The 72089-nt window shown below is 37.7% G+C and overlaps 1 protein-coding gene across 1 annotated transcript; it reads left to right on the top strand.

Moving 5' to 3' along the window:
* Positions 1 to 14707: 14707 nt before the first annotated feature.
* On the top strand, positions 14708 to 50577 carry TPO (thyroid peroxidase; the record flags this gene model as incomplete). The annotated part of the gene is made up of 13 exons (XM_084202601.1): positions 14708 to 14801; positions 16056 to 16140; positions 17746 to 17915; positions 20178 to 20310; positions 25016 to 25145; positions 28077 to 28283; positions 33855 to 34370; positions 39841 to 40099; positions 40620 to 40790; positions 41562 to 41799; positions 45361 to 45566; positions 46874 to 47044; positions 50417 to 50577. 13 exons carry the CDS (start codon positions 14708 to 14710, stop codon positions 50575 to 50577), a joined length of 2541 nt encoding a protein of 846 aa, XP_084058727.1.
* Between the last annotated feature and the right edge of the window lie 21512 nt (positions 50578 to 72089).

Genomic DNA, 72089 nt, shown 5'->3' with positions numbered 1-72089 from the left:
CATCCTTAATACCCCAAATTTCCCACATATTCTCATGTGTGCTCCACGTAGGCAGAGGCCAGCTGGGAGGAAGGCTGCTTAGTCAGCAGAAAGGCTCGATGCTACAGTGCAATTTTAGAGTGCAGTCAGACTCCCCAGAAGATGACATGGCAGCTGCAATTTCCATTAAAATATGTACTGGCATGTGGGGAAGGCAGAGTAACACCAACACTTAACTGCCCATTGATTGCAGCACTGGGCCCAAGGGGAAAATGTTCTTTTAGAGAGTGAGCTCCTAGAGCAGACAAATTTATAGATGCCTGCCTGTCCCTCTTCTCTGGCTACCTACCCCTGAGAAGAGGCAGCAGAGGAGAGTGTACCTGCATTGTGGGTGGCAGTCTGGCATTTCAGGTCCAGCAGTCCCTGCAGAGGCAAGTTCAGTGTCCAGCCTGGATGGACCACTGGGGCAGGAAGGACAGGGGGACAGGGCAGGCAGCTGGGAGGCTGTGTACTCCTTAAGCATTGACTTCTCTTTGCATGTGCCCAAGCCCTTGAGGGCAATACCATAGCTGCCTTTATTGTCTCAGGAGGCTGCTGTGAATGGCAACACTTTTTGGGCTCCTGCTGTGGTTGTGCCGCTCTGGAGGAGAGGAGGCAGATTTGCTGGAGAGGGAAAGTAAGCACAGATGAAGGTGCAAGCTTTGGTAGCCCAGCAGGCAGGGCAGTCATCTGGGGAGGTGTAGCCCTGAGCTCTGGTTCCAAAAAGAAATATGCAGAGATGTGAGGAGGGTGTCATTTATGTGCAACTTTAAGTGCATTTTACTATGACATATTGGACTTTTTCACTTCCCTGTGGTAGTAAATTGTGCTTCACAGGCAATAGACGTAATTGCATTGCACTAAATTATATTAACTATTTCAGGTGGTTTGTTCTACTTCATGCTTGGAATGACAGAGCTGAATTACTTTCTGCAGTATGCACCTCAAAAGAGAAGAAAATTTGTGGTTATTGGGGAAAAAAGTGGGTTTTTTCAACCGCAAAAAAAAATGTTTAGACAGTGGCAAATTTTAAAGTATTAGAGTTTATTCTTTTCTTATGATTTTTAATACTAGCTGGGGTTAGTTGCAAATGTAGCGATTTTTGCAAATGAAAGAAGCTGTTCTCCACAGTTTATTTTTCATTAGACTAGATTGTACTCAGCCTGCACTCCAGCCTGTGAGCTGGGGCTAGCAGCGTTGCACCTGACAGAGAAATGGGTGGGTTAATTTTTAAGTACCCAAAGAGAAGAGGTTGTTTTCCTTTTCTCTCTTCTGAGAGCTGGACTTTGTTGTTCATATATAGCCTTGTTTAATGATTCAGGTGCAGCTTTTGTGCATCCAAAGGGGGAACTTTACTTAGTGGTGTCAAAAGTAGAGCAAGAGCTTAGGAGTACTTGTTCTGTATCTCTGCCTTCTGTGAAACTCCCATTGCATGAAATACTTATTGCCTACCCAGCACAGAGGATTTTAAAGCATGCAAATCCCTCCTTGCTCTATACAAAGTTGTGATGGAATTCAAGAGAGTAGTTGACAATTAAGAGACCCACAACAGAACAACTAGGGTAGGGATAAATAATATTAAGCAAAACAGAGAGGGAGGAGAAGGAGGGAGTGAAGGAGGTAGAAAGGCTGAGGAAATGGAGGGTGGGAGCATGGGAAAGGGCTGGAAAGTGAAAATAGAATGTGACATCTGAAAGAGGGGCCTACATGATGATACTGAGGGATGTAAAGGTTGGAGAGGTAAGTGTAGGGAGAGTGTCCTTGCCTGGAAAATTGGCCAATACCTGTACCTTTGGATGAAAATTAGAGGGGTGCTCCCTCTCAGATATTAATGCTGAGCATTGGGAAGTGTGTTACTGGGGTGAGGGAGCAGGAAGTAGGATGGAAACTGAATAGGGCTGGGTCAAAAGGTGTCAGGTAAGACATTTCCTGGTGATGCAGGTAAGTTGCTACAAATTTGTTACAAGCATAAAATTATTCAAAAAGTAATAGAAAATGATCAAAGCTGGAAAGAAGGACCTTAAAATGGTAATGTCCCATATTTTAATTTCTTGCCCAGAATATTTCATCAATTTTCAGAGTTGTTTTGTTGTAATTTGTATTCTTATCCAACTCACTTAGACATTAGGTCACTCTAAGGAGAGGATGAGACAGTTATATCTGAAAGTTTTGACCGATGGGGGGAACACAGAAAGATGAAACTTCAGGAGATAAATCAGATCAAATCCAGCTGGAAAGAAAAGAGGAGAAAGTTACTGAAGGTCTCAACAAAAACTAGTGAGGAAAAGCAAAGTGAGAGCATCTGGTACGGATGCACATAGCTAAGCTGCCTGAACTTATTGGCTTACACACATGGGTCAGGTTAACACTGACTCATAAAGCAGGTTTAAATGACAGACCCCAACTTCATTTTTGCAAAAGTATTGTATCTAAGCATATGAAAAGCCTCTTGAATAACTGTTCTTTGCCATTTCATTCTTACCTATTTAATTATCTGAGCATTTTATTCTTGAGAATTACTGTGGTTGATCAATACAAAATATTCTGAAATAGGATGTTATTAATAACAAATAACATGTTTCATTGAAGACCTTTCACATTTCTGTAAGAGACCCCATGCAACTACGGGATCTTGTTTCCATGCCTCCTCAGCCTTGCAGCATTTCCTTAAACAGCACCTAGCCTCCAGATCTGTTTCAAAATCTTCAGTACCCAAAACTGAGCAAACTGGTCAGTTCACTGCACAGGATTAGCCACAAAGTGTTGAGATCTTTTGGGAAGAGATGACTTCTCTGTCTTCTGCAACTTCTCCTTCTTGAATACCCACATTGAATCTATATATCCCTGGCATTCTCAGGGCAAAGAGAGCATACACCTGTGTGAGGTTGTACATACTGGAATATCTATAACTTCATGCACATCTCCTCCCTGTCTCTCAGAGAAACATTCCTGTATCTGCTCTCCTGCAGCCAAGATGAGGCATCTGTTAAACCATTACCCAGACCTGGCACATGTACTATTTTAAAAAGAATGTTATGGCACAAGCAGTGGAGTGCAAAAGTCATCACAAACTATGGTCCCTGTGGGGCTTTAGCCATCTGCTTGCTAATTATGTATACCACAGCCTGGCTGTTGCACAGAAAACAAACATTGCTGCTGGCAGGTTTGTTCTGCCATATAATTACTGCGACTGGCACAGGCAGAATTCCAGGAAAGTTATGTCTTTTTCTGCCCATTGCTGTTGCCATTTTTGTGTGTTCCCCCTTTAAATGATCCACCTGTTCTTTCTGCCACCTTGTACCTTGTTCTAACCTGATTGCACAGCCTGTGCTAATCTCTCTCTCTGAGAGTCAAAGCACATCACGTTACCTAAGACATGCTTGCCATGTGGCAACAACTTTGTTCATATTAAGCTAGTATTGATATAACAGTGGTGTATTTAGCAACTTTGTGCATATTGAGCTAATGTTGGTATGTCAATGGTGTATTTAGCAACTTTTTGTGCAATCTTTCATAAAAGTCATCTATGTAATAGGGCTGATGTGTTCACTGCCTGGGGAAAGGAAGCTGTTCTTTGTGTCAGATTAGATCTCAAGAGGTGACATTAATTCAGAGCAGTCAACATTTCTATGTGGTCAAATCTCCATGAAATACCAGATTTGCACTCATCAGCACTTTTCTCCCCATTGCTTTTCCCTGTCTATGAACAGCTCTCCCCTCTGCCCAAGTAACAGGGGAGTTGTTAACAGGGGGCAGTCCACTGCATTCATCTGTTACAAACTGGCTTGAGTCAGAGCAACCTGTGGGAATGAGCACTGAGGCAATGTCACAGACTGTTAGGTCTGGTGTTGCACTGTTGGCTAGTCATTCTCTTGCACAGGCACTCAAATGTGATGACTTTTTATTAATGAAAGTTCAGGTACTTCGGTGCTATCACATGCAACAACTGAAAAAAAAGGTGAGCATCTAAAACTCTCTGCGCCTCAGGGAGAAGAGAGAATATGGACATCATCCTTAGATTTATGTATATTGAAAAAAGCCACCTGTTGTCATAATATTATTTGGTTTAAAATGATATATGAAGATTATAAACATGTCTGTATGAGTTACACACTCAACTTCAGGCCCTACTTAATAATTTCTGCAGGAAAATGGTTCTTCAGGAGTATTACATTATATTTGTCACTTCCCAAAGCTTCTACTGGTCCTGTTGTCCATGTGTTCTTATTTATGAATGGATACCCAAAACAAATTGATTGATCATGTCCTCCTGTAAGAGCTCTGGGAAGTTCATTTTGCCCTTCAGAGTGGTCATCAGGAGAGCCTGATACTATTCCATCACACAGTGAAGAGTCTGTCTTCCATAGTGGCCACATTCACTCACCTTGAAAAATTGATTAGAGAGCAGCCTTTATAAACCAAGCTGTTTCTCTAGTGAAGACCTTTCCATCACTCCCATACAAGTAAATTAAACTATATTAGGAAATGGTTGGGACTTGGGTTGTGGTTGCCCCTAAGGCAAATTTGTGAAAATTCTCTCTGATGTATTTTTGCCCCTGGCCAGTCAACAGCATGCTGAAATGCCCCTCGGCATAGCTGAAGAATTAGCACAGGCCAGATGCTGTTTGCTACAGGCTGTGTGTAACTAGGCTCATCTGGATTTGGAGATCTCCTGTAGTACGGATGAAAGGTGCGTTTCATGCACCTTTAATTCACTCTGCAGAAGCAGCTTTCCATTTCAGGGACTCCAGTATTCATATACAAGCTCCCCCATATGGCATTGGTACCTTGCACCAGAGAAAGGCATCCATGACTTCCATGCATGCCTTGTGAATAAGGAGCTCTTTAATTTGTGATGACTTTGTTGAAAACTGGAAAAAGATGCAGGATATCAAAATCCTGCAAAATTTCACAGTATAATCATGGTATGGACTTATAGCCCTTGATATTACAGTAACACAGATGTGTGTTTTGAGGGCATGAAGCAGTCCAATGAAATAAGGTTAGAACTCTTTTTGGGACTACATGTTGCCAGGGTGCTATGGCTACAAAAGCCACTTCCCATGAAATGACATTTCACTCAAGTGTTTATTCCTCATTAACACAAATTTTATCATTTCTCAAGAGAACTGTGATCCTTTCAGGAGACAAAAAATTCTGCTGCCAAATGCCATCTATCTGAATTGTGCATAGATTTGGTTTTTTCTGTTTTTGAAGAAAGGGCTATCTTGTGCATCAAGGATCAACTGCATACCTGAAGAAACGAGGGGCGCATTGTTAGAGAAAACTGACATAGATGGTTCTCTAACTGTGGTGCCTACAATTATATGCAAAAACATCCTGCTGGTTTAGAGCAATGAGCTGATCTGCCAGACAAGATCACCCATCCCAGATTACCCATAATTAAATGCCACCTACCATTACATGCCCTGCAATGAGCTGCTGTGATGGGTGATCATGGATGGGGATGCCCAGGCAGAGCTCGCCGCTGCCTGCAGCAGAGCAGGGCTGGGAAGCTGGGCAGGAGCACAGGAAAGGCAGCAGGTAAGTTTTGCATACCAGTCTGCAGGAGGGGTAATGAGAAGATGGAGGGGGGGGTTGGGGGTGGAGGGGAAGGGGGAAAAATGGCTGTTCTTTCTGTAAATTCTTGGGTTTGCTCTCCTTCTCACAAAGAGCGGGTGTGACAGGAGAGTGAGACCCAAGGGTATTGCATGCAGGGGCCCTGAACTAAGGCAGGCCTAGGTGGTCAGGGCTCTGTGGAGAAGGCTTTCTTTCTTCTCTTTCTTCTTCACCCTTGTCTTGTAAGCACTTTCAATTTTTAATTGTATTTTTTTTGCTATTTGGGAAATATGCTCTATTTCATTGCCTTCAGGGCTATTTAATTCCAGTGCAGCTCATCTTCTTATACCTTTTTCTGCAGAAATGAAAACTTGCTCCCTACAGTTTTTTTATTTAAAGTGTAAATGCTCAACCACTTACTATACTAAACTTCAGCATTTTCACACCAAACCAAGAACCTTCACTCCTTTAAGCCTCACATTGTAAAAGCTTACTCACAGTCTGCAGATCCTAAAAGTGGGTATGATGAACTTGTAGCAGTTTCCAATTCCAAATATTGACAACAAGTTTTTTTTGTTTTCTTTTTTCATTTGTTTATTCAGGTTTTTTTTTGTTGTTGTTGTTGTTATTATTTTCCTTTTATATCTCAGGGATGCACATTGTTTTGTCTTGCCAGAGTACTCACCTGAAAAGTCTGTTGAGAATCAGTGATAAATGATTCCTTTATATCTTTTTCTTTCTCCTGAGTCTCAGCTTCTCCAGATTTTCTTATCATATGTTTATTGTCTATAAAATTTATTTCCAAAGACACCACTTTATATTTGGCTTCATTAAAAGAGGATTTTTTGATTTGTCAGTCTAGAATGTTATCTATTACTTCTTTTGCCTCAGTTTAGGTATGAAGACTTCAGGAAAAAAAATATATTCTTTTGTTGTGTCTATCTCTGTGTGTATGTGTGTGTGTGAGTATGTGTATATATATTTCTATATATACACATTCTGTTCCTTTTCTTATTTGGTAACCTTAGCTTATTTTTCACAAAGTATTGATTCTTATTAATGCTCCTTTAAATGTGATAGGTTTCATTCATGCTATTAGCTACTCTTTAATGCTGCATGATTATTAATTCTTATGTGCCTTTTGCATCTGGAGAAATAAGAAAGCTGTAGCATCTCCTGTTTGCTCAGTCTGAGAGTTTTCTAAACCCTACGTTAGCTACAGAATGCTTTGTACCCATCAGGGCATTAAAAACAGCAGCTCAAGATTTTTGAAAGCTTGACATGACGTCAAATAGCCAAGTTGTTTTTATTACTCAGCCATAAGGCTCACTTGAACACTAAATATTCCAGAGAGTAGTGCTTTGTGACCTCTTAATATCAGCACTCATGAAGAATGTTTCATTTAACTTCTTCAGATCATTTACTTTCCTGATTTGTGACAGACTAATGGAAATTTGGAGATTAATTTTGAAGCATACTCATTTGCCTGAGTGAATATGAATTTGGATGAAACAGTTCAAGAGTAACTCATCAGATTTGAAATGTGGTTTTCAATTAACAAAATGTGTTTATAATGTAGGATGTGTCTAGTGAACAGTCCATTTAATGAGCTGGTGGTCATCTTGAGATCATCAAACATCACTAGCTGTTTGTTTCCCTTTACTACCTCTTTTTCCAAATTAATAACTCCAACTCCAAAATTATTTTTTACTGTGTTAATATCTATCATTGCCTTTTTCTTTGAATTGATAAAAACAAATAATTAAAAATTAAATAATAAAGTTGTAAAGTCAGTCCCATACCTGGGAAAATTCAACTACCAGGCAGGTCACTAAAGCAGAACAGCAGAAAGCATTTCAGTATGAGGAGGAATTCAAGCACTGCTCTCCAAGTTATTGCAACATTTCAGTCTACAGGGGGGCTTCCACGTCACAACCATCTGTAATGCCTTATTTCAGGCATGATATACATCCAAAAAAAGCCCTTTTTGTTTTCAGACAGTGGAGAGAGTAACACTCTTCAGAATGGACTGTGCCAATACCATCCTACTGAGATATTTGACCCAGCTCGTTCGAACAGCTGAGAACACGCAACTACCATAAAATGCTTGTCATGGTATAGCATTCACACTCTCTCCATTATGATTCCCTGTTCCTCTTCCTTCATTGATGTCACCACCTTTCCTTGAGCTCTTTGACTACACCACCTCTTTTTTTCTTTCAAATAATGGGTACAAAATGCAAACATTGTCACTGTCAGGATTTTCCCAATAAGTTGGTCCTGTGAAGCAGGAGGTCAAAGACATTGTCCAGATGCTAGTGCTATCAAAAGAACTTCTGAAGTGAGATCTCCATTTGTCATGATTCCTACCATGGAAATATTTCACTACAAAAGCAGGACAGAAACATCTGCCATCCTTTGAGTATGGTAATGAATCACTATTTGCACACTTTGGGGGAGTGCAAATACTAAATTCTCTCCGGAATCGAGTATGGTAATGAATTCATTACCATACTCAATTCTCTCCAGAATTTTAAATTCTTTTGTGGATTTGTCACTAAACATGCTGAGAGCCTCATTCACAGCAGGCTGAATATTAAAATTCATCTGTCATAATTTTATTATGTGGTCATTGTTTTTGTTTTGCTAAATCCATTTCTGCTTTTTCCTTAATTACAAAAGATCATGTCTTGTTAGTATTTGATCAGCTTTATGACTACATGACATATGGTGTATCTACTGACCATCCTTAAATTCAAGACGTGGACTGCATAATACAAAATTACAATGGTCTCTACAAGAAGGCCATGCATTGGTAGAAGGCAGAAAGTTCACCATTAAGCTTGAATTAAAATGATGTGTCTGAAAGAGTCTAAGTTTGGCCTGAAACTGTGCTCTGTGAAGATGAAAGGTTATTTTTCTGTCTCATTTTAGAAGGAAAAGTTTTTTGATTCAGGCCACTGAATTTCAGACCTTCTATAGACCTTAAAAATTGTTCATCTGTTCCACATCCTTTCACATAAATCATAATTTACTCATTAGTTAAGGCAGAGTTTTCAAACAGTGATATACAGGATTCACATGAATTCAGACACAAGAAATTGAGTAGGCTCTTCTCTGCAGTTAAATTACACTTACATAGTTTTGTTCTGCAAGCTGGGTTACTCCAAAACACTAGAGTGTCTGAGGGATTCTTCCTGTAATTAAGAGTTTTTAATGCTTGCTTGCATGAGATAAAATATCACTTTGGGTTTGAATCAACATTTTAACAAGACAATCTCATGTTCTGTAGATATTACAAGCCACCTACTTCTGAGAAAAATTATTTATATGAGAACATTATTCCAGCATCACCAAAATTAGTAAGTAATGACCAAATCTAACTCTGATCCAGCATGTCCAGATCCCTCTGCAGAGCCTTTCTACTCTCCAGCAGATCAAAACTCCTACCCAAATTGATTTGATCAGAAAATTGACTGAGGGTGCCTTCAGTGCCCTTGTCCAAACAACTGATAAAGGACTGGCCTCAATATTGAGCCCTGGGGAATCCCACCAGTGACTGGCCATCAGCTGGATGGGGCAGCATTCACCACCACCCTCTGAGCCTGGCCACCCAGACAGTCCTGAGAGACATTTAGCATTATATTTTTTATTTGACAAGAACAACCAACCAAAAAAACCAACCAACCAAACAAAACAAAATGAAAAAAATAAACAAGCAAAAAACCAAAACCACAAAACACACAAAAAAAAAAAAAAAACCAACAAACACAAACAATAGTTAATGCTGGGAGAAGACTGTTAAAAAAGGATAAGAAAAATTCCAGCCATACTTAATTTGTGATTCAAGACTCTCTGTTGTAAATCTTGTACCTCACAGGCCTTAATATATTTTTATTCCATACAATTTTGAAAACATTCAGATGAACTTATATGAAATTTTTTACCAGACCCAGGCTGTTTCATGGTATAGCTTTGTGTTGCCTAAATAATGATACTTTTTTGTTTGTTTTCAACCTGTGTGAACTTTAGTTCTCTGCTGGAATAGACGGTGAATGATTGTGCCTATTCACCTTCTTCATCCCATTTCTGGCTTCAGACACCTCTACAAGATCTTCTCTATCTAAAGAGAGTAGTAACAAAACCAAACCTTTTCTAATAAAATTAAATTGATTCCAGAAAAAAAACCTAAGTACTTAAAATAAGTAGAACATATTAAAATGAGGCTTATTGCTGTTGCTTCTATGCTGTTTAACTGGAACTTCAGCAAAATTCCTTCTCTTGAAGTATTGTGCAGTTCTGTGCACTTTTTGCCTCTTCTCTTGCAAGAGTGTTCTTGGAACTTTAAAAGCCAGAAGAGATTAGAAACTAATTTTTCTATTATGGATTAGACATCCATATTAACAGTGTCCTTCACGCTTTGCTAGACCCCAGGATTGTCACTAAATGCCACAAAATGGTGTAATCTGCTATCAAAAATAGCTCCTGCAGCAGCACAGATTTGTGTTGGAAGTCTCTCATTCTAATCCAATGCTTGTAAGAACTGATGATGCCTCAGAGAGCCTGGCATGGCTGCAGGCTGCTACAGTGCAAATGTAAGTTGTTTTGAGATTATAGAATTGTGTCTGTTTCCTGTATCAAACATCATCTGCAATTGCATAATATTTTGAGTATAAGTTAATTTTTCTAAATACCATAATAGGTTTGAAGAGATTCATATTTGTGAGTAATCTGAAATTCTATTGCTTTGGGATATTTCATTGAACAGAATTTATCTTTTTATTATCAACTCAGAGATTTATTTTATAGGTCTTTAACTTTAAAGAACATAGATACAGCACTGGTCTCCATGTGCAGATTTAAATCTTGAGAATACTGCAAATTGAACAAGTCAATTTAAAATTTAACAATATTAATATGGTGAAGGTACACTGCTACTTTTCTCAAGAATTTTGTTAAGCATGAAGATTGTTTTATACTGCTCTTGTACTCCATGTTCAGACCATCATTGGTGTGTGCAGTTTCATTGCTGGACATGAAGGCTGAAACCCTTTCTGCAGGAAGAATGGCTTAAGACAGACAGATAACAGAAAATCTGGAATGAAGGGGGTGCATTCAGCAGGATATTCACTAAAATTTTCTGCACTTATAATGGCAATATGTGAATCTCAGAATTAAAAAAATTAAGGCTGATCCTGAGCAACAAAATTTACCCTCTTAATTCTCTTTAATCAGATTTAGATAACAAGATTCTGAATGAGGTCCAGTAAGAATGGGAATTTGGCTGTGCCTGTGTGAGTCCAGTGTAATTAAGACTTTGCACAGGTTTTAGCTAAAACTGTGTTTGTGGCTCAGTGGGCAGTTAAATATTTATACTCAGAAAAACAAAAAATAAATGTTGCCATTCCATTTTTTCATCACAGACCAATTTACTGTATGTAAACATTTAAGGCTCACTGCTGACAAATACTTCAATTGCAACCAATGAGCAAATGTTGAGAACTTCACTCATACAAATCTTGATGTAGGTATTCTCTTTTTGAACTAAATGGGAAAGCTTTGATTTTTAACTGTGAAACAGCAAAGAAAATCAAACCTTTTTTTCACTTTAAGGATGTCTCTCATCTCTCAGAAATTAAACCTTGTGAAGTATATAAAAGGATATAGTCTGAGCATTTTATTCTATTAGGTGTTTTGAATGGATCTGCTTTTCTCAATGCTTAGCTCTGCCTCAGAAGAAGTCAATCTCCTTTATACTTTCTTATGTAAGGAAACTAATCTTAAAAGATTTACAATTTGGAACAGGATAAAGAGGTATTGCAAGTTTGACTCTTTGCCTGCAAACTTAAATCCTCCAGCCAGGGAGCATAAGCCTACTTTTCCAGCAGAGGTCTGTTCCCCTTTGCTCTGTGCTTACTTCTCAACCATGTCCACTCATCTTTGCAGTGAACAGGTTATGGATGATATTCCCAAACTGCTGTAATAACATCCTGGAGTTTACAGTCAGTTCACATGCTCCTAGGTTTCGTCTCACCACGGTGTACCACAGCCTCCAGCTCGGGATGCTCCCTGCTACCCACTCCCTGCTCACCTTGTCCCCTCGGGAGCGATCAAACTCTGATCTTTGGCTCCACCTTGTGATCTTCTGACGTGACCAGCAGAGAGGGAATGAGGGAATCCTCAGTCCTGATTCCATATCTCATCTTGACCTCTCTGCCTGTGTAGAACAATGGAAAAAACCCCAGCCAAACAGATTCTTTAGGTCAAACTACTGACTTTAAAAGAAGCAATAGGGCTGAAAAGTGTAAATAAAGAAAAATAGGTAGGCTTGGAGAAAAAGACTGAATAAAATGCACTGGAAGGAAGTTGGTGAGCAACCTGGGGATTGGCATCTGAATTCCAAATGGTTGTTTCAGTAAAGCAAAACTATGGAACGCATAAAATTGGACACAAAATTGCAAAGTTGTGTGTGTATATATATACACACACACACACACACACACGCACATATATGTATATATACAGAGATATATTTAATATGAACTTATTTTGCTTCTCATTTTCAGGAAAATAATTCTGATGTAAGAACTGATGATATAATTATCTTTTTGTTCCCAGTAGGAAAAAATAAACAACTCAAGTATTAACGTCAGTTTCTGCTTTGTGGGAACATAACTGTGGCCAAAAGGATTTTGAAATAATTTGCACTGCTAAAGCTTGAGTGAGTACCAGTGCATAAAGCTGATAGCATAAACTGGGCCCCTGGAAAGTACTTGGCTTTCATAATTCAGAACAGTTACTGCCATCGATAAAGTACAGAACTGTGGAAGATAATCTCCTCAGCAGACAAAAGGTCAGACAATAAAACTTTTGCTTGACATTTTCCAGAAGAAATTCATCATATTAACTCATGAAATGTGAAAGGAAGGGGTGTTTTCACATTGAATTTCTATGGGCAATATAGTTTCTGAATTTTCAGACTTGATTTGTTTTTTTAATTTTGATAGGATATGGAGCTAAAAGTATTTCAAATCTTTCAATTTCCAGTCAATATAGGGCATGTGAAAAATTATACCTCTCGGAGAGTTTATATATTTGCATTGCTCTAAGAACTGCCAGAGCACCAGTACTGAAATGGAGAATGCAGCTCTCCTCAGCAGAATAAGCATATTCACTGTGCTGCTTTGATACCACAGTAATCTATGGATAGGAGCATAGATTAGGGTCTGACTAATTGCTATTAGTTTGGCCACTGCATTATCTTATGTGCAATCATTAACTTACAATCAAATCAGTCTAGTGCACAGAGAAGTTCAAAAGGAATGGGGGCAAAATGCTGATGAATTTCTAATGTATAAGCTAAGTGCTGCTGATATTGGGAGAATGTATTATGTTATAAAATAAAGTTATGTGTATCATTGGGCTAGAAGCTTCTCAAAATGTAAAAGAATGTAAAATAAAATGTAAAAGAAAAGTAATAAGGAAGGAAGGGAAAAAGACAAAGTGAATTACTTTGAACTTCAAAAAATAGTCAGAACGTGGTTGGAAATCTAATTTTAAAGTAAAATTTGCCATGTACAGAAAATTATTTATAGTCTGGCTTATAAATAGAAGATGAAGTTTTATGTATTTGCAACTGTTATCTCTTCTTTCTTGTAGATGAAAGTTTTCATTATTTTGGGATTTTCAGCAGCTATAGCCTTCACAGCTGTTTTCTTTTCTTTCCTTCCAATAGGGAAAGACACCATCTTTGGTAAGTAACAGCTAAAATATACGTTAGTTTCTTATGTTTACTGTTAAGCTGAAAATACACAGACGCTGCAGACAGTTTAGCAACAGCAGTATAGCTTAACCTCTTTTGTGTGCAAAATACACTATCTGGTTTCTCTGAGAATTATTCCATGGAGGTGTTCTTTTAAATTGCAGTTTCATAAACTCAGTAAGTAAAACTTTGTATGTGTAGGGTATCTCAATCACTGCTTTGACTAGGAGTGATTTTACTTTCTTAGTGGCATTCATGTGTCAGATGGCACATTGCCAAGCACAATTGCTGGATTTCTTTCCCCATCTTCTAATCATCCTGGGTGAGAGGCAGTTGCCATAGGATGTCCCACCTGGCACCCTCCTGCTGGCACACAAAGGTGCTTCCCTCCTGCTGGCACTCTGAGGATTTTAGAGCATTTCAGATTGCCTTATTCCTTATGTTCAAAAAACGTTATCTTGTACTTTTCACCATAATTTGCTTCTGCTCAATTTAAATCAGTTAAATCAAATAAACTAGAAGAGTAGCAGATACTAGACTGAATTTTAAAAGAAATCTGCAGAAACTGATTTTACATGAAATTAGGGCAAAGATAGTAAAGAAACAGGAATTCAAACCACAATCTCATATTATATAGCTGTATCATAAGGCTTGGTGATATGATTCCCTACAAAAGTGTTCACCTGAATTTAGTGTAGAATCACAAACAAAATTATACTATATGCAAAAAAAAAAAATTAAATCAAAAACAAATTCCCAAACGATTACTTCTTATGAGAAATCTTTTTTGTACCATCACTGCAAAACAGGAGATCAGGTTTTCTTTCCATACTGTGTTCTTTACTTTAAGCTACCATACAAATTTTTTTGAAAGAAGTGGTCTAAAATGACCACATTATGTTACACATTAACATATGTTAGTTAATACAAAATGAATCCAAGAATAAAAGATTGGTTTGGGTTGGAAGGGACCATCCAGGTCCACACCCTCTGCCTTGTGTAGGGATGCCATTCACTAGCCCAGGTTGCTCAGGGCCACATCCCATCTGGCCTTCAACACTTCCAGGAATGAGGCATCCACAACTTCTCTGGGCACCCAGTTCCAGTGCCTCACCCCACTCAGTAAAGGATTTCTTCCTAACATCTAATCTAAACTTGCCCTCTGTCAGTTTAAAACCATTGGCTCTCATCCTGCATATAAGAAGTCCCTTTTCCCTCCTCTTTATATTCTTCCCTAAGTCACAGGAAAGCAGCAATATGTAAACTATACATGGACTATAAATAAATAGAATAGATAAAATGTGATTCTCAGTCTGATGAGACAGTACAAGATAATGTTTATTACTCAAGAACCACATATTTGAAGACATGGTATTGGTACCAAATTCATACTTCTTAGAAGAAAAGGAAGAGAGACAATGGAATTTAAGTATAGCAAATGGATATTCTCTTTTACATCAGAGTATGAATCGATATCACAGGATGAGCAATACTTCAAGCATGTTATATTTCTCAGAGCTAAGCCCCTTAAAAGTAATTTAAAAATATGCTATATTAAATTCTAAAAGAGCTACTTATTGTATAGCCTGTAAAAATCGAACTTCTTTTTTAACATATACTCAAAAAGGTTTTCAGAAGTAGTGGAAATCCAAATGATAACACTAAATGAATCATCTGAATATTTTATTATGCATAGGTGAAAAAGAGAAATAACTACTGCTATACTTAGATACTGAAAACTTTAGTAGAGTATAATTTAGCCTAGAAGAGATTACTCCTCATCACACATTTCTCTTCCTTGAGCTGAGTGCCCTATTCAAAAAATAGATGATAGAAATAGCACAGACTGTACTACAAATAAAACATGCTCCCCTAAGTTTAAATTGTACACAAATGATGAATGATTGTACATAATTGATTGTTATTTTTTATTATTTGTTTTCTAAGATAAAAATGGGCCATACCACAAAATTCAGATAGAAATAAAGCAGTTGAACTTTAAACATGACTGGTTCTTTTGTTATAAAGCAACATGTACACAAAAGAGGGATAAACTAAGCCTCATAATAGCATTATACAAAATAGCACAGCTGAAGTATTGTTATGTTCACATATATCATTCCATTAAACATTGGTGAAGAAAGAAGAATAGGGTTTTCATGAACTGGCCCAACCCCAGGTCATAATTTTGATTGAATTGGACTTGAATTCTTTATGTGGCTCATACCAGCTCATGTTACCTCTGAGGGAGGGTCAGGTTTGGCCTGTCAATACAAGGATAGTTTGAGGAAAAATACATCTGAACCTGAGGAACACAGCTGCATACAGAGAACACAACATGTTTCAGCTGGACCTATTATGTTTGGTCCTATATGACAGGTTCATAACTGGATTTATACTTCAAGTAAGGAAATCTAAATCCCCAAGTCTTATAAATTATAGAAGAATTTATTTACCACACCTACCTTATCTTTTAGAAAGCTCAGAAGCCACAACACAAATTTCAGGAATAAAATATGGAGATGGCTTTAAAGGGCAAAAATTGTACCTTAATATTAGAAACTTGTATATTTTCTAATTGTAAATATTTTATAAATATGCTATTCATTAACATATTTTTCTTTCTTTCTTTCTTTCTTTCTTTCTTTCTTTCTTTCTTTCTTTCTTTCTTTCTTTCTTTCTTTTTTTCTTTCTTTTTATTTTTTTCTCTGTTGAGAACAAATTGAAGATAACTGCATAACCAAGGTTATCCAGAAGGGTTCTAACCTGGTGGATTATGCTACACATTATGAAATTAAAAGGTAAAAATAGAAGTGAATAATGTATTCAGGAAAAAAGTTTCATAATAAAAAAAATTTATGTCAATCTTTCTGTTTCTTAGAGAACCAACACAATTAAAAAATCACTGCCCCCATTCCTTTGAGGGATTCTATCTAGAGGAAGGTGACCCTGCCCATGGCAGGGGGGCTTGGAACTAGGGGATACCTGAGATCCCTTCCAACCCAAACCCTTCTATGATTATGTCACTGATAATCTGATCCAATAGGACCTTGTGCATTATCACCATACAAGTTGCTCTTTCAAAATGTGGGACAAAATAAATAACACAAATATAAATATGGATGTTTTTCTGAACTAAATACCTCAAAAACCATACTTTTATGGACCTATTTTTGAACACTGATTATGTTTTTCCAGTGCAGTGAGATAGGAACAACTCCTATGGCATCAAGAGCCAAACCCTGTTGCCTTAAATTGGACGGTTAAAGTGAATTTCATATTTCCCCTTTCATCTACAACAGATGTAAAAAAAGATACAGGAAAAGAAATGAAACATTTGTCTTGGACTGTGGATAGGCAATAAATTAGAGGAAAGCTCCTTTGTGCTTGAGCTCCAGCATGAGAATGAGCTCTTTCAACCATTTTCTGACTAGATTTCTGTGCAACACAAAGTTAATTTCTCTCCAAAATTCAGAACAGATCATCTAAGTTTTACAGGGTACAATCCCCACACTTTTGCATAGGCTTTCCCTAAAGATTTATCCCTTTGATTTGAAAATGAGTCCTGATTTGCAGAGCTCTGTGAGTGTTAACTCTTTATATGGACAGAATTTGCAAGAACTGTTGCCCCTCTGTATGTAGAGACTGAGGTCACTCTCGGTTTTTAGTGATAGTATTTTGGTGGCAATCCTAAGGCATTTCAAATTTAAAAACATAAGTCCCAAGCTTTCAGTGGCTCAGCTGCCTCATGTAATAGATGGAGATACTGATATTAATGTCTCACAAGATATTGTGGCAATTATTTGGTCAATATCTTAAACATGATAAATGCTGAGATGTTAAAGATAAATGCTTAACAATGATCATTTCAATTAGGAATTGAAATTTTATTAGGAATAAAACTGAGGCCACTTACCCCAGACACCAGACTATTGAACTTCCTTTAAAATACTGTGTATGTGGATATATAGATTTTAAAGAGAATTGGTGCTCAGAAGTTGATTGAGGATGGTCTTGGGTATTAAATGTTACATGAGAGCAAATCCTACTCACAGCAGTGAGTTGGGAACCCTCTTTTGTGACTATCCTGAAAAAGGTCTTCCACTTGGTGCTGCAGGCTCTGTTCACCCCAAAAGTTTCTTTCTCATCCTAAAGACTTCCCACAAGATGAACTCTGGTTGTGTGTCCAACAGAAGCACATTTTCTCTTTTAGAATTTTCCTTGCAGAACAAAGTCACAAAACAGCCTTCCTCTTTGCTTTCCCAGTGTTCTCTTCAATCAAAATATACCTTAATACCTTAAATACCTTAAACTTACAACATATCCAGGACAGACAGCTTTATTGTTATGAAAAAGTTCTAAACATGTATATGTTGCAAAACCTTCTGTATTTGTCTCAATTATAGAAAGATCCAAGGAAGTGGAATAGCAAGCCCTACCTTACTGCTGGCTTTCTCAAAATTTCCTGAACAAGAGAGTCAAGAGATTTCCCAAGCAGCTGAACGAATGGAAATGTCAATTCAGGTGCTGAAACAAAAAGTTTGCCAGAAGCACAAACGTTCATTGCATCCAGCTGGTAAATACAGTATATTGACATTGGCAAACCACACTTTTGATTTGTTGAATGCTGTCTTTTAGATTAAAGTTCAGTTAAGTTCACTTTTATTTTATTTTTCCCTTTCTTTTGTTCTTGAAAACACCTCAGATAGGTTTACATTTTTCTTTGCTGGAATGTGGGTGGTGTTTTTAGAGTTGAGGTGAGCAGTATTACACTATTGGCACCCTGTGAACCCATGTCTGTATATTTGTATTGCTATAAATCAGACTGCATATCCTCAGTGTTGCAAGCTTCTTGTTTTGGGTGAAATATCTATCTTCCCCAGCAGTGTGGGTTTAGTGGTTGATCTTCTATCACACTATGGCACTGGCATTTGCAAACACACTTCCTCTCAACATATGTGTTTCCCTCTTTAAAAAAAAAAAGTTCTTATTTCCGAAACTAATTTTATAATGCATTGCTGTTTCACATTTATTTCCACTTTAACTGGGTTTTTTGTATCAGATGGGGAAAGAAAGAGAAAATTCAATGTTGTCTAAGTGAAATACTTGCTGTTAATTAGATATGCATTTCAAGATGTCTGTCTGGAGTCTGGAAGGCTCAAAATATCAGAACCAATGACTTTTTCCCCCCATAATTTAATTTTGTCACTTACACAAACTGTTTTATCTTAGTATTAGAACATTTTTTTCCAAGATATAGAAGCATTAGAGTGCTGTAAACAAAGCACCCACCAGAGTTATTATTTTATTTCCTTGCAGAAATATCTGGCTTATTAAACTAATAGGACATTTGTAGAACTAAAAATATATCTTTATCTATATGGGTAGGTCTGTGCATATATTTGTATACACACATGCACAGATGCTATTATTTTTGTGCTGTGCAATTTCAAAAGAAGCTGAATTTCTAAACTGCAGAAATGGACAAAGCTCTTGTTAATTTTCAGAACTGAAACAAGGTTAACAGAATGTGAATAGACACTGTACAGTCTATGTGTCACAACAGAATAGTTTTACATGAAATAAAGAACTAAATTGACTTTAAAGAAAACATGTGAGTCTGTACCTAGGCAGCCCAGATAACTGGGAAACTGGGCTCTGAGCATAATTTTGAACCTGAACTAACATGGAAGTTCAGCTCTATTTGCAAATTTGGCACAAGTTACTAGCACATAATGACAAGATTATGTAGCCAGTCTAACAACATATTCTCCCTCTGTTCTCACCACTGCCTTGTGCAAGTTCTAACTGCTCAGCAGAACATGTTTTGAGCTAATTTGGTTTTTGAACCTTTGTTCTTTGTTTTTGTGGCTTTATATTTTGGTTTGAACAATGGACTAAAGCAGTTCAGAGTTGAATGGGCAGAACAAATAGATATCAGGACTGGATGGCATGCATTAGTCAGTGGGGAGACAAGGGCAAGAGTTATATGTTACCTCTACCCTCTTCTTTCATTATGTGATGATTGTAGTCACTTTGAATGTCAAGGTTCTCTGAGTTCAGGAAGGACATTCATAGAATTGTAGAATGGTTTGAGTTGGAAAGAACCTTGGAGACCACCTGGTTCCAGCCCCCTGCCATGGGCTGGGTCACTGTCCTCTAGACCAAATTGCTCCTATTTCATGGGTACAGCCACTTCCAGCTGGCCACACATATTTCAATACCTGCAGAGGTGAGAATAGGTACCAGCTCTCTGCAGCTTACACAACAGTGTGGCTTTGTCCCTCATCATCAGACGCTCACTGGGAGACCCATCTTGGGTGGTATCAGAAATCTATTTATAACATGCTGTCTACTGCTATAAAGGGACTTGATTTTACCTAGCTTCCAAATTCCAGCTAATAATTCTGATTCTCTTCCACTCAACACTGAATTCTATAGTCAACTGCCAAGTCTTTAAATTTCTGCATCTTTCCAGTCACACATTTTTCTTCTTTAACATATACTTTTGAACTTGAATGGCATTTTTTTCACCTTTGTTGTAAACACAAGGATCAGGCAAGTAAAGCACTACAACACAGGGAAAGAAGGAAGCAGCAAGGGGGTCAACCTCAGATCTCAGCTATTTCTGAACCTCTTTCTTCTCATTCTCTATGCATCAGCTAATAAAACCAGCTCTTCCTCTAAGTCCCAGACACAGCCTCTTGCACCACTTCTCACTAAGTGCTCTTTCCGAGGAAGAGGGAGAATTCTGTAGTTGCAGCTGACAATAATGCCTTTTCTGCTCTAGCAGCTAAATCCAATACAGCAAATTGCTTCTCTGGGTTCTTCCTTTCAGATCATTTATCAGCTGATCTGCTCACTATGATTGCTAATATTTCTGGATGCCTGCCTTATATGTTGCCACCAAAATGTCCAAATAATTGCTTAGCTAATGAATATCGACTCATCACTGGTGCCTGCAATAACAGGTATGTATGATAAAAATTGTGTCCTGAAAAAATCCTTCCTTCTCATTCTTTAAACCCAAGAAGCTGCGTTTACTTTTTCCAAGGAAATTGGTGAAGGGGGACTGGTGTTAATCAGTGGCTGTTAATGAGGTGACTGTGAAAGTTCCTGGAGGAAGAACTCATTATTTAAACTTTGGTGCACTACTTTTTGTAAAAAGGCTTTCCCTCTGAAAGGTTCTAGGATTATATGAGGAACTTTATATTTAGGGAGAACTGATTTAGTAGATGCCTGCTTCTATATAAAAAGGAAACTTAAGTCTAACCCAGCATTTATTTTTGATTGAATTGGATAAAATTATATAAAGCAGGAAAACAATATTACTTCCCAAGGAGAAATATTTTTGCATTTTCCCACAATTCTAACAGGTAAAAAGCCTGAATTAAATAGTTCTAGGTGATATTTTTAATTTTGCATATCTATTTTTATAACTAGTATCTACTTGTTGCTTAATTTATTTGGCAATTGTTTCTTGCAAAACCCCACATAATAGATGTGCTCATCTTTTCAGAACCTTCCAATGCAATGAGTGTAAAACTGAGAATGAGGGTCTTTTTAAATACAAGGGTAAACAATATTTATACTCAGGAGCCTCTGGTCACAGACTGAAAGTTGGACTGTAAGTTTACAGGTGAAGTGCTGCAGAGATGAAAATGGAATGCCACCATCATTGTACAGGTTAAGGTACTCTGCAATGTGGTGAAAAAAGAGCAGTACAATTCTGCAGTTTTGTTATTCAGTGAGTCTGGTTTTAGGAGATGAATCTGTTTTGCTACATCACAAGTCATTTGCAAGGAACATGCTTGATAGACTCCTTGCTGAAAGGACACAACCTGATATGCATCAGTGTTATAAATCTAACTATGTGGATATCCATAATTTCCCCCAGGCATGTTAAGAGTAGCTTTGAATCTGAGCTAGCAGCTAGTACAATATTTGCACTGACATCTCTATCAGGGCTTGAATACATTGGCCAAGATTTGTGCAGCTGAACACAGACACATGGATGAAGCTCTTAATTTACAGGCATGGCTGTTTAGTCTTTCTGCCTAATGATGGAAAGAAGCACTCTTTGCTATAGGTAAAGGTAAAAGACCTTTTTGTCTTCAGTGACTGATAATACTAGGAGGTGTACAGGCATTTCAGTCTGCTATCTAAAGCTGGGTAGGGTAAATATGATTCATTGAGTCTGGTCTGTAGTCACTCTGTTGTACTTTTCATATTTTTATGCTTGTACCACATCAGAACTTAAACCCACCACTCATATTTGGTAGTATTTTAGAGTCTGCTCTAAATGTCTGTAAAAGGTGTAAGGTGACAAAAAGCCATTCAAAACCAAAGGAGTTGAAACCAGTGAATCAGATCTTAACTGAGTCTAAAAATTTGTGAGCCCCTTAAAATACCTCTAGTTCTACTGAAATACATCAGCCCAAAAAGCGCATAACACTGTAATGTAAATAACACGTTCTGTGATGTAAGCCAGCTTTGAGGACTTCAGACATTAAAAGAAATACCAGTCTGTGCTTTTTCTTGCTTTATAGCTTCCACTTTCAGGCAGAAAATACATCAAGGCCTTTGTTGCATTTGTACTTTTGTTCACTCTGTTTGAATCTATAGCTGTACTATAAGTCACTAAATTCTGCATTTCATGAGTGAAATTTAGAAATGAAATTTTTAGTTTAGAAGGGAGCAAGGAAATGCTTTACAGATGTTCTGCTAAATCAGTTTGCACGTTTGGGACAAAACAGATCAATTGTAAAGGTTGTTTTCCTTAGCACTGAGATTGCTTTGTTTTAGTGTGCACTTCCTAGAACAAAGGTGTAGTAGAATAGCATAAAAGTGACCTTCTATGGACAGTATCAACATAACATGTAGCAGAGATATTATCTTCTTTTATTACTAAGAGATATTAACAGATTTTAGTTTCCTTTCTGTCTAAAAAAGCAAAATAAAATTGGATTATTTTAAAATGAAGAATAAGGAACAGAAGGAAAATCCAAAGAGGGTTTTTTTTTGACCATTTTTTAATCCCAACTAGCTAGCATTGATCTAAGTACTTTTTTAGTGTCTAGTACAATGAGAGGAATTCAAGGATGAAGGAATTACAGGTACTAAAGGAAGGGACTCTCACAGTGCAATTAGCTTCACCTCATCTTAGCTTTCAGAGGTAGTTATATGTCTACTGCAAGGCTGCATCTTCGGCTGTTCCTGGTAGTGAGAAATAGAATGGAATGACATGATGGCAGCCAGGAACTGTCTGTCCCTCTGGCTTGATGGACAAGTTGTTCCATGACCACCTTACTTTTTGTACACCTAATATTTGGGGCATCTGGGAGGAATTTTATCTGCAGCGTTTCTATTTCATTGCTGTGTCATTAACCATTCTCTCAGGTAAGGACCTGATGCTCAGTTTGGAGGTCCAGTACCAGCAGAGTTAGGAGTATGAGTATGGCTCACCTAGTGGAAAGAACGAGCAATCCTGACTGAGTCCATTGACTTCTAGAAGAAGGAATTGAGATGTTTCCTTTAGGTTAGCTATTTCACCTCAACACAAACTAAGTGTTCAACTAGTAGTAGACTTATTTTCCAGAAGCGTCCCATGTTTCGAGAAGTTACACACAAGATAGCTCAGCACAACATAAAACATCACAAACTCCAATTATTAAGTTGCCATATGGCATTCATTCCATCTACTTGAAACTAGGCAGAACATTAAAATAAGATTCAAAAGATAAAAATCTGGATAGTAAACAGCAGCTTAATACCCCAGGTTGCTTCTCAGGTAGCCAAAACAAAATCCAAATGGTACAATTCCAGTATTTCACAAGTAAATGGAAACTCCCACTCTCCATAAACAGAATATATAGTAATCAAATTTGAGTATTTTATAAAGCTGTATGGTAGCAAAATCTCATTATTTCAGCTGCCTTTTTAACTCAAGCAAGATTCCAAGACATTAACATGTTTAATGCAATAACAAAAAGGCATGTGAGAAGGGTTTCACTAAAGTAGCGTTCCAGTGATCTGCTAAAATACAAAAGCAATCAGGAGAAAAATCACTGGTTAAGCAGTTACATTAACATTTCATTATTTTTAATTGAGTGAAATAGCACTACACTATGTGCAGTATTTTATGCAATTTCAATAAAGGCAAATCAACTGTAACTAATTTGAATGCTTTATTAAAGCATACTTCAACCTTCAAGTGTGAATTATTGTGGATAATTAAGTGTATTACAGCACTATATAGCTTGGCAAACTGAGTCTCTTCAGTGTGCTGGAGATCAATGAAATAATAATATAATTGTTTAGCGTCCTGATAGACATGTTAATATATGTTTTAACACTATGTATTTCCACCAACATTCCAGAAATATTTCTGGTTCTTTGTGGCTTACTTTACAACTTTAGTCAACTTGAATGCGTTGCAAAAAAAAAAAAAAATTTCTTCTTTTTAGTGTTGACATATATTTAACAATTGTGAAATATATTGAGCAGGGCAAGTTGAAAAACAACCAAAAAAACCAAATCCTAAAATTTCTAATAGTCATGACAGAGGGAAAATTAATTGGGCCAGACTCAAGACTCACTGACTATACTAATAAATAGAAATCACCAAGAATCATTGGCTGACCCTCAAATTAAATACAACCTGATTCTTGCCACCCTCTTACTTTTACACATTTGACTACACTTTTTTACTCCTCTTCCCCCTTCCAGACAGGCTGGCTGTGGTGTGACAAACTGGAATGCAATGATGCCAAGATGTGCTTAGGGAGGTGATATTCAGAGAAACAAGTATTTGTGAGGAAAAAATACACTGCTGTTAACACTGACAACCTAGCAGCATAGTTCAGTGCCTGGGTTTGTGCACAGGCCCTCCCAAAGATGGGCCCAAGGAATTGGTATAGATTCAACCAGAGGCAGCATTGCCACTGGATTCAGCTCCCATCTCCTCAGCCCTGCCTCCTTTGGTCTTGCTAAATGATTTCTTCTCTATGACTAGTGTCCAATTTTCATTTAAGTTTCTTCATCTTCACATTGAAGGGTTTCTTCATATTTTCCCAAGTTTTTATTTCCTCTCTGTTGCTCTAACACATCTTTTTAAAGAGCATTTTTGTTGCTCTAAAACATCTTTTTAAAGATGCTAGGAAAGGCACCTGAGAGTATATCTGACTTTATGGGGAATGAGGACACTATCAGGAACTCACCTTCACAGCAAGTATTTAAAAAGTCAAAAGATAAACAATTGAGGTTATAAACATGAGTAAAATAGTAATAATTCATTAGCAATTTAAATTTTCATTCTTTTCCTTTTGAGTAAAATTAATATTGGCATACATGAAGACAAGTATTTTACACTCTTTTAAAGACAACTACATGAACATCTTATTATAGTTGCATATTGCTCTGTGGCTGATGATTATTTCATATTATTTTATTTTTATGGTCAGGTCTTATATTCAGAAGATATATATTATATAAATATAATATAAATATTATGAATGTATGTATGTATGTATGTATGTATGTATGCATGTATGTATGCATGTATGTATGTATGCATGTATGCATGTATGCATGTATGTATGTATATTTTATTTATTCAGAGGTTCTGCTGCTCCTGTTGCTTTCGGGGGATTTTTAATTTTGCTTTTCTTTTCATAGGGAACATCCTAGGTGGGGGGCATCCAACACAGCCTTGGCTAGGTGGCTTCCAGCAGCCTATGAAGATGGCCTCAGCCAGCCTCGAGGATGGGATCCCAGTGTCCGATACAATGGATTCCAGCTACCCTCGGTTAGGAAGCGTACCTCCAGATCACTTGAGACACTCAGACTGGGCCATTATCACACCTGCCACCACAGACCTCCATTCGTATCAGTAGAGGAAGCACCTGTGTAAAATGCTTCAAAAGTGTCTGTGGAGCTCAGTTCAGAAGCCAGTGGCTTTGCTGAAGCACAAGTTCAGCCCCATGGTGAGAGGTTCCCTGCCCCTGGCTGGGCTAAGCCCATGAGCAGCTCAGGGGGCACTGACACTCCTGAGGGGCAGCCCAGCACTCCAAAGAGGGGAGAGAGGCAGGACAGGAGCCTGGCAGGCACCAGGCAGCCAGCAGACACGGGGTGATGAGTGCTCAGGTAGAGAAAAGGTGCACAGTGGACCTAATTGTGACCTTCCCATGATGAAATTGCAGATACGAGGGAGGCCTACAAGGATGCATGCTGCAATGGCAAGAGGCAACGGTCACAAGTTGCTCCAGAGAAAATTTTGGCTTGAAACAAGAAATTAAATTTGTTGTGAGCACAATAAATGATGGAAAAGGTTTGTCGCTGTAGGACACGAAAGAACACACGCACACACCGCTCTCAGGGTGAAGAAGAAAGAGGCAGTTTATTTTCTGACTCCAACATTTATAGTTTTACAAAGGTGACAGTGGATTGGAGGGTGACAGTGACACCTCTCCACTGACACTGGTTTAACCAACAGTCCATCAACTCTCTCTTCCTCCATAAAGGAATGCAAAACAATGAGTTGTTTACAGAAAGTGTGTGAGAAAGTTCGCTACAAGAATGTCAACATCAGAAGGCTTAGAGAATCTCAAAAAACCAGGGTGACAAAGGTTTTTGTTGGAATATGCATTCCAGCCTAGAGAACTTCTGGCATATCCCTCATGGGAAATACCCAAGATTTGTCTTCATGGGGCTCTTAATAACCTGCTTTCAATTTAAAGTTGCGCATTGTGGTCTCCAGAATTTCCTTCCAGCCTAGATTTTCCAGCGATTTTATGATTCTTTGTTTTAATAATGGCACCTTCATTCAGGGAAGGAGGGGAAAAGAAGGTTGGATGTTAACTCAACAGATATAAAGCTCATGGATGTGCTAGCATGTGTATAGGTGTGTGCATGTATGCCATTCCTCACGGGCTAGCAAGCCTTACCTGAACAAGTATTGCTGTCAAATGATTACTTCATTTGTTAGCTAGTCCAACTTACTGATCTTAGAAAGTATTGCAATATTTCTGGATTATAGCACCTCATATATTTAAAAAATAGCAGACCTGCCACAGAGGGAAGTTTAAAAAAAGAATATTTGCACAGAGAACTGGGAGAAAAATTCCCCAGTGCAGTGTACAATGATTTGAGCTGGATTTACAATTTGTGATTTGTCATCATTGCTTTGAAACCTGACTTTTAATGGACTCAAAGTCTTGTTATTTTAACCACTGTATGTTTAATAAGGATAATCAGGAGAATTTAGTGTTAATGTCACCTGCAACTCATGTTACTAATTAAATAACTTTGTCTCTAAGTTGCACAATTTAGCACTCAGAGATGAAAACCTGACATTTACACAGGCAAATTTCCAGTAGATAGTACAAACTGCCTTTTTCTAGATTCATTAGGGTATATGCTTGTAAAGCAAAACTCTCTTTCAAAAAGATTATATAACTGTACTGAATCTGATTATCAATGTCTGACCATCAGCAACGTTCTCTGCTTTGTTTTGGAGTAAAATATGTAAAACTAATGTCATAAGTGTTTTTTCTCATTTACATAATTGTTCTTTTTTGTACTTTTAGCTATCTGACCATTTTCTTTCAAAAGTAACATGAAAATATTGTGAAAGTGATGGATAAGTGTGAGGATTACTATAAAGTAAGACAGTGATAAGAAAATTTTACTAACTTCAAGAAAATATTTGTGGCCACCAGAGCTATTAAAATACTGATTTAAAGATTTGGATTCCTGATGACCTGTAGGTAGCTTGCTCTCAACTATTTCAGTATAAATCCAATTGTTCCTGACAAGTCCCATGTTGCCTGTTCTTACCAATTCTATTTATCTGCACCTGCCCTATACATTCATTATATAGCCCTTATATTTATTACAGGCTCTGTGAGTCAATTTTATGTGCTGCCCTTTCAGCTGCTTGACTTCCAAAGCACCTGCTATTTGCCAGGGAATATTTTGCAGCATGAGGGAGGAATCTCCACAAACCGGGTGCTGATTTTGCCCTTATGGTTTTGCTTGGTTATTTATATAGGCTGGACATGTACCGTAGATGTCTCTATGTGCTCCTTCTCAGAGCATCTGTATCTCTGTGCATCTTGCACAGAATTGCATCAGAAATATTTTTTGGCTTCTCCTTGCCTGGGAAAAGAAAGCTGAACTTTCAGCTGCCATGTGTTTGCAACCTACCTCATTTCCTGGGCTGCATAGGCTCCTTCATTTACATATGAAGCTGCTCAAACTTTCCCAGTATCAACAGTGATTTGAGATTTCCCAGCAAATCCTTTTGTTTAAGGATGAGAAAACAAAATAAATAAAAAGACAACTTTTAGACTGTCTAAAATAGATGTGTGGTTTTCAAAATTCTCTGAACAGGAACAGATCAAAGATACACTGCTCACTGGCAAACATATAAGAAAAACTCAGCTGCAACATCCTTGAAACTGCTTGTGGCACCTTGGTCTCAGCTCCTGAACAGAAATAGGCACCTGGTAGAGGTTGGAATTTATATTGTTGTTGGTTTCTTGGTTTTTTGGTATTTTTTGGTTTGTTTTTTTTTTTTAATTTGGTTTTAGTAAAACCGTTAGAAGCACTCTACAACATAAAGTTGGGGAGGGGGAAGATAGATTTTTATCACTGTTCCCCCTACTTTGGAGTGTTTTATCACTTTGTGAGAGGTAAAAGCTGTTTGACACTCAAGGTAAATTTTTTCTCTTCTCAGGTTCGTGAAGTGACAAGAAAAATTATTCATGCACCTAATGATGCTGTTACTGAAGACAGCCTGTATTCTGATATCATTATGGTATGGGGACAATACATAGACCATGACATTTCATTCACACCCCAGAGCACAAGCAGAACTACCTTCCTAAACGGGATGGAGTGCCAGATGACTTGTGAAAAACAAAATCCATGTTTTCCAATAAAGGTAAGATTCGAACTTTAATTCTTCAAAAATTCCAGGCTCTAAACAGGTGAGCAAAATCAAGAAACATTAGAGCAGACAGCAATAGAAAAAGAAAAAACAGTACAACTATTAAGTGAAACTGGTAGACATTTAATTTTTTTTTTTTTTTGGTAGAGATAACAAGCTATAGTTAATGTACTTAATAAAAACATCAATTTTTTAACCTAAGGTTTACATTGCAGACAAACTTTACTGGTCTCCCCTAATGTTATTGTTCTCATGCTTCAAGGTTTTAAGTTCCATTGGGGAATATAGCAAAGCAGTCATTTACACTTTCAGTCAGATAAAATGAAGTGTTCTTAATGTTACTCATAGAAAGCAATGATACTTCTTTCAGTTAATGCAAACTTTCAAAGAGAGCTACCTTTTCAATGTATGCATAAAAATGATCTCCAGGGAGCTACTGAAACCCACATACATCATATCTTTGCTTTGAGCGGATGGAAAACATGAATTCAAAGCTTGTTAGAGGGCTAGAAGAAATAAATAGGTATAAATTTAGGATACTGTATTTTTGATCACTTAATTTAAAAGTATAGTCCTTCTTTCATTCAAAAAAAACCAAACAAAGTAAAGTAAAACCATGTTTTTGTTTCTCAAAGCACAGCCTATCCAAGTCAGGCTACAGGAAAGCCCCATGCCCATCACAGCCCTTGGCAATGTTCAAATCAGAGCAACCTAAATTGCTTTACTTAGTGTCGGAGCTTGATTATTGACCGGCTTCTCTACATACTGCCATGTAGAGCTTCTATCAAAATAGAAAACCTTTTTTGCCTCAGCAAACTGTAATTGATAAACATTCCACAGTCTCCTTTTGCTTTAAGTGCCTCATTCCTCTTTCATTAAATGTAGAGGAAAATATTTGGGTAACTGTAAAGAGAACCAAATCAGGTTGGGTTAAAAGGTGGCTTGTCTTCCATACGGTGGGAGAATTTAAAATACAGGGAAGGTTAAGTGAAATTAATGAATGACTACAATTTGATCTCAGGCAGGTGAATCTAGTCCCTCTCACTCTGAAGATATGGACTTTTGAAAGTTTGCAAACATATCTTGACAGCATTCAGAAAGAACAGAGGCTTCTTAAAGAACCACATCCTTTCAGACAGTGAGCAACTGAGAGTACTGAGCAACCTGAACCAGCCACAACAGCCCTAATTACTAAGAGCTGGCAATAGAAATTGGTTTTTTTCTGTTTATGTTTTAAAGTCATAGACTTAGAAATATTCCCATTCCCAAAGTCTTACCAAGAGAGGTTGGGGTGGACATCTAGTCCCTGACTGGCAGAGCTTTGTATGATGTGAAGATGGATCCATTTGAAACATATATTACAATATACTGACTCCCTGTTTAAAAAATATGTTTTCTGTAGCTATAAAACTGCAAAAGTCTTCAAAAGTCATTTGTGTTTACAATAAATTCCTCAAAATAGCATGGCTAGTATTGATTTCTAAGTGCAAAACCCCCATATTTTTTTTATTACTATGTGGATTTTTTGTTTGAGAGGAGACTCATACTGTTTCCCATAACTTGAATGAAATGTGGATCACAGGGACCGCAGTAGCCTAATTACTGAACCCTGACTAATTCAAGTCTCAAAATCTCATCTACTTTAAAAAGGAGACAAAATAAAGAATCTTTAAAAAAGACTCCAAGGCTAACATTATTCATGTGGTAGAGGCATTCAGTGCAGAGGGATAAAAGGCACGTATTGTCATGGCATAGACTTGCAAGTGCATCCTTCAGTGCTCTAAATAAGGCACAGACTTTGGATTTTTATCTTGGAGCTGTGCTGAGGTTCAGAGAGCATGTTTCAAGGATGCTCTTGAGGGTGAGTTATGTGAACATGTACTAAATCTATCACTGAATATTTAACGTGTAGCTAAATCTAGCACTGGATGCTCCTCCTACTCAGCAGTGTTGGCCAGCAGGAGGATGACTCAAAGCTACCTCCAATGTATTATATTGTATGTATATATCTGTGTGTGTGTATATATATATATATATATATATGTATGTATGTATGTATGTATGTATGTATGTAAATATATATACAGATTTACACATTGGCCATGGCAGTTGACATACAAAGAAATTCAGTCACAGCCCTGACAGTATAAGTTTGCCAGCTTGTGATCCCTTTACATGGTTACAGTTCTATGAATTCTTCAGCTCCATTTTGTTATTAACCTATTATTCACAAATTTGATGGACAGATACAAAAATGGTTGTTATTTTGTGACTGTTTTTTCTCAAAGACAGAGAACAGAGTCTGTATTAAAAAAAAAATATATTTAAAAAGAAATTTGTTTTGCAGAATTACTGCAAAACAATTTATTTGTTGCTGTAAATGAAATAAATAGTGTGATCAGAGGAGCTAATTTTTGAACACTGAAACAAAATGCTATTACCCTCTAGAACTACTCTTCTTTCAGAATTATTAACTAAATAAATCTCCACATAGTAAATATTAGGGAAACTGCCACAGTCAGTTTTATACATTAATTTTGTGTATGAAGAAACTGTGGCTGGTTTCCAAAGGCAGTGAAATCGATAGCACATTATACAACCATGTAGACATAGAGGCTGCAGTTTGCACTCTTGCTGTTCTTACAAAAGCAGCACCCAAGGGAGAATCCACCCACAGAAAAGGACAACTGTGCCTGCACCTGCACATCTTGTCTGGAAGTTTTAGCAGGGAGAGGAGGCTCCTGACTGCACACATTAGGGAATCTGCCCAGGAAATATTCAGTCAGTGCAATTCAATGAAGGATCAAAAGTTGCAATGGTGCATTAATATTAATATTAATATTAATAACAAGTGTAGGTAAATGATTCATAGGTTCCCAGGAACCATTGTGATTTTCTGTTCTGGACATTTTTATAATAAATGCTATAGAATTTCTCTCAGCAATTCTCACATAGAGCCTGTAATTTCTGGTAGAGCCTGAACATTCTTTTTGCTGTATATTTACGGGGCTTCTCTAATGGGAAAAAAAAAACCCCAAACCCACTAGCTTTAGTTTACACTTCTTTTATAACAGTCTGACATGCAGAACAAGGTTGTGGAAGAAAACTTGTCATTCCTCAGATTATTATTTCAGGTTAGGGCTGAGACATAAAGAAGCATTAGAAAGACTTCCATAAGAGAGCTACTGACTTTATTCAGTATTAATTACGTTGCTGCCAATAAGACACAACACATAGTTAGCATGATGCAATCCAGAAAAGCTTACAGTTTTCCCTGAGTAAAAAAAGGTGGAAAAGAAACAGAGTCACAGAAAATTGAGGTGATTTGAAAAAGGTGAGATGTAACATGACAGGTTACTGTCTCAGCTACAAATAGATCTGTCATCTGCACTCAACAACCAGCAAAGTGAGTTCCTGCTTTCTTCTTCTGTTTCAGAAGCAGCAGCTTGCTGTCACACAGGATCATGGACTCTTCTCCAAGCATTAATACTTTCTTTTTTTTCAAACTTTCAGAGACCATAAGCTAGGCTTTCTTTTAAATCTACAGTAAAAAAACCTATTTACAAGGTCATTTCCCACAGGATGAATTCACAATAAGCAAGATTTTTCTTTAACTGAAATAACAGTTTAGAGATTGCAGTACACTTAAACAATTATTACCTTTTTCCTTCACATAGAAGAATTTCACCATAACCAGGTTTGACCATGTATATACAATAACCATTTAAATTAACATGCAGCTATGCAGGAAAAGTATTGTGGCCAATCAGGGTTTTGTTGCAATTTTTTCCCCTCTAGAATTATGCGACACAAACAAAAAAGAATCACATAAATTTTAGTCATTAGTTTTGAAAAAAAAAACGTTACTCAGTACCCATTTCAGCAGAAAAGGGTCTCTTTTTTCACTCAGTTTATTTTTAATGTCTCTAAATAATAATGTAAGGAACCTCTATTTTGCACATTCAGCTGCTGGCTGCAAACTACTAATCCTATGAAAAAGGAAAGAATAGCATAATGCAGCTCTGCCGGTCTCTTAATGTTCATTACTGCTGTTTTTTCTCCACTGGGACCAGAACGGATTGAATTGAAATTGCAGAGGCAGTTAACTAAAGATTATTCAGTATGAACTTCATTCAGTGTTTATGTTTTGCTGTGAGCCTTGCTGTTTAACAGCATAAAGGCATCTCCTACATTCTTTTCTCAGTGATATCTGAATTCTTCCTGGAATATCTCCTGATGACCAGAAGCAGACACTCAAACACATACAAGGCTGTGGCTGTCAGGTTCAGATATTTATATTATGAGATGAGCTGCCTGCTTACATTACCAGTTGAAGGGAAAAAGAAGCCACACTAATAGCAAAAGACACAATAACAAATGCTAAATAGAAAACACAAGACAGAGAAATTACTGATTTCAAAAATCAGTGAAAAAAATTACTTGTTTTCTTCAAACATAACCTACCTTGATTTGCTAAAACCTGGGCAATGAATAAATAATGGTGGAATTTCTTTACCAAATAAAATTAAACCATTTCTTAATGTAAATTACGTGTTGGTATCAATCTCTACGGACATGAGCTCTCAGTTGTAAGAAGATTTTACTTGATATAATAAGTAATGTTATTATATAAAGTTAATTAATTTCATTCAACAACAAAAGCTGTTTTGTTACTGTTAACCCAAATTTAATGACTGTTCTATCTTTGCAAACTGATCTCTGTATTATTAGAAAAATGAAGAAGAAATTACATCACATATGCAGCATTCACCGTCTTCTGCTGAAGAGTTCTGAAAAATGAAAAGCAAGCAGATAGAATACAAATAAGGTTTAGCTCAGGTGTCTGTACAAAACATTTATTTTCTCTTAGTCAGACTTTTGAACCTCATTATTTGACCTCAGTGTCTCAACTGTGTGGGGTTCAAATCAATAAAAAACTGGGCAATCTTTTATTTAGCCAAGTCTATGTGCAGCCTTTGCTTTTTAGAAAGATGGTCAGAATTCAGTACTTGTAAGACAACTGTTGTAGCAAAATAATGCATCAGAAGACTTGTGGGGGACTGGCAGAAAGCAGAATGAATATTTAAGTCTGTCTTTTTTAGTTAGGAAGCTGGATTAGAACTCAGTATTGAACCAAAGCTTTCACAGAGTGCTTCTGCAGACACTGAAACTCCTCATTATGTTTTGATGCATACAGGTAAACCTGTTGTTTCAGTTGCTCCTCAGTAGAACAGAATTTGAGCAGGTGTTCACATCTTCACTCTGATATGTTTTATGATGAATTGTCATTGTAAAGCCAGACTGATTTAGATGTAGATGTATTACATCAGCATCTTATGATAGAGTAAATGTTTTGGGGTTTATTTGTCTCTGCTTGAAAAAGACTCATCTTTTTCCTTCAGTCTAAAGAAAAACAATCTATACATATTTAGAATATGTCACTCCAGTAGATGAGGGCTGAGCAATGAAAAACTGAGAGAGTGAAGGTAAATATTTAGACAAGACTCAATTCAGCATCCACAGCTGTTCTCCTCATCTCAGAAAATACCCTTATTTTGTATGCAGGTAACCACCAACGATACATTATCTGCAGGGATGGATTGCCTGCCCTTCTACCGCTCCTCTCCCGCATGCGGCACTGGTGATCATGCTACTCTCTTTGGAAATATATCTGTGCTAAATACAAGACAACAGATCAATGGCTTAACTTCTTTCCTTGATGCCTCTACAGTCTATGGCAGTACCCCTGCAGTTGAAAACAAACTGAGGAATTTAACAAGCAAAGAAGGCCTTCTTAGAGTAAACTTAAAGCATTACGATAACCATCGGGAATACCTGCCTTTTACAGACCAGATCCCATCCCCTTGTGCACAGGACTCCAGTGCAGGTGGAGGTGAGAGGGTGGAGTGTTTTCTGGCTGGGGACAGCCGCTCCAGCGAGGTGACCTCGCTGGCTGCCATGCACACCCTGTGGCTGAGGGAGCACAACCGCCTGGCCCGAGCCCTCAAACACATCAACGGCCACTGGAGCGCCGAGACCGTCTACCAAGAGACGCGCAAAATTGTCGGTGCTCTGCATCAGGTTGGCTGCTTGTTTGCTTATCTACACACTGCAGGGAATATCTCACAACAGAACTCACAAAGCTTCCAACATGCTTCTGTGAGGAGCTTTTGAGATCACGTTACCTTTTCTTTCCCACCTATTTCCGTGCTTCCAATATGGCATGTTTAAAGTTTGTTTTGCTTTCCACTTTCCTAAATGCAATGTCCCAGTGCTTAGTTTGTCTAGGCACCTTAGTGCTCTGATTTTCGTGGCAGTTTCTACTCTGATACAGACTTATGCAGGCAACTCCAATGTCTGTTTTGTCTATAAAAGAGGCCTTTTCAGATGCTTTTTTTTTTTTTGGTAAGGAAAATTATTTAAAAGTTATGTATGTCTCTGTATTTACATAATGTACAAAATGTTTACTTTCTCACAGGTATATCATAAATAATAAATCCCCTGTATAAAAATGCCAGTGAAGTTTTCAATTAAGTAGTAATGCACAAATATCAGGGGCTACTGTTGACAGGAGATAGCAGGACAAATAGGAGTGGGAAAATACAGAAGAATCCATAAGGATGTTTATATTAGACATATTTTCTGACTCTTACAATTTTTTTTTTCAGTACCAAAGGAGACTTTTTTGAAGATAAATTGGGGAAGGATGCAATAAAAGTTCACTTTTCTGATAAAACAATTTTCCTTTCTTCTGCCACAATTTTTAGACAGCAGAATAGAATAAGGAGCATGTTTCCTTTAGGAAACCACCTACATTATCTAATGCATTGTTACTTGCACTCAAAGCCATATAGCTTCAAAGTAACACACTTAATTGTATTTAGTCAGCTCTTTTGAAATGTTTGGCTCTTTGTTTGCTTTAACCAAGTCAGCTCCTCTGCCATAAAAATGCCATTTCATTAAAAGAATGGCATTGACAAGTCAGAATAGTTGTTAATACTTGTTAGAAGAAGATTGCAAGTCCAAAAGCAGGCCTCTGTGCATTCATACCCTTCTGGTTTGCATCTGCAAACATAACGGCCTGAAAGAAGCAGTTTTATGCAAGGCACTGCGCTGCATGGATCAGCACTGCTCATTATCTCTGCTGGTATCACAGACTAATGAGATTTGCCTGTGGCTCATTAGAAATGGGTTTGAGTTATCTCTAGCTGGCTTAGAAACATTCATTCAGGACAGATAATTGGAGTATCTCTATTAGTGTGGTGTGTTAACTGGCACACTAATGACAGCTCTGGTTGAATTTACCTTGAGATTTCCACTATCAAGTTTTGTTTCAGTTGCTAGACATCTCTAAAATTCTCTTTTTTTGGAAGGAATGCTTTCAAGCATGAGTCCTGCCTGTGGGTGTGTAATTATAGAGAATTGAATAAAAAGCTTTTTCTTCTTTGTAGAATAGAGAAGATGAAAAAAAAAATCTATTTAGACCATACTCTTCTTCCTGGATGTTTCTTGGCACCATAAATATCTCTAGTGACAAGTATTTGATAATAGAAACTTGACAAAGTTAGCAAGCATAACAATTGTCTGTTGATATCCTGCACAAAACAGGTTTTTTTGGCTGCATTACACAGTTTCACTGACAAGGAGTAGTAACTGTCCTTTCTATTTCATGGGACTGACACATGCTTAACTTTATAAAGTATTCATACTGCAGTATGCAGTGTTAAAAACACATATTCTTATTTACGTCATGTTTTGTGCAAAAGACTATTTTTGCACTGTCATTTAATATCTGAAGAAAAAATGTACAATTATGCAACTGCTAGTCTAAACATTACTATCTCACACATACAAAGTTTGCACACACCTATGCTGCTCTTTCTGGAGACAGTTTCCCCTGATGTGCTATTTGATTATGAAAGATGGACTATTTGGCACTAGTCAGATGGAGCAGGACTTCTGCAGATCAATCTGAATCCAATTCTCTTTGATTTATTACAGTACCAGAGAACCATCTCTGAGTGAATGCAGTTGCTCCCACTTAATCCCAATTTTAGGTGACAACTGCCTTTAGTTTTCAGTGTACATGTAGGTGTTTATTTCGCTTCCTTCTGCTTCTGCTTGTGTTCTCTGAGCATCTTGCATGGTCCAAGGCACGGGTTGAAAGTGGTTGAAAGTCTCTCTTCTGAGACTTACATACATTAACTGCTTGGATTAAACTTGTTTGTGAAATTACATGATTAGATAGCTCCTCTCAGAATATGAAATTATAAAGAATAAATAGATAAACAATATATCTTATAAAATAGTAGGTATTGAATAATATCAGAACTCATGTTTATAAAGTGTATAGTTTAGACTATTAACAAAACTATAATATGTTTCCATTGTGTCCATTTTTTTATTAAAAATTGAACTCTTGTAAAATCACCTTTTACCCAAAAGTTTAGGACTTCAGCATCATCTTCATAATCTGTAAATCCTTTAATATTTTCAATGAGACCTGCAAACTAACCATGCATAGCACTTTAATGAATTAAACATCATTGCTTATTTTGATAGTTCTCTATTTTTTCTGCAATCTTTTCCAAGTGCTGAAGCTTCATTAAATTGGCACCACACTATCTCAGTGAGATACTATTCCTCTGCAGTTACAGCTGGCCAATGGCAATGACAACACACTTTTGGTCTTACTTATCCTTATGGTGGTTTGCAGAATTTTATATTCACTCTTCCACCCTTTTTTTTTTGTTTTCCTGTTCCAACCATTGTGCCCCACTCACACCTACTTTGGGGTATACTTGTAGAGCTTTTGAAAGGAAAGTCTCCTGACCCCTATGAAAAATGATAAGAATTTATGGATCTTTTTCATCTAATTGATAAAAACGTTTAGCTGTAATTCTGCCTTCTGAAGAGTGTTGCCTTAAACAGTAACACCCTGTCTGACTTGCAGTATTCTAGTGTTTACAGGTCAGGATTCAATTAGTTTTTCTGTAAACAGTGCACATGGGATTCATGATATGATGCAAAATCTATACAAAGCCTTTTCTGACACTCAGATGCTGTTTCTGTCTGGATACTTACCAAATGATTGGCAGAACTGCTAAGAAATTAGTGTTTTATTTTCTCTGGTGTGACTAAATGAATAGAATTTAAATGATCTTAATTTCTCAGTTAATATATGGTTATATAGATTAAAAAGGGCATATTAAAATACCAAGCATATGGGCCTCTGTTTAAAACACAGTGCTCATTTGTCATAATTTTCCACTAAATTAAACTGTGGGAACAATGACTGCCACGAGATAGGAGAAATATTGATGTTACTGATTAAAATTGTTTTCTTTTTGAGGCTTCTGCAGTGTTTGGATGTGATGCTATGAGGTGATGAACGTAGCCTAAGAGGAATTTGGATTACTACAAATCTCATAAATGTCACAGAATTGAGACCACTCAGTACCTTGCAGGTTCAGACTTAGGATATCCACATACATTCCTTATGCTCCTGCAAATACACAAAAGTTAACTTTTTTTTTAACAAATAGACTCAAAGTAAGCCAGAAATGATGAAGCCATTCATTAAGCTAGCTTGTGATTTCTTTCTCATATAGCAGCTTGCTGTCTGATTTTATTGACATATTTTGTAACAAACACATTCCTTTCTTTCCACAAGAGAATCTCATTTATTGAAGGAATACTCTACTGAAAGAAAGTACTGTGCTTATTTATGAAAGCAAGTAAACATTTTATGTCATTATCTGAGAGAAGGGACTGCATGCAAAAGAATTTTAACAAAAATAACTTTGATGCTTGTCAGCTTTTAACATCTTTAAAATTTATAGATGTGTCAGTTGTAGCAACCTGTAGTGAGCCTCTCCTTGACTTCACACAGACAAATTTGGCCTCATCCAGAGACTACAAAAATTCTAGATGCCATTTCAGATGGGGTTCTTTGGCAGATTCCAGTAGCAGTATTGTATTCTTCTGTATTAATAACAACTTAGCCTGCATTGTCTAAAACTCGCCTCTACTTGATGGAGCCTCATTAAGCCTTTGGAAGTTCCCATCAAAGAGATGCCTCTCCTAGTGGAGGGTAGGCAGGCATAAGACACCTCTTTACCCTTAGCCTTTTAATTTTTGTGTCTTGAAATGGCAACCCCTATTTCCCTATCAAAGAAATTAGAAATGAAGATGTTGCCTCTGGAGCAAATAAAAATCTGAGTTGCCCTTTCCTTCAGGGAGTCCGGCCTTTCTGAGCAGCTTAGCTTGGGATTTCATTTAAAATAAGCCAAAAAATTAGTCATGCTAGGATTTTTGTATCCATGACTAACCTACTTCTCCATAAGGTCTTGGATTGTAAAAACTATGTCTAAAATTAGAATTGCTGTCTTGCAAAACCTATGTGAATAAAGCAAAAGATTAGCTTTTCAAATGACAGTGTCAGTACTAATTTCTTTCAATAATTTCATTTGTTTCATATGCTGCACTAAAGGAGATGTAAAAGGGATTCCAACATATTGTCTTTTATATATTTTGTTCACTGCACAACCTAACCTGAAAAACTAAACCTCTACTTTCTGAGAAAAGTGATCAAATTGTGGAAAGGTTTGCTTGTCTGTGCTCTGTGCCTAAAATAAAAATACAAGTTTTTTATAAGGTTATTTTATGCCAGCTAGTTTTTCAATATGCACTATATCAAGTTCAAAGTACCTTTGTCCGTATATTTATTGCATATTATATTGCATCTATGAGGTTTTTTATTGAGTTCATTATGCTTCATATTTATCTCATATTGCTTTATTGAGTTCAGCATAATCTTTAACCTATAATGCATTTTCATTTTATGTGGTACATTAGAATATTTTCCCCTCTTTCCATTTCCTATGATTACTCCTATGCTTTTCCATGCCACTGTAATACTATTACATTATAAAAGCATTTGACAGAAGGTGTTTATCAGTCTTTTCATTTTTGAAGTGTATTTTTTAGAACTCTATAAATTGATTTAAGTTTAGTATAAAATGTCTACAAGGGGATTTTGGGCACCAGTATTTTGAAGCCTCATCATTTCAAATAAAAAAAAGAAAAAGAGGATTTGTGTCACAAACGTATGTCTGAAAATAGCATCTGTTCACATTAGAAAGCGTTTTTGAAAGATATTATATTGCTTCTTGCTTTCATTGCCATTTTTAAGGCCATTATAATTTACATTTTTAATCTCAACACACCTCCTGTGAGCTGGATTACTCCTGTGGTTTGTAAATGAGCAGCACTGGTAATCTCTGCTCAGGAGGCTTTGGTCTAGTATATCAATGGTAAGACCTAACAGGGCCTGACTGTTGGCCTGCTCTGAGCTGCACCACCAATTCTCTCTGGTCATTGGTCCCCTTGCTGCAAAAATAAGACTGATATTGTTTTCCAGGTAATATTGCACTTACTTATGACAAATGATTTGGCATAGATGAATGAAGAAAATAGCATTTAGCACCTGGGATTCATTACCATTCATCTATAGTAAAGCTGAAATATGTTTCTTTTTCTTTTCTTTCAGATTATTACTTTAAGAGATTACATTCCCAAAATCATTGGTCCAGATGCTTTTAATCTGTATATTGGCCTTTATACAGGTTATGATCCCACAATGAATCCTACAGTTTCTAACGTATTTTCAACAGCTGCTTTTCGTTTTGGTCATGCAACAATCCAACCAATAGTAAGGCGATTGAATGCACAGTATTTAGATGATCCTGAGCTCCCAAATCTTCATTTGCACCAAGTTTTCTTTAGTCCCTGGAGACTCATTAAAGAAGGTATGGTCTTATTTAAACTGCTTCTGGGTTTTTTTGTTCTTTTTCTCCCCAGAATACTGTAACTTTTTTCAAAGTTACTTATCCTGAATTAGGAATTGGAGCATTTATTTAATCAAATTATTTATTTCAGTTGTTGACTGGATTCCAGAGCACTAAAAAGAACTTGAATTATTATTCTCAATTAAATATTTGACTGGATTTGAAGAACATTACTCTCCAGATTAAACCAGTCTGGTAGATTAGCAATAGAAGGATGAGTGATGATGAAGACATTTCTGGATTTTTTTTGTGTATGAATTTATTAACAGGTTGCAAGTTCTTTTATACCAAAGAAGATGGAGCCCTTTCATACCTCTATTACTTTTTCTTTAAACTAAAGGAGATTTTTGCATGTGTCTGCATGTAAAAACCTGTGTGGACAATGTTTTAAAAACATAGAAACATATATGTATTCATATTTGTTATGAAAGTTATAATGGTTATATATATGATATAATACCATCATTTTTTATTTTTAAAGGAGGCTTGGATCCTTTAATAAGGGGTCTTCTAGCACATCCAGCAAAACTGCAGGTACAAGATCAACTGCTGAATGAGGAGTTAACAGAAAAACTGTTTGTGCTGTCCAATAATGGTTCACTTGATTTATCGTCATTGAATTTACAACGTGGCCGTGATCATGGACTCCCAGGTCTATTGATTTTTCTTCCAACTGGTAACTGAAGTATAACTGCCTATATTTGGGATGTAACATAAGCTTTTAAATAATAATTTTAGTAATCAGAAAAGTCACTTAAGTCTCTTTTAAAATACACATTGCTAATATTCTTAACTTTGATGGAAAATATTTGACAGTTTTGAGATTAAAATAATCTGGTAAATCTGGAATTTAGAAGAACATTACAAATGAGTGAATCTGGGTGTGCTCAGTGTAGGTACCTGAGGCTTGGTTTTGCTGGAACCAGCTCTGAGAAGTGGGGCTTTCTGCCTGAAGCAGCCCCTCCCCATTAGCAGGCTGTCCCCAGCCGGTGGGATAGGTCAATTCAGGCACAGCCTCACCAGCTCCACTAACCACAGAAGGTGTTGACAGATGTCTTCAGGAGCAGTTTAGATGGCTTAGTTAGGTACACTCTGCATGTTGAGAAATATTTCATGTTTGTCACTGTGTTTTGCATTAGATTTTTTGCTCCAGTCAGCCCTGGGTAAGATTGAACCGACAGTCAAGGAGTTAATAGACCATCAGGCCATGGATAAACCTGCTTAGAGAAAGACTGCTGGAGCTTAGCTCAGACCTGGCCATAATTTCTCTCATCATTTTAACCAGTAATAGTAGACCTTTTTTATACATAACTGTCTATGACTATGATCAAGATTGTAAAAATCCAGTCCTTATAAATTTTTAAATTTCATATATCATGTCTAACAGACAAATCTAATCTTCCTTTAAACATCATCTTTGCAGGTTATAATGAATGGCGAGAATTCTGTGGTTTACCAAAACTGGAAACTCACTCTGACCTGAATACAGTAATAACCAATCCCAATGTCACTGAAAAAATCATGGAATTGTACCATAATCCTAACAATATTGATGTTTGGCTTGGTGGCCTCATGGAAGACTTTCTTCCAGGTGCAAGAACTGGCCCCCTGTTTGCATGTATAATTGGAAAGCAAATGAAGGCACTAAGGGATGGTGACCGGTGAGTTTATTATGAGTCCAACCATGTATAGAAACCCAGTAGCAATGGAGATTTTACAGACACTTAAATATGCTTCAAACAAATCATTCTCTATCCCTTGCACATTTTTGTCTTAGCTTCCTCAGTTTTGTTGGGTGAGCTTTTGATTATTCTTCTTTGGCTGGTACACAGTATCAATTCCAGATGACATGGAATTTCTTTCTATGGTACTGTGGTATCCAGCTGTGCACTGCTGCTGAAAATGCAAGGTGCCACCAGGAGTTAATGGTGGCAGGGGCCAGTAGCTCCTTCAGGGATGGAGGTAGTACTTTGCAGGCTTTATTCCCCCTGAGGGCTGCACTGGGCTCAGGAGCTGGAAGAACCTCAATATTTTTCTTTGGCAACTGCAGCGAAGTCAGAAGGGATAGGAAAAAGCTGTAATTCAGTCTTCTAAGAGGGGATAAAATAACCACCACGTACTTGGCCTTATGTGAATTGGGACTGCAGAGTGTTCCCAGAGCTACCTCATTGGACACAGCATAGGATGTCAGTTCAACCAACCCTGCACAAGTGCCACCAGGATCTTGTGCCAGTACAACCCCTCATGCCAGAAAAGCAGGAGGAATGCAGCTTTAGGTCACAACAGGGCACAAGAAGCTGTTTATATCTTGCTGCTGCTCATGAAGCAATTATAAAACCAAACTTTTTTTATTTCTGTCATGTACTTGTGGCAGTAATTTTGGATCTCATGAGGCAACTAATTTAAAACTGCTCACACCATACTAGCAGGGGTGTTTAAGTACATCTGGTCCTTACAATGACCTTTAAGCTCCTCTCATAAGTCACTGTTATGGAAAATAACCATTATGGAAATAATCATCCAAGGCAGAATTTAAATCTGGACTTTAAAAAATGTCAATTAGCTCACAAGAAAAAGCAATGCTAATCATAAAGGTAATATTTCATTTGCAGAAACTGTATAGACAACAAACATTCTACTCATCTGTGTTAAAAACATGGTTGAAAGCCCTCTGAATTGTACAGGCATACTTTTCCCTATCCGAGGAAGGAGCATCTATGGAGGTCTTTTCAGCCTCCATTCTATTATTCAGTACCTTACACAGTTACTTAACATTCATGTCTTATAATGCTACCTGCATTAAATAAACATAAGCCTAATTTAATACATTAACTCCAAACTGAGAAAAAGAGAGTTCTAATAATGAGAGAATTCCTCAGTTTTCTGCCACAAAGTTTGCGGCAGTTAAATGTGAAATGTTATTCTGTCATTAATTACAAAGAAACCACCTAAGAGAAGTTAGAAGTATGTAATAGTTATAGTTGTCATGTTATAGTTGTCACATAATAAGAATAGAAAAGTGTCTGGTCAGGTAGAGTGTTGGGTGTTACCTATAACTGCACCAGGGACACTACATACCCTAGATACAGATGTATCTAGTGACAGATCTGTACGCAGGGATTTAAAAATAATTCTTCTAATGTACTCTCTAAGTTCAAAAATCAGGACTACCTGGAATTGTCATCTATCTGAACTCTGAATCCTGATAGCCAAAAAACATTTTTTTCAGTAATCTCACAAAAAATAAAAGGTATTCTTCTTCCTATCTGCCAAACTCAGGCACTGTCTTAATCACATCACTGAAACAGCTTGTTTCTGATCCATTAGCCTTCTTCCACCTCTTCCTCCTCTGAATATTTTTGCAATCTCAGGATTTGAAATATTTGGGCAAAACTTCTGAAGTTTTGACATACTTTGCATAGGGTTTTGGTCACCTGATACAGATAGAATGGAGTAAACAAAAATGTTTGTTAAAGTAAACATCTATCTGTTGGGTAGATTAAAAAATCATTTCTCATTTAGACCTGTAGATAAAACTGAATTTTGTGATGAAAGTAGAATAGGTTTTAATGTACATGAAAGGGGACGTGACAGATGTAGAACTGAGCAGAGGAATGTCTTTGATAGCTTTGGTTATAGGAAGGGGCGCTGGAATCATCAGTGAATTTTCAGGATGCTCTGAGTAGTTTAGGAACAGTGTGAAGGTGAGATTTAGCCTTTAGTCCCTCCATCTCTCCTGCTTTTCTTGCCACAGTGCTGCTGAGGTGTGGGACATCCACTTCATCCCTGGTTCTGTACATTGCCTCCTCCTTCAATGTAGGCAAAATGGGATGGGTTTTTTAACAAATCAGGCTTCTGAAGGTAACTATTGGCCTACAAATAAAGCCAGTTTTCCAAAATTTCACATGCACTTGCCTTATCCTGGTATGCTCCTGCTGGCAGCAGGATCCCATTTGCCCTGAAAAGCCATCCTAGGGCACACTGGCAGTCCTTCCCAGAACACAAACACAGCTATCAGACTTCCCATTTGCATGGAACCTTTACAGACAGCTCATTAAAATCTTCAAATGCTGCTCACGTGTCAGGTTTGCATAGAGTCCACAGCCAATATTGCTGCTCTGTTTTATTTGGGAAAATGTAAACACAAACTCACAGACTTTCTAGAAACCTCAGCCATGAGCCCACTGTAATATGGATCATAAACCTGAGCTCAGTTTCTATAGTGTGATCACTCCCATACTCTACTGCTGACTATCCTCAGGCAAATTACCACCAATCCTGCCTAGCTTTTGGGAAAATCCTAACTGGCCTGGCCTGAGTACCACAGGGAACTAAGCAGTGTAGCAGTGCTTATGACCATTTAATTTACTAACAGAGACATTAAACCAAACTCTCCAGAAGTAATTTTGCCATTAATGACACTTCTTTACATACAAAATGTTTGTCTTTCCTTTTCTCCTCATTGTTTTTTTTTCCTCCTTTCTTTCCTTTAACCTTTGAATGTATATTGTGTATGCATACATATATATTTTATACAATGTCACCATTTAATAGGTATACTTTTGTAGCACCCACTGGTTCCTCTGTTCTGACACCACACTCCTGACAAAACAAAGCAGGTCTTGCCTGTTCCAGACAGTCCTCTTAGCTTACTTTTTGTATGATCAAAAACATGACAATCTTATGTTTTTCTACTATAATTAATCTGCATATCTACAGGTTTCTTAGCAAATTAAATGCTCCTAGTTAACCAGAGAAGCATTCAACAATACCTGTTTTCCTAGCAACAATTCAGTAAGGGCAAGCAGAATTCAAAAGCTTTGGTATGGGGAAATCTATTATGGTTACTCTTTAAAGTTTATGCTTTAACAATTTATGAGTGAGCAGCACATGTTATTGTGCATAGGAGTAAGGATCCAGTCCAATCAAGTCTGTCTCAAGTTTTTGTCTCAGGATTGTAACTTTTTTTGTGGACTTGTTTAATCAATGAAAAGCAATTCTGGGTTTAACACAAGACCTGAGCTGACCAGTACATCAGACTCACACTGGCCTTTTTATTAATGGTTCTGTATGGTCATGGCGTTTACTCCTATTATTGTTATATTCACCTGTTTTTGCTGTAATTCTTATTTTTGGTCTTTTATATAATGTACTGTGTAAGTTAGAATAACCAGTTCTTTAAATTTGATCTTTTCAGAAAAAGTTTGTATTATTCTTTCCAGATTTTGGTGGGAAAATGATGTTTTCACAGAAGCTCAAAAGCAGGAACTCAAAAAACATTCACTGTCCCGTGTGATTTGTGACAACACAGGAATTTCTGAAGTGCCAGCAGATGCCTTTCAACTTGGAAAGTTTCCACAGGATTTTAAGCATTGTAACAATATACCTGGGATGAATTTAGAAGCTTGGCAAGAATTTTATCAGGAAGGTAATCTGTTGTTACCAGTTGTTTTGGAGGGAAGGGAGGGGTGGAGAGAGAAGGGGAGGGGAGGGGACAGTAAAGACCAGTTGAAGAACTGACCTTGGTTCTGGCAGATCTTGAATTACTGGTCTGGGTGAGACCTTCAGTATTTCTATCACTTAGAAGTGGGATTATAGAATCATAGAACATTTTGTCTTGGAAGGGATCCTTATAAGACATCTAGTTCAACTCACCTGCAATGACCAAGGCCATATTCAAGTATATCAAATTGCTTGGAGCCCTGTGCAATCTGAATCCAAATGTTTCCAGGGATGGGGCATTCAGCTCTTGGGGCAACTTGTGCCAGTGTTTGAGTACTCTTGTGTGGTAATCACATATCCTCTGAACAGAGACAGACATAATTCACTCCCAGGATTTTCCTGGGAAGCTGTGAGAAACCTCAAAGAAAACAATTCTTATCTCTACTTGCTGCAGCTTTTGTTGTGCACATGTGGAATATGTTATGGAGATTGTTTACCAAAGGGTGATTTCTTAATTGGACTCTGGTGATGGTGTTTTGATTGATTGACCAATTAGGTTAAAGTTGTATCAGACTGTCTGGCAAGGGTAATGGGTTTTTCATATAGTAGAATATAGTATAGGATAGTATAGTGTAGTAACCGTAACAATAAAGTGATTTATCAGCCTTCTGCAATCACAGAGTCAATGCTCATTTTTTTATTCCTCATTCAGGGGATTGCTGCTACAATACTCTTGTAAAAAACTCGTTCCTTATATTTAATCTAAATCAACCCTCTTTTAGTTTAAAAACATTACCTCCTATTGCATGGGGTTCTGGTAAAAAGTTTGTGCCAATCATTCTGAAAACACTGTTAAATTAGCAGACTGCAAAAAGGTCTCCCTGGAGCCTTTTCTTCTTCAGGCTGCAACAACAACAACAACAATAAAACCCCCAACTCTCTCAGCCTCTCTCTTCAAAGGAATGGTGCTCCAACCCTCTGATTATCTGTGTTGCCCGACTCTGGACTTGATCCAACAGGTCCATTACATTACAACATGTCCTTCTTATGTTGTAATGCTAGTTTTGTGAGGATTACAAGTCAAACCTGTGGTATCCCATATAACTTCTTTTCCATAAATGAACAATGAAAATCTTGATCGCCTTAAAACATATGAAAATTTTCACTGAAGTTAATGTTTATAGCAGTAATGAATACCATCCATTTGTAAGTATAAGGGGATCTCATAGTTTGACATGGGATGTCAAACTTTTCATGTTTTAAAAGCCTGTAATACAGATTTTCTATTTGCAGATGAACTATGTGGAACACCAAAGAGTGTGGAAAATGGAGATTTTGTATACTGCTCAAAATCTGGAAAATCTACAGTGACTTATACATGTCACTATGGATTTCAGTTACATGGAGAAGAACAATTAACCTGCACAAGCAAAGGATGGAACTTTGAGGCTCCAGTTTGTATAGGTATTATATTATTATTATTATTATTATTATTATTATTATTATTATTATTATTATTATTATTATTATTATTATTATTATTATATGAGTTTTCTAACAGCACCATAGCTCATCAGATGTGAATTCACTCCTATGCTTCCTTGTAGTTAGCATCCTGGGGTTATAGGTGTAATAGCACAAAAATGTGAAATTCTCTCCAGAATTGCTATCTCAATTTCTACCCATCCTGATTCAGCAATCAAGCTGATGATAGGAAAATGGCACTAAAAATTGCCCAGTTAAGCAAAAATCAGGTCTATTAACAGCCAGTGGGAGGGAGGGGGAGGAGAAAGTGAGGAAAAAGGCAGCAAATCAGAATTATACATTGCTTCCTCCTACAATGAACATAACAGCATGACAGAGAGTTGTCATTTTTCTGGCATTGTTTCAATGGATTCTCTAGATAAAAGTTGAACTGTGAACCACTAGGTCATGTGTCATCCTAATAATTTTAGTAAAAGTGAAAAAAAAACCCCATTCTGTGAAGTGAATAAGTGAAATTAAGGAAAGTAATAATCACTTTAGGTCCAACCTCCCTCTCCCAAATAGCTGTGAAAAGATTTGCCAGAAGTTAATTATTTCTGCAGGTACAAAAGTAGAGCGGGTGAAAAATCAGCAAAAGGACATCTTTCTGGCACATTGTCACAGGAACCCTTTTCTGGTTTTTTAATAATTCTTTAATCTTCTCTTTTCTTTTTGACTTTTACTCTTTAATAGAATAGGTTAGAAAGAGAATGTGGCAAATATTTCGACTTTGACTCTTCATGTTATGAAGAATGAATTCTATCTGTTCACATTTCAAATGTGTGCTTTTATAATGAGGGTGTGTGTACATATATATATGTATATATGTGTGTGTCTGCATATTCACACTCCTCTGCTTTATAAGAACATGAAAGAAAACTAAACCCAAAAAGGCTGTATTTCAGAATATATTATGGATGGTGGTAAAATAATTTGAGTGCAAGTGCTGCAGCTCATCCACAAAAAAGTCTGCTTATCGGTATTTCTGTGATAGCGGAATAGAAAGCTCTTCATTCTAATGGTATACCTGGTATGGAAAAAGTCAAATGAAATTTGCAGCTCTTCCCTTTATTCACATCCTATTTATCCACTGAATTCCTCCCACATAAATACTATATAAAGAAATAAAGCTGTTAAATGAATTATAATAAAACCTTTTCAATAGATTAATGTTCTGGCAGTGAATGGAATAAATAAGTTAAATGAGTGAATCATTCCTTGTCCTAGTTTCTTTTAATATGCTCAGTAATGTAAACAAAAGACTGTATATCTGCTATAGGAAAACAAGCTGCTGCATATATTAAAAAAGCAATGCCTTTATTAAAGGAAAATCATCAAAACCCACTTATGCAGATGCTACTTGAGTTTTACAGTAAAAAGCACTTTGTTCCATGCATGCCTGTGCAATATGTTCCCATTCTTTTAAATATTCAGCAAATTAGGGATAAATCAAGCAATATAATGAGGAGGATAGAGCTTAGCATTTCTGCAGATGGTTTCAAAATTACATGCTGCTCTGGAAAAGACAGAGTGGCTTGCTGGCAAAAGCATAGGATTCTGAGAGCTGCTAATTCCCGCTTACTAACTTGGGCTTTGAAATCATATCTATTGATTCAGGAAGTCATTTAGTGCTACAATATGCCACCTTCCTTAATATTAAGTGATGTCATACTCCTGGTAGATAACTCTTTATTTTGATTTAGTAAACTACTGCTCTCTGATTAGCAGGGTAGACTGGTCAGATCTGACATGCACTATTTAGTGATGAAGAAGTGTTAGCTGCTTAGCAGGTAGCATGACTATGGATCTGCAGAAGTGGAAGTGGCATGTCTGAATTACAGTGTAGGCAAAGGTGCAGGTTTTCTTTCCTGGATGATGATTAAGGCAGTGAACATTGACTCAAAATTTAGTTTTGAAGGGAGTAATACTCAGAAATCTTCACCCTGAACAACAGAATCTTTTTGTGCTTCAAAGTGTTATGAAAGTTATTGTTTCTTAAGGGTTCTGAAGTTTTAGATTTTTCCTCCATGTTAGTCTTTTGAGCGTCTTAGTTGATAACTATCTTTGGGCACAGTGACTTTTTTGTACTAACATTTGAGAGAATCAAGCTGATCCTATTTCCAATGATGGAAGGTGGTCTCAGTGACAATGGTAAACTAAGTCAGCAAATACAGGTCAGTTTCTAATACTGATTGAAAATAACTACTTATATTGAAGTAGCAGATCAAACATCGTAGTAGAGAAGGAAAGCAAGAAAACCAAAAAGAGAAGACACTGAAGCCTTGACTACTTGTCCACATATGGGTTTGCAATGCTTCACAGGACCATTGGTCAGAGACATTAAACAAGCTGTCACATATACAGAATCAATAACACTGGACACCTACTTTTTGTCAACTGAATTCAGTCATGCAAGTAAATATTACATAGAAAGAAGAAAGTTGTAAAATTATGAAAAGACCTTTCTTTCTTTCTTTCTTTCTTTCTTTCTTTCTTTCTTTCTTTCTTTCTTTCTTTCTTTCTCTCTTTCTCTCTTTCTCTCTTTCTCTCTTTCTTTCTCTCTTTCTTTCTCTCTTTCTTTCTCTCTTTCTTTCTCTCTTTCTCTCTTTTGAGTACTTTCTCTCCTGCACTGTTGTTTCCCATTTCATCACATAACCAGAAAGTGAGAGTGAAAGATCTTGAAAGGCCTCAAGAACAATATGCATATGCACATTTTCCAGTGGATAATTGTTCTTCTGCTCAACATTCTTCCAGGATATTGTCATTTTACAGAATTTATATAGCATCTTGAAACAACCATCCTTGCAGTGATATCATAAATTGTGGTTATAAATTTTGTAACCAAAGCTAACCTGAAAATTTGACTCCTCAAAATCATGCCTAGAAGTGTAGAGAACTGTGTTTGCATTATTATTTTCATTATGTCTATAGAGCACAGGATGAAAACATTTATAGAGGAAGTCAAATCTTAGGATATAAACACATGCAAGAAGAGCTCTCATGTTTAGGGTTTGCATTTTTAAAAATTCAGCCAATTTCCGTTTGTAGCTTTTAGAGGATTATGAAAGCAACATTTTTTTCATCATTTCCAGCTTTAAAATAAACAAACAAAAAATAAAAACAAAACAACAACAACGTTCTACTTTGTCCTGTCCTTTAAACAGTAACAATACAGATTTTTTATCATTATCTGTCTCATTGAAAATGTACAATGCCTTTCATTTATGAATCCTTGTAAAAAGTGTTTATGAGAAATTAGTAATCCCTTTGTAATTTGTAATTATTATTGATCACTGTGTACTCATTTTTCAGACATCGATGAATGTGAAAATGAAATTAATCCACCATGCCATCCTTCTGCTACATGTGTTAACACTAAGGGCAGCTACAAATGTCTCCACACTGATCCCTACAAGCTGGCAGAAGATGGAAGAACATGCATTGGTAATGGCTGTGAACCTACTGTCCATTAAAATGTCCTCTGTTCCTCTTTACAATGCTGTAAAAATTCATCAGATTACATTTTTTTGAAGAGCTGTTAACATATGTGAATAATCTCTGCACAACCATGGGCATAAAGATACAGACATTCTGTAAATGAAGGTGTTGAATAAATAATTCTAATACATAAAAAAGCTTTTTATTTCCATTCCTATTGCATATAAACACTAAGTATTTCCTGAACAGTGCATATGAGGAAGGAATCAAATTTGTCTCAGTTTCTCCTAGCCAGTATCTAAATTCAGCAGCTAAATATTAACTAAGTTCTACCTGACACATTCCAAAACCATCAACCCTTTCAGAGCCAGCAGAAATTATGCATTTTCTTGGGGTTTTCTACTTTTCAGCATGCATGGAAGCTGTATGGTAGAAGTTTAGGGGGAATATGAGTGCAGTTGCCCTTTGAAGCTGAGCAATACCTGTTCTGGGGAAAGCTCCATGAAACCTACAATCCAACCTCAAGTGGATGGGTATTTGCTTTATCTAAGTGCCCAAGGGAAGCACACAATGTTTAAACCACCCAGATCTTGCAGACAGAGTGCTGTACACCACACAATCATAAGCACACTGAATCTCACTGGTAGCACATTATTTTTTTCCTATTTCAGCAATTTCTTGGTTATGACGTGGGACTACACTGTCCCTTATTATTAATTGCTGTAAGAAAACACAAGATGATAATTCCACAGAAAAGAAATACCTAGTTGCAAACATCTCTTCAATTACATGAGGTATATTCAGTTTTCCAGCTGTGTTTCAGGGTCACATGAGCAATCCAACCAGTGAGACTGCATTCTTCAAATAACATCTTAAGCAAGGCCACATGACTTCATCAAAGGCTCAGGAATGAAGTACAATGGCAGACTGCACTAGCCCAGAAGGCACTCCAGTAGAAAAGCTTCCCCAACAGGAGGTTGCCAGAAGGGACCTACCTCCCTCTTGCCGTAGAAAAAGAAAATGCAAATCATCAGGGCCTAATTTTTATGAGACTAGACTAAAAAGTTATAGTGGTAGCCATTCAGAGTTTCATCTGAATCAGAAAATAGAAAAAAAACCACATTTTTTTAGGTGTTTCTTAACTTTATTATTTATTCCTTTATCCAATCTACCATAGTTACATTGTTTTATTCCTCTAAATTCAGAGACAAAAATCTGCTTTCAGATAAATTTAAAGTGGTTAATTCACTGGTGTTGAATGCAACAATGATAATAACATGAGGACACTGCATTGGCATATGGCTGCTCTTGCAGTGGGTATGTGCTATGGACTTCCTGATCTGGAAGAAATAGATGGGTCTTTCTTCAAACTGAAAGAATTTTTATGTCCACAAACCCTGGCCCTCATAAGGAATTTTACCCACAGTTGTAAGGACAGTACAGCAGGGCACATGCAATCTATAAGATTTTTGGAGAGTATTGACAGCTTTTTGACAGAAGTTGATCAAGGAGACAAGAAGAAAAGTTGCTCTGTGGGACCTAGGCCTTAAAAATGGAATCACAGAATGGTTGAGGTTGGAAGGCACCTCTGGAGTTCATCTTGCCCAGTTTTTCTGTTCAAGCAAGATCACCTAAAGCCAATTGTCCAGGACCATGTCTAGGCAGCATTCGGCTCTCTCCAAGTGTGGAGACTCCACAGCCTCTCTGGGCAAACAGTACCAGTGCTCACTTACCTTCCCAGTCTCAGTTTCCTGATGACACCCACTGTATACCAGTTTGTGCCCATTGCCTCTTGCCCTGTCACTGGGCACCCTGGAAAGGGCCCAGCTCCATCTTCTTTGCACCTTTCTTTCAGATAGTTACACAAATTGACAAGCTCCCCCCTGACTCTTCTCTTTGCAAGGCTAAGCTGTCCCAGAGCTCTCAGCCTCTTCTCATAGGAGAGATACTTTAGATTCCAATTGTCTTTGTGCCCCTTTTCAGGACTCTTTCCAGTATGTCGATGTCTCTGGTGCACCCACCCAACTCCAGACAACGTTTCATCCAAAGCAGAGGGGAATGATCCCCTCTCTTGATCTACTGGCAATACTTTCCTTAAGGCATTCTAGGATACCATCATCCACCTTTGCAGGAAGGGTGCATTGCTGGCTCACCTTCAGCTTGGAGTCCACCAGACCCCACAGGTCCTTTTCTGCCAATCCATTTCCCAGCAAGTCCATTTTCCAGCTGGTGTGGACTGGTGCTGGGGTTGTTCCTCCCCACATGCAGGAGTTTGCATTTTCCCTGTCACACTGTGAAGTGCCTGTCAGCCCATTTATCTCATCTGTAGAGGCCCCTGGGTACCCTGCCATAGCTAATCCTGCTTGAACAGGGAAATCTATCTGTCCTCAAAAGTCCCTTCCAGCCTCAATGACTCTCTGATTCTATGTTGAGGTAAAGAGAAAACAGGTTTTAGCAGTGTTTTGTATGGTTTCTCTCTAAACTGTGGTTCTTAACACACTAGTGTACATCTCTCACTGTCATTTCTCATATTTTTTGAATTGAGAAAAGAGTCAATTAGCTACTTGATAGTAGATTGCTCCCAAAAAATATTTGCATTAAAAGGGAAAGGAGAATGTTACATCTAAGTGTATTCTAGTTTGTTTAATTTCCATATTAAAAAAAAGGAAAAATTTACATAAAACAAGCCATTTGTGTTTTTATTTCAGACAATAAGTTTTTATCAAGGTCATTGAATGGCTTAATTTGTTGGTCTATTGTTTTTGCATTTTTAAGGACAACATTCATAAGGCCTAGCTAAATTCATCCTATGATTAGAGTGAGGTTTTGAGACTTGGTAAAAAAAGGCAGTGCAACACTTTTCTAAGCCAACATATTGGTGATAATAGATGAGCAGCTGAAACTGAGCAGTAATAAGAATTTGGGAATCTGCAGTATAGAGTGATTTAAAATTATGAGAGCACTTCACATTATTATGAGCATTTCAGTCTTCAAAATTAAAAAGCTCTTATAAATTTTGAAGAGCTCTAGTAATGCTAACTATTCAATACTAAAATCTATATAACCTTCAATCCTGCTTTTACCGATGGAATTGATCAGTAGCCTCAAGGCTTTTTTTTCTAAGTTTGGATAATGTCTTTGACTCAGATGGAAACTTGGGTAGGATAACTTTATTCAGGAAGTGAATTTGTTGAATGGTCTCAAATCAAAGTTGCTCATCCCTTACCACTCTGGCCCATGGTTTGTGATACTTTTAGAAGTAAAAAAAACAAAAAAACACAAAAAAAAAAAAAAAAAAAAAAAACCAAACAAAAAACCCCCAACAAAACCCATAAAATTCCCAATTTTCCATCTATGCATACTCTAAAAAATACTATCACAATTTAAATATCTTCACTCTTGATCCACAATTATTTTACGTCTGCACAAAATAATTTACTCTCAAGATTTCTCATAGTCATGCAACCCAAAATATTGTCATTGGCCTCTAACTTAAATTAGCTTCAGTTCTTGTTTTGAGTTATATGACAGTGACAGATTGTAACCTTTGGATAAATGTTCTTAACTTTTTGCATGTTTTTACTGCCGTGTCAAAGGAAGACAAATCCTGAAAATGACACTTCCTTAAACTTTGATGGAATTATAATATTGGACCACAGATTTCTTTGCTGTGCTGCAGAATGCTGTAAGAAGTGACTCATCACAGCAGGTGCCTTAGTCTGCAAAGTCAGTTGGTACACTCAGCACGGCACCCTGCAGGGTTGAGAAAGCCAGCTGGTTTGAGATGGCAGAAAACAAGACTTTTCACACTTTTATCAAAACTATAGAAAAAATATGCCTCATTTTGGGAAAAATTTAAAACAGGAGCTTTATATTGTGCTACTCACGTGCTTACAAAATTGATCTTTTTGTATGCTTTATTTTGTATTTATCAGTGAATGGATATTGTTGTTAAGTCTTAACTGAGAAGCTGAGATAAATAGTGAGGAATATTCAGGGGTGGGTAAAGAGAATAGACTGAAGCAAAATAGTTCAGCACTTCGAATTAAATATGTACTAAACTCAAAACACAGTTTTATTCCACTAATGATGTGTAAATGCAAAACTAAGAACTTGAATTAAAACAGAATAAGAGATAAGTTTTAGCAGCATTTTAAGAAGCTATATGTCAGTTATTTTCTGACATATGCCCTTTAATTAGATTGTTTCAATGAAAAATATAAAAACTCTATTATGATTTCTGTGAGTGTTCATGGCAATTGCATTGTGCCTTTCAGCATACAAAAGTTTTTTACATTTGTAGTTAGTTAAAAGCATTGACAATTAAAAAGCTAAGTTACCAGTGTAATCAGTTTTTAAATCTGTATGGCTTTTGGTGAAAAACTAAGAAGGAATTAAAACTGTCATTTTACTATTCTTGATTCTGACTCACAGCCTGCAAATGAAGTTGGTGTACCTCTTTTCAGAAGTCTATCAATCATATGATTACACCCTTTGGACACTAGAAGTCAAAAAAAAATGGCAATCAGATCTCCCAACCTGAAAGGTCATGTTTATTTTGGATGGTTCTACATGGCATTGGAAGCACACACATCTGCTGAGCTGATGGCCGCCTGCCCATTCTCAAAACAGGAAACCAATTCTGTAAGAATACAGATGGCAGCTGAAGATGCATGGCGTGCCCATCACTGCAGAGGCAAATTCCACCCTCCAGGAAAGTTTTGTTGCTTTGTCACTGTCTGCCAGTTTGTACTTTATCATGTTTTCCTCAGAAACACAAGTGAAAAGCGCAAAACATACTGTGGCACTTGACACAGCAGAATATATTTGCTGTAATGGGCAACATGCTGGATCCCCAACTCCTGCACACAGTAAAGACAGCCAGCCTCCAGCCAACCTGTTAGCCAGGCTAAATTCAGAGGCAAACACTTCAAGAGAAACTCAACCACAAGGCTGACAGCCTTGACCAAACCACAGGGCTGAACTCATGCTGAAAAGCCAGTGGCAAGACAAAGGTTTGTGTACTGACCATTTCCCCAGGAGGTGTTACTTTCTGTTCCATAGTACAGCTTCAGAGCTGTGATTTTAGACTCTGTCTCATTGTAGAGAGATGTCCAGGTGTCTGCCCAATGCTTGGAAAGGAGTAGGCAGCCCATCCTCCATCAGAATTATCATGCTCTTCCCATTGTCCTTTTGGGTGTTTCACTCATCTGCTTGTTTATCCTACACATGATCTGCATGCTCTTTCTCTGACTTTATACCACAAAACTGTGGAGTGCTTATCCATTATTTCCACTCATGGTTTCTTGAGGTTTCTCTATTAATTGTAGTTAATTATTATTTTGCTTATTTGATTGCAGAATGAGATTTGACCACAAGGGAAAGGATGAACATTATCTTTTGAAGAACATAGGAAATGTTAATATTGGACGAGTGCCATGAAAGTACCAAGAGAAACTTGGCCAATGTTAAAAATTAACTGCAGTTTTCTCAGTTATTTTTTCCCAGTACTTGTCTGTCATTCAGCTTGTCTGAGCACTACACATTACAAGAGCCCAGTTCCAGATCTTTGATAATTTTTGACATGATTGAAATAAGAGTCTTGTATTCCCTTTCCTTTTGAGCTCCTAAAATAAAGAATAATGATTGGTACCACTCTCTCTATCACAAATTAACACTAAAGGTAAACAAGTACAGGCTGAGGTTAGGGCCCCACTAGATGAGCTATAAATCAAAGGTAGTGGGTCATTAAAATCCCATGATCCTTTGTGTGACTGGAAAGACTTAGAGCTATGGATCAAAGTTTATTCCACAATGCTTCAGGGATTTTTTGACATTTTTCACTATGATGGCAAGTAACCAAGATGTCAGCTGGAAAGCATTTAAGAAACACTGACTTCTTTGACAAAGAAAAATCCATCATCATCTGTGACTTTTTTCTCTTTTACCATTTTCCAGTCTGTAAGAAAATTTGCAGCCTTTTTCTGTCTTCTGTTATTAATTTTAGGGAAAATACAAAGCTCCCAACTTCTTTGGGTCATTTTGCAGCCCGAATACCTCCAGCAATATCCTTAGATTTTTAACTCTGCCATGTCAAAACTTATACTAGGGATTCTGATCTGCTGCAAATGGTGTCTGAATACAAAGCAGGTAGACTGTTGACCACCCCAAAAATTTGTGAGCTTTGAAAGTAGAGTTGGTGGCAAGATAGTCAAGTTGTTGCTGGCTATAAAGAGCAAGCTGACTGTATTTCTGAAAAAAAGCTGATGTTTACTTGTACCCAACAAAGTCAAATGTAACTCTTCTTTTTAACTAAAATATAAGAAATATGTGACAATGATAGATTTACCAGAAGGAATTTAAATAATTCCTGTATGTTTCATTCTATTAATAATCATTTTATTCATAATTAGCTCTGACCCATTTTGACTCTTTCTGAATTAACTTTCCCATTATATTCCTCTGACATATTATTAAAATAAACTCACTGAATGATGATATTTCAGGTGGAACAAGTCCTCACACTGTAGAATTCTGCCATTTTCTTCCATGGGACAGAAATTCTTCCTTTGGGCTATTCCCAAGCAGTACTATTTCTTTGACCTCTTTCTGAGCTGGTGATATGTGGCTTCTGTCTGGCTTGTATTACACTTTCAAAATAAAAGAAGCCTGTCTATTTAGTTGAGTTAAATAACTTGGAGTGTTTAAGTGAGCTCATTGTAGAGTGATCTTCTTGTGTTTTGTGGTATTTTTACACTTTTTCTTGGATTATTGCAAACTCTGGTGACAATTCTCCTTGTGCTAAACATAAACCCAAATAAATATATATACCTTCAGTGGAAGAAACCTGGCAACAATAGGAAGAAGGAATTTAAGAGACTCCTATAAGGTGTCTCTTTCTCCAGAGAAACTTTAGAAATCTTCCTGAAGCAGACATGGCTGTTGATTTCTCACAGTTGAGGGCACACTGCATAAAACCAAAATCATAAGTAATTTGGTTTAAAATAAATGAGGAAAATGATAACACGTGAAGTCACTTGTAAGAAGTGTTCTGATATTTTCTATGAATGGTGCAACATCTGCTCTTCTATTTTTGTATTAAACTACCAGAACCAAAACTTCCATATATATGTGTGTATACCCATATGGATGTAACCTTTGAGATTACAATGGGTAAAGCCAGACAGAGCTCTTTCTGTGATTCTGCTCTATTCATTTGCTTAATAAAGACATATTGAATTCTGGCAACGTAATGTTGCATGTTATGATACACTCTGCTATATGTTGTTATTCCATATGCCAGATAAAGTTGGAGAATGGGATTTACGCCACTTGATTTTAGATTTCTGACTGTAGCTAAAGTCGGTATCTTTGTGGGGTTCTGGGGGAAATGGATTCTTTGGGGTACAGCTCCTCTGATACTCTTCTGATTTACTTCAGTTGTCTACATGAGGATGAAGTTTATGCTCCATAAGCTCACAGCACCACAAATCTAGACATATAATGCACAGATATCTACATTTAGCTTAATGAACTTTGCCAGGGTATGAGGAGGCTGGAGGCTGCTTGAGGGTAGTTGCTGGAGATGCGGGAGGCTCCCTGGGCTGGCAGGGCAAGGGCACTCAGGCAGGGCATGTCCCACCTCCTGAGCAAGGGCAGGGCAGCCAGGGGCACCACGGCAGCCCCAGCCCAGGCACTGGGCACATTCCTGGGGACTGGGGATGGGACAAGGCTGGACTGAGACACGAGCCTACAAGTGAGGTTTGTGTTTCACATCAATAGAAGACTGCCATGGGCATTACTGTGCAGCATCTGTAGCAGAGAGCCGGAGGGAAACAAGCAGAAGGGGGCCCAGCTTGAAAGCAGGCCCCAAACTAAAGAAATTTCAAAATGCATGCAAATGCTAGAGCCTTATTAATTTTATTTTTCTGAGAAAAATGTAGGAGGGGAGTTGCAGTCTTTATGAAATCCTCTTTATCTTGTCAATCTGAGGTTTCTCCCTGTTAAAATAAAGACTGCTTGATATTTAACAGCTGAGACACCTCCTGTGAAAGCTGTTTCCAGATTGTGCTAATTTGTGCTGCATCTTAAACATGTAGAAATTTTTGTTTAAGTGAGTTTTTAATTTAATTAGCTTGTCACCACAAAAATCTGAAGACAAGACTGAAATTTGTTTAACAAAATTAATAATTAATAATATCATGTCTACAAGGTATTTTTCTGCAGGCTCTAGAAACTCTTTGGAGACTGCTAGTCCAATCTGAATTAGGAGTAGGACTCTAAAGCTATGAATAAGTTGTTTTTTTTTTTGTTTTTTTTTTTTTAGAAAAGAAAGCAACACAAATTCTTCAGTTTTAATGGCAGAGCAGAATTAGGTTTTCAGTACACTGGAAATTTAGGAGCAGCAACAAACAATACTTTGAAAAGTATTGCTGAGACATAGTTACATTTTCACTAAAAATTCATCAGACAATATTTATAAAACACATAGGAGTCCAAGGGCTAGATCAAGTACAACAATCAAGCAGCTAAGCCTAGGCAGTCCTGAAACCTCAGTTTCTGGCTGAAGGAAAATGTATTTCTTTCTACACCCAAGATTTAAACCTTAGATTCTGATCCTGACTTGAGGTTTCCTGAACAACTAGCTGAGATCTGTGTTTTCTTTTGCAAACAGACCCTTATCCCATAACAGTTTACAGGCTGGAGAAATCAAGATTTCACAGGGACTCTACAGCTACATGCAACTCACCCCAGGAGACCAGGCCTGACACTGTTAGAGTTGCACCATGGTGGACTAATATCCAGGGTTAGCAGTATAAGGAGATCTTGATTTTGAAATATAATTTTATTTCTGGTTTTATTAATAGATGAGATTAATTGCTTATGTAACATTTTTGAAGTATCTTTTTATTTTTTTTCCATAAACTTGCTAAGCCTGGTAGGCTTTGTTTCATTGCCCACCCTTTGCAGAAAAAAGCTGTGATAAGTGGACTCTTTATCAAAATAAATCTTTTGGTGGTCCTGCAGGAAATGCAGACTGCATCTCCATTAGGTGAGGCAAAAGGATCAATGTAATAACTCCTGCACTGATCTAATTTGCGTGTTTGACCATTTCTACAATCCCTGTGCATAACAGCCAACCTGCTTCAGGACAATTGTATCGATCGTGAATTAACATTTGCTTATCAGCATTCTCTGACAATATTGTGTTGAAACCCTGCCTTAAATTCACACAGCATGGAGAGAAACACCACTGCAAAGAACTTATTTTGTACCTAATAATTATTCTGTGACTGTAGGTGCAGACATGTGAACAGGATTTAAATTCACCATTTTTTCTTTTCAGTTTTCCTTTCTTTCTTTTTTTCTTTCTTTCCCCAAATTGCTGCTGAGGATTCATTTGGATTTAAGAATCCTTTCTGAACTGTTTAAATGTCCACAACAAGGAAAGCTATGCTTACCATATGGTAAACCATATATGGGGGTTTTATTGCTTGTTTTACAGTAAACTACTCTGAAAAGAAGAATGACTGCAAAGTGTTAAAACTGATCTGTTTCCTTGCCTGTGCCCATGTGGGTGTTGGCAAAATACTTGTCAATTAGTCGGAGTGAGATGAAAAACAGAGAAAATTGAAGGATTTTAGAAAAGTATTTTGAAAGCATCTCCTCTGCCCCACTTAACTGATATAAAAGAGTCAGAAACTCTTTTCAATAGCTAAGGCTGAAACGTGAACTATCCAGACAGCCACCAGCACTGACATTCAGGTCTCAGAAGCTCCACAGAAGTACTCCAGTTATGCTGTGTAATTTTCCTTTTTCTTTTAATGTTTGAAAGCTGATTTAAATAATATATTTCTTTTATTTCCAAATTTTGCTCAATAATTTCTTTAGGCTTTACCTGAAATGACCCAGAAGATATGTTTCGATTCATGCTGAATTGCTCACTTTACTGGCTCTTTGAGAAGTTCAGCATGTTTTCTTCTTTTGTTTTAATCAGAACATATTTTGTTAGCACATCAGGTCTGTTGAACATATTCAATAGATAGAATTAAGCTAGTTAGTGAATAGAAGCTGCAAAAACCCACCATGACAATTAAGACATCTCAATTCACCATACTGGCTGATCCAGACAGTAAGGCCTTATGTCCCCAGAATTAAAGCATCATAAAAAATAATTCTGAAGTGAAATCCTACATCTGGTCAAAGTTTATCTACAGGGAAAATATTTACTCAACTACAGCAATTCCTTAACTGAAGGGTGGGCATATAAACGTAGAATCATCCCGTTTCCAAATCCAGAGTAACAGTATAGAAAAGATACAGTTGACAGTGAAGTGTTTATATAAAGTCCTGCAGATGCACTGGGACTTTCTTACATGTTTTACCAATGATTTATTTGTTAGTTTTGAGCAAATTATTGGGGTTTGGTTTTAATATGCCTTTGAAGATAAGCAGAATATTAGAATCACTGCCAGAGGCAACCTGTCACATGCTAATAAAAAAAAAATTAATCTCACCCAGGAACTTGACACCAAGTGAATTCTTTCCTTCCACATGAGGTACCACAGAAAGGAGGATTACAAATAAGCCTTGGAGACTAGGGATATCAACAGAACACTGCATGCAAATTGGGGTACAAACCTGCTTGCAGACTGTTCTCTGAGCTGAATACTAAATTAGGCAGGGAGCTAGTGAATCTGTATGAGATTGGATTTAGCTGGTTTTGGACATTGTGGGTTTTAGCACACCCATGAAAGGGCAGATGACAACTGTGCTCTGAAAAAGGTAAGGGGCATGGACTTGGGATGCAGAAAATGTTTTTTTAAAAGCCAAGGTAAAAAAAGATGAATGGGTGCAGGAATCTATCAGCAAGTTGCAGAAAGAGCCATTGTTACAGAATGAATGCTGAGAAAGGTGCACAAAAATTGCAAGTGGAGATCATAGTTCATGGCATATCTTGTATAACAGTAAAAGTTACTTTGAGAAAAAATAAAATCAAAAGGTAAAAGACAGAGAGAAAAAGAAAGAGAAAACTCTCCTCAGTGGCCAGCAGGATGAGAAGTGATGGAGGTTCCCAGGTAAGCAGCCCCACCAAGGCTCCTCTCCAGTGCAGCAGGGTTTCCCCATAGCACTCTTGCAGTAGAGACACATGTTTTATTTTGGAACCCTTGTTGATGGCTCCTGACTATGAGATCTTATTTCTGATGTGCTGACTGGGGCTGGTGCTGCATCCTCACTGCTGCACTCACTATTAAGCATATTATTGGTTCTCCAATTTACCCTGAAGACCCAAAAGAGGTGAAAATAGGTCAAGATTGAGTGTTTCTCCTGCCTGGCACAACTGCTTCCTTTGAGAGCCCACCACAGCCACATTACCAACTTAGCAGGAGCAAGGCCACGAGAACAGATCATGCAGAGGAAAATCCAGGCTCGGGGAGATCCTTCCAAGTGGCTCAGGTGATGAGCACCCCACCACTGCTGGGGGAAGGCAGGCTGCACATCTGCAAACAGGAGGCTCCCAGTACAAAGGAGGCTATGTCATCCCAAGCACTCTGCAACCCTCTGCACGCACACAGAAGTTAGCACCGAGCATCACCACCGTCTGATGAGGCTGAAGAGAATGAAAATTCTCTTCTGAGCTGTGAGTCATAAAACAATTTTGTTATCACAGCCATTAATCAGCCTCAGCTCTCTAAAATTAGATATTTGGGATCCAATTCAGCAAAACATTTTATACATGTGCATGGAATTCAGGCAAAGCTTTAGCTACAAAATTTAAGTACTCTTTTCCTTGTCTTTAGGACCATCTTAATCTACCTACCATGTAAAAATCTTAAAATGTCTTAGAAGACAATGGAAAAATTCAGGAAGAAACTCACTATTTTGGAAGCATTCAGTGTCCAGACATTTCTGAACTTCTTTTAGCAAAGAGTTTGCATAGTTTCTTCTAACTTTAAACATTTTAGAGTTTTAGCGTCCTTTACCATGATCATAATGATATTATCATAAGACAGAGCACGTTAAAATTTCATATGTGGGCTCTTCCAGTGCTTCCAGGAAATTAAATGAAGAGCAGGATAGTATTTGCTCTGGAAAATCCAAGATGTGCTCTTAGTTTCTTTGTGAACAAAGTCAAACAGTTCTATTCTTCTTGGACTCCAGACAAATCTTTAATAAAAATAAAATAAAATAAAATAAAATAAAATAAAATAAAATAAAATAAAATAAAATAAAATAAAATAAAATAAAATAAAATAAAATAAAATAAAGATAAAACCCAACCAACCAAACACCCCCACAAACTGAGATGCTGTTTCAAAGTCAGATATTTTAACTTCAATAAAGCAATAAATGTTTTATTCTCAGCCACTAATATATTCACTTGAAATATATCTTCCTTGCTCTCTATTCATCCCAATTGCCACTTTTACATACTGGCCATTTAGAATCTTTAGAGATTCTGTAGTTTGGTAATCTTTGTCCAAAAAACAAATTATTAACCTATAAGAAATACTGATTAATAGTTTAAGAAATGCAGATTGAATTCATTACATTTATACCAATGTATGGCAATATTTCATGTTTTTTGCTTGTATTTATATCCTCAATGATCTCTACACATGACTCATGGTTAACATACTGTGTCTTGATTACAGCTATCTTGAAGGTGACTTTTTAGCTTTCTGATGTGCACAGCTGCATGCAAAAATGTCTATGAATATTTTTACTTTTTTTATTAATTTGACTATGTTTTAAGAAAAGTAAGCTCATTTTTATTGCTGTTGGTTGAGTTAATTTTAAACACAATCCCATTGCACTCTAATAAAACTTGAATAGAATTACAAAATGGATCAATTCACCTCACTGTCCACTTACCTGGTTCACACTTTCTGAGTTTACCTATGAGGATGTGTCAAAAGCCTTGTTTTGTCTATTATAGTTACTTCTTTCTGAGCTTCTCTCTGGATTTTCAAGCACCAGTAGAATATGTGATTTTTCATATCAAATGCTCATTTGAAAGAAGACATGATAATATTTTAAATGTTTTCGTATTTAATAACTGTAGAAGACAGACAATCTATGAATTCATTTTTAAAAAATTTATAGCCTTGTTTGTTGAATGCAGAAATTAGAAAATAACCAAAACCAGAGTCAATGCAAAATACTTTTCCTGAGGGTTATGAATTGCTACAAACATGAAAGCATGCAAAAATCAGGGAAAAAAAACCCATACTCTAATACCATCTAGAGCAGAGATAAAGCAAGGATTTAGTTACAAAGACTGACAAAATATTTGAGCTGTGTCACTGCCAAAGGATATCAAAAATATGTTGTAACTAGCCACACTGAGGCTTTCCCAACTTCACTGTGCCTTCACAGTTCTTCTTTCCTTTCTGTTGTCAAATTCACATTGTGTTTTCAAAGGGACAGTTGAATGGTGCCCTGTTTCTGCATTGTAAGACATAACAGCAATGTACTGTGGTACAATGGATTTACTTTAAGGCATTATAAGATAACAGGGAACTTCTAATGAGCTCCATTTATCACTTGGAAGTGAAAAATTCACCCACACTATAACAGAGAGAGAAAATATTAAACTCTTGCTACAGTACTGAAAAAAAAACCCAAAGAAAACTCAATTGGTCTTGAACTCTTGTTTCGTGCAGTAAAAAGAATCAATTACATGTTCTATAGGGTCTATAATTTAAATGTAGAACCACAAAGGAATACTCAGTTTAACTCTAAAAGTGTTGCTAGCTCTGCACAGCACAACGTAGAGACAGTGTCTCACTTCTGGATGTGTCATTGAGGAGCCAACTTTGGGGTTCTTCCCTGCCAAAAGCTACATAGGATGTTGCAGATATGCCTGATATGGGCTTCTACAGATTTGTGAGCTTGCCACAAGACTGCCAAATTGACATCTACCTCACATTACCCCCAGAAGGCCCCATTCAATAGCAGGGCTGACCTTGTTCATTATCAGCAGCGTTTATCACACACACTACACGCTCAGGAAATGTGCAGATGTTGTCGAATTAGGAATGACACCAGATCAGATGCAATCATCTGTAGCAGAATAAACACTGTCAAACCTGTAGATTAACAAGAAGCTAACAAGCAGATGCAGCTCCAGGACTGCTGCAGACAAGAGTGGTCAGTATAAACGGTGATTTTATCTTTGTACACAGGCTCCATCTGCACTAGGAAAGAAGGTCCAGGCTTGTGGTTGATATTTGTCTCACAGTCATCCATGTTTTGATCCATATCACTAAAAAATTTCTCTTGTTGGGGCTTCAAGCACAATTTCTAGCACCCAGTGTGATTTGCTTCAAGATTGCTCCAAGACTGACTTCTGAGATGAAGATATTAGCATGAAAAGCGCAAACAAAGGAATAATTCTGAATTAGAGCTGAATTTAAAAGGTGTACAGTGACTATGGCACAGGGCCACATATGAGCACAACAAGAAAGCACTGGAGGCCATAAGCAATGCTGTAGTGATTTGTGTGGAAAAAAAGATACAAGCATAAAGCTAAGCAAACAAAGCATAAACACAAGGGACAAAAGTCACCGACAATCTTCAAAATGTCATCCCTATTTGAATTTGCTGTCTCAATAAATTGTTTTGTTGTTGTTGCTGCTGATTTTATGTAGCAAATATTTTCTTACTATTATTTCAGCCTGATTTCCTCTACCTTCTTGTCACAGATCTTTAGGATAAGAGAATATAAAATTCTGCTAGAAGCAGGAAATTAGCTTCTAAGGGTAAAACTATGCAGCACTATGAAGTTTTCTTAGGGATAGAAATAAGGGGAAGAGTTAGAAATCCCTCCCACATTGCATTCCAGTCCTGGACTGAGTTAGTTTCACTCAATTTTTCTATTTCCCTCTGTGTTGGATTTACATGGCCCAGGTTTTGGTAGCAGGGGCGAAGGAGGGGCCGGGCATAGAGGAGCTTCTGTGAGCAGCTGCCAGCAGCTCCTACCGTGTCCAGCAGAGCCAATCCCTGCAGATGGACATGCTGCTGGGCAAAACTGGGCCAGTCAGAGAGACTGGTAATGCTTCTGGGATAACAAAGCTGGGAAGAAAATCAAAACCGAGTGGGCCCACACAGTGTTTCTTCTAGTCAGAGGAGAGCAGGAGGTGAGACCTTGCGAGGGAAAACAACATTCAGACACCAGGGTCAGTGCAGAAGGAGGGGCAGGAGGTGCTCCAGGCTCCAGAGCCGAGATTCCTCTGCAGGCTGTGCTGAGACCGTGGGGAGGCAGCTGTGCCCTGCAGGCTGTGGGGATCCACAGGGATGCAGAGATCCACCCACAGCCCATGGGATCCACAGGGAATGCAGAGATCCACCCACAGCCTGTGGGGATCCACAGGGAATGCAGAGATCCACCCACAGCCCGTGGGATCCACAGGGAATGCAGAGATCCACCCACAGCCTGTGGGGATCCACAGGGAATGCAGAGATCCACCCACAGCCCGTGGGGATCCACATGGAATGCAGAGATCCACCCACAGCCCATGGGGATCCAGGGGAATGCAGAGATCCACCCACAGCCCATGGGGATCCAGGGGAATGCAGAGATCCACCCACAGCCCGTGGGGATCCACAGGGAATGCAGAGATCCACCCACAGCCCGTGGGGATCCACATGGAATGCAGAGATCCACCCACAGCCCATGGGGATCCAGGGGAATGCAGAGATCCACCCACAGCCCATGGGGATCCAGGGGAATGCAGAGATCCACCCACAGCCCGTGGGGATCCACAGGGAATGCAGAGATCCACCCACAGCCCCTGGGGAGGTGCCCATGCCGGAGCAGGATGCCTGGGGGAGGCTGCGATCCAGTGGCAGACCCAGTGGAGAGAGGGCCCTTGGTTCCAGGCTGGAGCAGCCTGTCCTTGGAGGACTGCACCCCGTGCAAGAGGGACCCGTGCTACAGCAGTTTTGGGAGGATTGTGTGCCCGTGGGAGGGACTCACATTGCAGCAGTTTTGGCAGGATCTCTGCTCATGAGATTTCTCCATGCAGGAGAAATTCAAGCAGAGCTGTCTCCAGTGGGAGGGACCCACAGTGAAGCAGGGGAAGGCTCTGTCCCTGAGCAGTGGAAGAAAACCTTGGATGATGAACTGACCAAACTCCCATGTCCTGTCTCCCACACTGTCAGTGGGAAGGAGGGAGAGGCTGGGGGGAAAAAGGTGGTTTAAGGGCTTATTTTACTTCTCATTATCCTCCTCAGATTCTGTTAGTAAGCTGAGCCTGTTTTGCCCTTGGAATATTTTCTCTCAGTCCTTATCTCAACTCCTGAGCCCTTCATTATTTTTTTTCTCTCCTCTGCCCAGCTATGGCAGAGAAGGGTGAGCCAGCGGCTTTTGTGGGTGCCAGGCATTTGACCAGTGTCAAACCACGACATCCTCTCTCCCATGTTTGTATGAGAATCAGGATGTCCCACAATGTTGATGCTGAAATCCACCTCAAGTTCACAACTACCTCCTGCCTCTGCTTCCTCACCAGCTCTTCTGGCTTTGACAATGTCAACACTGTGGGCAGACATATCCCTGCTATACTGGTAAGCATAAGAGTAAATTTAAGATTTAAAAAATTTTGCAGCCACCGGAAATTCTGCTCTTGGTCTCAGTGAGACTGAGATGTCTGCCTGAATAAGCAATAAATGCTGGCCTGTTGATTCTTACAGTCCTTTTCATAATTACTCTATCATCGTTTTCTTATACATACTTTAAGTGGTAGCACAATTTCCACTTTGTCACATGGACACTGCAAACAGGCAGTCTTAACACTGATAGTGTAAAGGTGCTTTAATACTTATTTATTAAGCCAACATAGTTTACCATTGATATTTGCAAAGCATTACCTTGGTAGAAATTAAGTCTAGATTTCCATGAGTCACATAAAACAGGTTTCTGTCATGAACCATCCTTGGCCTCCTCTGTACAAATTTCATCAGCAGAGACATACAGATTTAGGCTTGCCTGGCTTATAGCCATGTCATTGGAGTAGGGCCCGGTGTTGGGAATCAAACTTTCTGACCAAAGACAGCTTGAGTGAGAAATCACTAGTTTGCAGCTCCTGACAGACTAATTCCTATGTATGGGACTCCATAATAATTTGTCTATATTGATCCTGACTATGCAGTGTGAATTGCTAATCTAAACCCCTGGAAATCCCTGTATTGTGCTCTATTTAGCTGTGTAAATGTGCTTGCCATTTATTGCAGAGCTTTTACAGTGATGGTTGTTCTGCATGGTTTCAGGCAATAACAGTATTGGGAAGAAAGAATAAAGAGGGATTCTAGAGATGATACATCTGTGATCAAACAGCTCTACCAAAATTTTCAGGCAGCATTACAGATGAGTACTACAACTGCTTGTCTCACTTATGTGGACTGTTTTCACTGTGTAGCAAATCTTCAGTATCAGTGTGACGTTTCATAACTTTTAAGAAATGTGATTACCATATTAATAGTTTTCTGTGTGCAATTGTAATTGATTTGGGCAGCATCCTGGGGAAGCTTCTATGGAAGCTTCATTTGTAAATATTTTCATAAATCATTATATTTGCTTAAGTAGTCAGGAAAAGCAACCACCAGTATAATTTCTACCATCCTCCATGGCATGGAGACAATTTTTCCTTCATCAAGAAAAAATACTGAGGGAAGAAGGAATTAAAACAGCAGCAACAATGACCATTTGGAGTGTGGTTGTGAATGTCTGGGAGAACTGTGAAAGCTTTGGAGATAAAACTAGAAAACAGAAACTATTCCAGTGATTTCAGACACATACCATGTAAAGTCTGCCCTAAACAACGAGAGATAGACAGAGATTTAGACTCCAGATATTTTTGTGAATGAACTTGATCATGTCACAGCAGTTGACAGAAAATTGACACATCAGTATTCAGAAAATACGGAAGATAGAAAAGAAAGGGGATAAGAAGGAGGAGTACAGAAGGAAGGAGGGAGGATGGTACAAAAAATTTTCATTGCCACAAGTTGTAGCTATATTGGAATAAAAAGCAGATTTTTTTTTTTTTAGCTAAATTAAAGGCACACGAAGTGGGAAAGAAAGAAAAGTAATTCACACAAGAAAAATTGCTAACATTGTCGGAAATAAGCTGAGTCAGGGATGTTAATCTTTAATTTTTAAAGCAAAACTTACCTGCCACTGTAATAATTTATCCAGCTCTGTATCTGTATCAAGAATTCATAAAATCATTCAGGCTGGAAGGAAACTCACACTGACTGTATTGCAACCTTCTGCTCAAAACAGAGTCTAAACCAAGTTCAGACTGGGTTTCTGATGTCTTTGGCTAGGTGGGTGTGTAAAGCCTGCAAGGAAGGGAGTTTTGGAATCTCACTGGGCAGCTTGTTCCTGTTTTGCATTCTGACTTGTTTTTCCACTCCCCCTGGACTTGAGCAGAATGCCTGGTTCCATGTTCTCTGTAACCACCACGCAGGTGTTGCAAGGCTCTTGTCAGGTTCCCCCAAGGCCAACTCTGCTCCAGGCTGCCCAGTTCCATCTCCCTCAGCCTCTTCTCTCTGGACAAGTGCCCTACCCCCTAAGTGTGTTGGTTCCCTCCAATGAACTCATTCCACTTTATGCTGGAGTCTCTCCTGGACAGAGTAGACCAGAAGCTGTTTAACAAGTGCTGAGGGCAGGAGAGCAATCCCTTCACCCTTAGCACAGCCCAGGACACTGCTGAATGTTGCTGGCCCCAGGGCTCAGTGCTGGCTCAGGCTCAGCTCACTGCCCACAAACTTCATGAGGGTTTATTTTCCCTCCTCCTCCTCTGCTTTGCTAGTAAAGAGAAACAGAGGAGGGTGTCCTGAGGGGCTTCACCTGCTTCAGGCATTGAGGTGGAGCACAAGGCATTGACCCCTACTGCCTGGGCTCAACAACTGGGACAGTTTCTCACCCTGCTGGAAGTGTCCCAGTCTGGACAGTGATACGTCTATAACTAAACATAAGATATCAGTTTAACCAGGCCTCTCAGATTGAAGATGACAAGCAAGGAGCTCCTCATGCTGAGAACAGTCTGTGGAAAGTGCAGTGACACAACTGGGTTCTGCAGGTGTTGAGCCAAATGTGAACAAAGTAAAACTTTTCACTGGTGTAGATGATTTCATGAGAGTTTTGGTTGCCTGCAGAAGGCCATAAATTGGCCTAAATCAAGCACCTTAATATTTCCAATCACCTATTGGAAGCTTTCAATCATCACAGTCCCTCCATGGGTCTTCTTAGTCATAAAATGGCAAGCGGCCAAATATATCTGTTATTTTATAATTACTTCCAGTATTTTTCATGTCAACACTGAAATGCAAATTAATGCAAATGTTGTTGTAAGTTCTGCTACATTTTAAAACTAAATGAATATACCATGGGTGGCATTGCATGTCATGGGAGCCGCTCTGACTGAAAAGCCTGTTAGAGAAAATGATACTGCATGCAATCAGGATCCTCTGCTGCTGATCTCTGCCCAGAAATGCAACTCCATCTGACAAGTGGAGCTGAAAGAAAGTCCCTGAAGCCAGCGCAGACATTTCTTTCCTTCAAACCTTTGCCATTACAGCTAAAATTTCAATACATCACTCGAAGTGAAAAAAGGGGGGGAAGTCTCTGTTCTTCTATGCTCCATCTAAGGCGCTCTACTTCATAATTGCCTTCATTTGATATTATTAGAGCAACGTTTAAGGTGTCTGAATCAAAGCCTATGTTACACTGCTAATCTGCAGTGTTTATTGCAGGGTGAACATCCTGAAGACAGAAGTGGTTTACCTATAGATCAGATTTAGCTCTGCTGATAGGTATATCAGGCACTGTAGGCTGGCTGGGAGATTGGTATCTCTAATACTTTTGATTCCTCCTTTTTATCATTTAGATGTATTTGTTTAAGGGGAAAAGCATGAATTATAGTAAAATGATCCCACTGTTTTTTCTCAAACTTCAATCTTTGAAAACAAAATGTGCCCTTTCTCCTACATACGAAGTTAATATTCACCTAAATGAGAGCCTTGTCAAGTGGTTGTGTTTATGACATCATTTTCAGTTAGTATATTTAGTATTTTAAAAAAATAGGATCACAGCTTAGTTATGTGGTATTTTATATCTCATGTAAATGTGTATTTGAATAAAAATTATTTCAGCATGACCCTGTCCTAAGGACTTTGGCATGCAGGAAGTGAAATGGTGTATTTTTGTGAAAGTTTAAACTCTGTCTGTGGAGAAAATATGTTATAAAATTAAAATTAAATTCTGTAACTGAATTAAGGGGCATACTTATGAATTTCCTCACATGATTTCTATTCTCCAGATGTAAGTCTGAATTCTCTGTACTTGCTCTTAATTTAAAAACCTCTGCAGTGCTGTTGATTCACTCAGGCTTTTCAGCTCTTCAAAGTTGCAGAAACAATTGTTGAGGACTTATACCTGCTCTTTTTAATCATTAAAAATAAAAATGATGTATGGGCTGGTGAATCTTTGCCCTTGAGAAGACGGGATTTTCATATTTACTGTTGAAGTTCACTTGTATCCAACCTCATTAGTTACACTTTTCAAAAGACTTATATTTTATTTCATACTGTAAGTTATGAGTCTAGGAGCCCTATTAAACCAAACACTAGTTTTTTATATATAGTTCAGATGAAAATATACATCATAAAAATACCCAGTAAGTAGGGACTATCCACATTAAGATCCAAATAATAGTGAAATTCAAAATGGGAAATTCAACAGAATTTCACTTTTACATAAAAATTCTATATTAGTGCTATTCTGGACAGATATATTTAGGCTAACTGCATATCTTCCAGTTTAATTACAGCATTCATACTTCTATTATGGCTAAAAATATAGAGAACAGATCAATGCTATACTATAAAGTAGATAAGGTATTTTATCAGAGGTAGGAACTACTTAAATTAACTAGCCTTTATCTGTGCTATTAATTTTTGTCTTAATTAATTATATGCTAAAAATACTGCATAGTTCTTTTATGGTAATGATGCTAATTTGTATTCAAGTGTCCTGTAATAGAAGATATTCTTTGCTTTTTCTAGCAGTTATAGGAAAGCATACAAATGAAAATACAGCGACCTTATCGCTGAACATATGGGAGAAATGACATAGCTGTATTTTTCAGGACTGTATTTGGTCTGCTGGAAATTTTGTTAAACTTGATTTATTAGTTCCATTAAACTGGGAGCCATGAATAGGTCAGATCCCTAAATGCAGTACTTTTGCATTGAAGACAGTGCAGCTAGGTTGACCTGCCCTAACTATGGATCTGACCCACAGTTCAGAAGAGAATATTCCAGAGACTTCCATTTACTCAAGGTAAAGAGTGAAATTCAAATTCACTTTTAAAAGATGAAATCTATTAGAAAAGTAAAAATCTTTAGGCTGATTAGAAATATAAGAAATTTATACAACAAGCGAGATGTGCACAAGCATTTGAAACTCAATAATGCTGAAATGTACTCAGTGGGATTTTAAAAGTATCAAAAGCTAAGAATTCAGTGTTCAAAACTATCA

Source organism: Fringilla coelebs (assembly GCF_963513975.1).
Source record: "Fringilla coelebs genome assembly, chromosome: 3".
Taxonomy (NCBI): Eukaryota; Metazoa; Chordata; class Aves; order Passeriformes; family Fringillidae; genus Fringilla; species Fringilla coelebs.
Note: the sequence above shows the minus strand (reverse complement) of the source record. Positions and strands in the feature narration are given on the sequence as shown.